Genomic DNA, 72089 nt, shown 5'->3' with positions numbered 1-72089 from the left:
GCCAACCCTCCCACCGTTGGTGCCTCAGGGCGCAGAGACCCCCGGTGTTGTCCACCAGCGTTTTATCCCAAAAGTGGTTGAGGGACTGGTCCCCCTGCGGTATTTTCTGGCAGAATGTGAGCGGCTGCCAAACGTTTCGCAGTTGAGTCCTGCTAACCTTAAAAAGGAGCTATATAATGCAGTTTGGTTCACACCCCTCTTGCTGCAATAAGTTGCTTTACAATTGTAGTAAAGTTAAAGCAGGCTCTAGAAATAGAAATGAAGTAGACTCCCTTCTGAGGTCCTCCTCCAGACATGGAGTCGGGGTTTTTATAGTATTACTTCATTGTTTCAAAGAAGGATGGACGTTATATCCTATATATATATATATATATATATATATATATATATATATATATATATATATATATATATATATATATATATATATTAAGATGACTAAATCGCTCTGATCAATCGCTGAAGTTCAAAACAATGACTGTCAGCACCATAGTGTCACAAATACAGTCTGAGGGCTGGTTTGTCACATATCCATCCTTTAAAGTCACAGAAAGTTCCTGAGTTTTGCCTTAAGGGGCAAGGCGTAAAGGGTTCTTCCATTTGGTCTGGCATTCTCACCCCACACGTTCACCAAAGTAGTTAACGTACCATTGGTTTCACTTTGGCTACAAAGGACTTGTATTCTCTATTTTCTCGACGGCTGGCTAATTTAATTCCAGTTTAGGGAGTTAGCAATTCCACATAGAGATGTTGTTCTTGCTTACATAGAGAAGTTGGGGTTGCGGCGAATCCTACAGTAAAGCATTATTGTGCCAGTTCATGTTGAGACAGAAGTTGGCAAATACTTTTTAGGTGTATAATGGAACTCCACAACGATGTTCGTGTGTCTGTTCCTCTACTCAAATAGAGTTAATCCAGATCGCCGTAAAGAGTGTCAGGCTGGGCCTTTCTATCACTGTCAACCTGTTTAGAGGCTGGTTAGTAGCAGCCATCTACATGGTTGGGTCTGCTAACATGACATTTTTACAGCGGTTGCTCAAATCCAGGGATTTTGCATAATTAAAGCCTTGTGACATGTCTTCAAGAGTGTGATTCTCAGACCTAACGTCTTTCCTTAATGGTCTCCCATGGGAGATTCTTGTTCAGAAGAGTTCTGTCCCAGGCAAGCTATGGGTGTGGCCTCTGAGGGGACCCACCTCATAGATCTTGGTTTTTCAACTGAACATGTTCAAACCACACTCAGCTCCAGAGCCACTTCCATGAGGACAATGTATGCCACCAGGTACATTTTTCACTTTGTGGTGTACCGACCACCACTTGGGTCCAGTTTCACCACCTGTGGGGTTGGTGCTGGAATTTTATCCAGGAGCATTTTAATGAGACGCTTTATGTATCTGTAGCAGTGGTCAGATTCCTCCATGGATCCAGGAGGTTGAGGCCTAATTGCACCAGTAAAATTCCTATTCAGGATTTGTTGATAGTGCTCGAGGGCCTGTCGACAGTCCCTATTTTTGCATTGAAGGAGATGTAAGAAAAGTTTCTAATGCTAAAATGGCATTTTATCTCAAAAGAGGAGCTCCCTCTTGCTCACCTGGCATGGTGAGAGCATTCCTGTACCCCCCAATAGGGTACTTCTTTAAGGTCTCCATGAGGTGGTACAACCTATGGTGCTGCAGGCCTTTTATCCTCCACCATTTATGACGCAGATCAGAAGCGCTTCAACTGCTTTGCCCAGTGCGGGCGTTAGACGCATACATCATACGGCTGAATGGAGTTCAATGTAACAATCGTTCATTGTTTATGACCCACCTAATATGGGGGCATCTGCGTCTCAGCAGACGTTGAGCCAGTGGATCGTTGAGTCTATCTCACTGACTTATGAGGCCCTGAAGCGTTCTCTATCAGAGGCAATAAGGGCCTATTCTACCAGGGGTATGGCGGCTTCAAAATCCTTCTTTATGCTGGCCAGTGTTTGGCTGGCACCTGAGGAAACAGCAGGGTTCTCTACCCTGCACAACTTCAAAAGGTTTTAATGATTAGATCTGAATCCTACTTTGAGAACCAGTATCTTTTCTTGAATTAGGAGAACTCATACCAGGCATATCAAACTATGGCGTGTTTGGGATAGCGTTCCCATTGTGTCTCCTAAAGAGACGCAGCGTAGAGTTCACGAAAGGGAACGCATCAGGTTACGAATGTAACCATGGTTCCCTAAGGGAACGAGACGCTGCGTCGCTTTGCCATACTTTTTCAAGCCTGGTGCGCTTCGTTCGAGAGGTTCTAAGCTGAAGTTGTATGCTTCCGTGGTGCTTTTATACCTCCCGGTCTGACGTCACACACGGTCCCGCCAATTAAATTGGATTGATTTCACCTGTGCTTCAGGAGATTATAAGAGAAGGATTGTATCCCATTGTGTCTCCTAAAGAGACGCAGCGTCTCGTTCCCTGAGGGAACCATGGTTACATTCGTAACCTGACACGTTTTCACTTAATGATTCACTAACTCAAATAATCCAGTCAAGAGTTTTTTACTTAATGATTCACTTACTCAAATGATCCAGTCAAGAGTGAGTTTTCATTTAATGATTCACTAACTCAAATTATCCAGTAAGAGTGAGTTTTCATTTAATGATTTACTAACTCAAATGATCCAGTCAAGAGTGAGTTTTCACTTAATGATTCACTAACTCAAATGATCTAGTCAAGAGCAAGCTTTCACTTAATGAATCACTCACTCAAATGATCCAGTCAAGAGTGAGTTTTTATTTAATGATTCACTTACTCAAATGATCCTATCAAGTGTGAGTTTTCACTTAATAATTCACTAACTCATATTAACAACCTCCTAGATATACATAAACTCTTATTATTATTGTTATCCACATAATAAGTGCCCGTATTGGAGGGCTTGATATATATATATATATATTTAGTCTTTATACTGGAAGTCAAGTATACAAAAATATACACTGATAGCATACTTGAATAAAAGCTCAGTTACTTGACACTGAGGAAAAAACAATAAAGCACACAACACACAGTACGTATATGCTAGATCTGTTTAAGAAAAGTTTGTCTGCTATAACTCTGCTAAACTCAAGGTCTAAATTCTTGCTGAAGGTGATCCATACAAATTTAATGGTGTCTGTATCCTGTAGTGCCTGCATGGCCAACCATCTGTACGATTAATTTCAGGCTTTCATATTGGATTGGTGAGGCCGGGGTCTGTTAATGGGGTTTGAGAAGGCAGTGGAGGCTTCAGTAAACAACCATTCTCTAAGTCCAATGCCTCTGACCCTCTGTCACTGATGTTAGGCTCTGCAGACAAAGGTCAATAGCTGCAGAGTCCCATAGGAGGCTGTAAACTTTCTCTGTCAAAAGAAAGTCTTGTGAAAACCTCAGAATTTAGAACATTTTATGATGGCCTGTGTGTCAGTGTAGTAATTATGTTCGAAAACTTACACATGGAAGCCATTCGATTTGCTGCATTGGTTCTTGGTTACTGCAGCATGTTTGTTGAAACAATGAAATAGGCTATTGAAATAGGTTGCTTAAAGTAATTTATATGTCAGATAACTTACTTGATTGCTTTTAATTGCTGGTTAATTTAAAACTGATTACCAATTAATGCCAACACTGGAAGATCTACACACTTCACACTGTATTAAGAAAGAGACACATGTGTCAAAGACACATCATCCACTATATGATCTATTTGAACTGTTGCCATCAGGGAGATGATACAGAACAAATAGATAAAAGTAGTTTTTATCTAATAGCCATGATTACTCTCAATTTAAAAAAAAAACAACATAGGCTCATTCTGAAAATGTAACCCTATATACATTTCTGAAGATGATAAGGTGAATTATGTAGCCAAAAGTTTATATGGCTGCATTTTGTCTTTAAAATGTATGCTACGGGGCAGTATTACGCTGTTTCTTTTTGCGTTTACCAGCTGACCGCTTCTGTATGGACGGCTTTCCCGCTGTTACCAGCTTGTCCAGTAGCTTGCCATGTACGTTGGTGGACTTGAGACAGAGAGGAGTTGACCATGATGACGGGGGTTCAAGTCTGGCGAAAAATGGTTCAAGAAAGCAGGAAAGACAAAAACAGAAGCCAAAAAAAAAGTAAATAATAGGGTGAGAATGTTTTAAAATATGAAATGTGGTAAAAATCAGGCATGGTTTTTTTTCTGGTTTTCTGGATTGCTTTTTAAAATTGTCGGTTGGGTTTAGGGAAGTAGGTGGTTGTGTCAGTCGGTGCTTTTTAAAACACTATTGATTGAGTTCAGGAAAGGGACGTAATTAGCACTCTCCAGAAATGTATATATGGGTGCATTTTCAGAATGCATTTTCACACTGCCTTCATGAGATGAATAGACAGATATTATATATATATATATATGTGTGTGTGTGTGTGTGTGTGTATACTAATTAGTACTTTTTAATGTATTTTGAATGTATGGGTAACACTTTACAATAAGGTTCATTAGTTAATGCATTTACTAACATAAAGTAATCATGAACAACACTTGTACAGCATTTATTAATCATATTTGAACATTTACTAATGCATTATTAACATTCTAGTCCATGCTTATTAAAATTAGTTAATGCACCATGAGTTAACATGAACTAACAATGAACAACTATATTTTCATTAACTAATTTTTATTAACATGAATAAATACTGTAGTAAAGGTATTGTTCAATGTTTGTTCATGTTAGTAAATGCATTACTTAACATTAACTAATGAACCTTATTGTAAAGTGTGACCAGTGTATGTATGACTGCTGCACTTTGACTGGTTGGCACTTTTAAATTTCGTTGTACATGCAAATGATACACTGACAATAGACTTCTATTCTATGATGCAAAAATGAATGATTACAAGTAGACCTACATTAAATGTAGTCTATTCGCTTGTTAAGTGTGACATCACGCTAAGCGACTTCCAGGTCCAAGCGCTCTATCAAACTGTATGGGGAAACTCATCAAATGGTAATAAATGAACGTTTACAAATTGATGTAATACTTTTGAAAATCTTGATAACTATATCACTATATGCAATATATACACTATAAAAAGGTTCTACCGGGTTCTACACAATTCATTCATGTTGCCCAAACATGAATTGATTTAACACTTAACAAATTAATGTAGATTAAACATAAAAAATATAAGTTGTCCCAATGAAATCTCAAGAATTGGGTTGATTTAGCTCATTTAAATAAGTAGTTTAAACAAATTAAAGAAAATATTTTTGAGTGTATGTATATATACACACAAAGTAAATAATTTTTTATAAATTGTAAAAAAAAAAATATTTTCTATGCAGCAAGTCCAGAGACACCATGATTTTTTTTATAAAATTCACTTTAATGTGTGATAGGACTAAAAAGTGTCCATAAACAAATATTTTCTCTATTTAAATAAGTAGCTGCTTGGACCCGGAAACGGTATTACATACGTCACTGATACATCACGACTTAACAAGCATATGATCAAAAAATTGACAGTGACATAAACTATCTATCCATCTATCTTTTAGTAAATCAAAAATGCATAATATGAATATAGGGCATAGAGGTATAACTAGGAATAGAACACACTCAGCAACTATGCTTTTAACTACAGCTCTAGAGGTCCAAACACACAAATTTGCAATACTGTTGGTGATTGTTTATTAGAACAGTGTATTTGGGACACACCAAATCAATAAACTATATTTGTAACAATGGAACTTGTGGTCATAGTTGTCTTAGTACCATGGTTTTGGTAAATGCACCCCTGATCGTCTTTGATGTGACTCTGTGTTTGTATTCTATCACTTACAATGTCAAAAGCTTTTCTAGCACTTGTTGCAGGGATGAACTTTCTCTCACAACTCTTATTTACGCTCGCACTAATGTTTCACCGGAGCTACCCAGATCCCCCATACTCTTTTTCACCACAGAGAGAGCAAAATTTAAGAGCTTTTAGGGTGGTAACAGAATGAATGAGCTCTTTTCCTTAAGTGGGTGTCAGAGGGGTTCGGCATCTGGTGTGGACATGCCCATGGAGAGCAGCTCTGTGATTCACACAGTCCCTGTTTTACAGCCGGCAGCTCAGCCTGTCACTCACCCTGATGCTCCGCACAGACCAATTATTACTTTTCTAATCACAGCAGCCCTGCAATACACCAGAGGGACCCTCAGTCACAAACACCGAACTCAATACCACAGTCCTTACGTACTATAAAATTGGCAACCCCAAAGCTCCTAAAGTATCACAATTTATTAATAAAGGCTATCTTATGATGTTTACAGTGTGAGGTTTCTGATGAAGAGCCGGTGTGCTCCTAATGTCACACACCATGTGATAGCCTTTACTATACTTGCCTCAAATACTGTGTTTAATTTCAATGGTTCTGTTAGCATTGGCCGGCATAAGATTCTGGTGGAATGATAACCTTGGCTAAAATATCACAGTTTCACGGTGTCACAGTATTGTGATTACCTACCCAGGGCCATTTATATCAAAGTTGATATTTAGCCGCACCATAATGGTGTTTCGTAACATCTAGTTTTTTTATGAGGTGGGTTGTTAGCCCAACGCTCAACTTGAAAAAGCATCTTTGGATATCTTTCATTTCTTTGGATATAATGTAAGCCACTGCACTCTTCAGATCTATAGCATGCTTGTATGTTGGTTTTGGTTATTGATTAACTTTAAAATAAATTTTAAAAAAAAAGTTATTGCATTTTTTTTCTGATTAAGATGTTTAATGAACACAATGTAATAAATGTCCTTTTATTAAATTTCATTGAAACGCCCATTAACTACCCATTTTCATTCCTGAACAAATAATCCCTGCTCTGTGTTAAAAGATGCAACAGTTGACTACTTCTTTTAGAACAGTTGTCGTTGGCAGATCAAATGCTGTGTTTAACTTGCGAGTCACTCAATATTACCTTGTTTATTTATCACTTGTGTAAAAGCAGTATCACATTGGCAGTCTTGCTGCTGGTCAGCATGTCTGTGATTCAGAAGTAGACACAACACTGCAAAAACTCTTGCGTGTGCGACATTACTTATTTATAGCTTATACATCCCTGCCAACAGCATACAGCAAAATAAGCTATGTATAAACTGTATCTTCATGAGGATTCTGAGATGTTTCTTATACATATATCATTCAGATTCATATTGTTTTACAAATATAAGACAGAAAATAGACATCTGTAATGGATATCTTGGCATCCTAGGCACATGTGTGGCCTACAGTATATGTGTTTACCTCCCTGCTAGATAATATATACTGTATCATTCAGTTTTATCCCAGAGATATTGATTTGTTGCTGTTGAGATGCCAGCTAGAAGTGAAAATAGAATAGTGTCAGATACTAAAAAGAAGAAACCAGACATGTGAATGTGTCTCTAAATTGAAGCTACCGTGCCAGCAGAAAAGGACTGGGAGTGTGTATGCCTGTCTGAAGATTAAATTTTTGCTGATGCGCTGCCTTTGAAAAAGCGAGGCTTGTGTATGACATTAATTTCAGCTTACTGTGCTGTAGAGGAGATTAGAGGAGCAAACTGTCCTGAAAATACTCAGTCTAAAGAGAACTTACTCTCTTTCCTCTATTCAGCTCCTCACACACACACATACAATCTTCTCAACAGATGGAATAAGGCTTAGCACCATAAAAAACTGACTCTGTTTTACTTGCCCTTCGATGTTGGTCACCGGGGAAGAAAAACTGTGAGGTGGGGAAACCTCTCGTGAGCCTCTGTGTCTGTTTTTAATGACTTCGCCAGCTCACTGAACTCTGGTTAAAAGCTTTAAATCGTGATCCTTCACTTGAGAGATGTTTTGCATGAGAATTCAGCTTACGAGAAGCAGACTCTGGCATTCATTTTCATTGTAATTGACTTGTAGGAGGTTCGCAGTGGGTTGGCTTGGTACAATCCATTCCCTGGGGGATTCCTCTGTTTGTCCCTGTTTATTGTTTCATCTTTCTCTCTCAGAGAATCAATTTGAGGGGCTGAGATGGGATTTCTACACTCTGGGGGAGAAGATTCCTCAGGTGCTGAGACAAAATCAAGAGCAGATATCTTCTTTAGGCCTGTGCAAGCTTTCGAGGAGCTTCGATCAATATTCAGAGCTCTGTGTCTGCTGAAATATCTTACTTAAATCTTCAGACTCAAGTTTTGAGGACAGAAGAGATCTCTCTTTTTTTCCACACATATGCATATATGTAGCAGTGTTCCTGTATTGACGTTTAAGGCTTCATGTAGCTACCAATTCTTCCCAAACAACATGAGAAAGAAATGTTTGTTTACCTCTGTGGTTTTTTTCCCTGCTACCTAATCCTATTTATATTTACAGAAGAGCGTGTTGGAGGAAAATCAAAGCTGGCATGTGTTTATCATTTAGCCGTCCACTTTTACTGTTGGGTGGATTTCTTGGAGTGCTCTGCACTTTGTAGAAGCTATCATGTTCACCGCTTCTTTAGTGCCATCTGGGTATGTTAAGTGTCTATTAGGATCACTCTATAAATGCCCTGTTTATAAAGAGGAAGCTCTTCTAAAGCTCCCAGACAAATTAGATTTATGGATTTATGCAGGACAAAAATTTAATTTCTAAAATGTCTTTAAATTGATTTTTGTAACGCTTTTGTAAAATATGATATATTACAAAGGTTCTTGATCAAGCCATTAATTCATATATTTATAAGCCCTGGCAACATTTGGTAACATGATGGTATTGGTGGTTTACAAGGGACTTCTATTGGCATAATGCCTTTCATACAGTTAAAAAAAGTGCTAATTATATGGCCCTACTCCTAAACTTAACAAAATTTGAATGTGATAAGACCCCGTTAAGTATAACTTTTTATGCACTTTGAATTACAAGTACACAATACATGTCCTTGTAAACTCTTTTAATAGAGTATAACTAGGTCATACCCAACCCAGGCTCATTCTGAAAACATACTGTGGGAGAGTGCTGAAAATGTCCCAGGGGGTACCTTTTTGTAGTTTTTGTTTTCATGAATCCACCAGAGGCTGCTATGTACGCTTTTTTAGCTATCAAATTTCTCTCGCGAATGCCATTTGCACCTGCTGTTCTCGTGTAAATCCACTAGAGGCCGCTGTAGACTGAATGATTGACTGATCGACTGACCCACCCTCCTTCTTCCCTAAACCCAACCAATAGTGTTTTCAAAAGCACTGATTGACCCGGCCACCCTCATTTCTAAACCCAAGCGACAGTTTTAAAAAACAATCCAGCAAAAGAAAAGCCCTCGTCTGTTTTTCACCACGTCTTTAGATTTGACCAAGTTTTCAGATTTTACCACATTCTCACCCTGTTATTTACTTGTTTATTTTATTTTGTGGCTTCTGTTTTTGTCTAACCCGCTTTCTGGAAATGTTCTGCGACAGACTCGAACCATGTTGTCACAAAAAGGAACGTCATCAAACTGCCAAGTAGTAAAAATGCAGCCATACGCACCTCTGGCTACATAATTTGCGATCTCCAGGAATGTATATAGGGCTATGTTTTCAGAATGAGCCTATTTTAGTCATACCCATGTCATTAAACAAATGTCAGTACTTTTAAACCACGTACACACACTCGCACACACAAAAATTTTTATATTTATTGCTAAAATAATTTATTTTCATATACAATATTAGATGTGTAATAGCCTAAACCTACTCTATTTTTGCTTCTTTGTTTATTGCTTATTATTAATTAACCAAAACTGCCTAGTAATGCAAGTCACTTTGGATGAAAGTGTAATAAATGAATATAAATAGAATATATGGGTCTAACATAAATATGTATTTTTAACTAAGCTGAATCTTGAATATTTCACTTCTGGCATCACTTTCCCTAGGCATTGGCTGGGAAACCTGTTCAAGTCTAGGGCTGATGCAACACCAATTTATCATTTAATGAACACTTTTATTAAAAGTGTTTGTTTTGGTTTCTACGAATGAAAAACAACTTCTTTTTTTTGTAACTGAAATCTGTAGATGATATAATTTTATATTAAAGCTTTTAAAACAATCTTGCAAGGTGACTGTGATTACGTATGTGGGAGGGTGTGTGTGCCTGTAGTTTGTGTAGTGTAGAAATGGTTTTATGGCTGACGATCAAAGTTTACCCCTAAGACATCCATTGTACCCTAACTATGTACAACCTTCAGGAAATTGTGAAGTAAAAAAAAAGGCAAATTTTTATGTTGGGTTTCTGCTGTTAAGATGTTCATAGGTTGTTTTTTGACACGCATGCCAACAGGAGAGTAAAACTTCTCTTGTTTGGCTTGCTGTGCTTCTTTTAGTGTGTTCTTAAACACTGACAATTGTATGCTTTGTTTTAAAACAGGAATTAAAATAATATATATTTCAAATGGTTAAAATTTAATTTGGTTAAAATTAGTTAATTTGTCACATATGAGTAAATCTCATTAGCCAGATAGCTCTGTTATAGCATAGAAGGTTCAGTAGGTGATTGTCTTCAAAAACATTTTTTGTTGTGCTGGTTAAAAAAATATTTTTACATTCCAACAGTAATGATAAGAGTAAATGACCTTAATGTATTTATATGTATTTTATATTCTGGGTAAGGCATAAGATATAAAAAAAAAAATCATCTAATTAAAAATTTTCAGACAAATAATTCCCATAATTTTGATAAGTAACCCAAACTGTCTGTCAACAAATGTAAATTTGTACATCTGCGCACTTTTTAAAATCCTGAATTAATATTGGAGTTACTTTTGTATGCTGGAGGAAGGAAGGCATCATGGCTGAAATGTTTCTTTTAGACAGATAATGTTGTTTTAAAAGTATTTTAGTCACGCAAAGCTGATGTAGATTGTGTTTATGAATGGGTTATATGAATGGAAATGTTGTTCAGCCACTCAAATCTTCTGGTGAAAGATTGATATGTTTATTTTCAATTTCACAAAGGACCTTTTACAGCATTGATAATGTAGATATTTATTTAGCGGAACAACAAAACATAAGTAGAGCTATTCCACCTAGCCCGATTACTGAGGTTAAGTTTAAGGGGGTTGTCTACTGTCGTCTTTACAGGTGCTCTTTCGTGATTTTAGGAAGCTTGACATTGGACGGCAAGGGAGGGACTGTGTTTTCAAAGCTATTATGCTAACGGTAATTTTTTATTTTGTTTTATTTATCAGGATCTTTCTGGGGTCTATCACATTAAGGCAGACCACCTACTGCACCTTTAAAGCCAACATCCATCATCTGTCAGAATGGATATACAACAGATCTGCATATCTTTCTTGGCTTTGTTTTGAGAAAGAAATGTGGTTCGTCTATATTTCTGTGTTTTGAGAAGTTCTCAATTTTGTTCCTTTAACCAGATTTCAACCAAGTTGAAAATTATAAAAAAAATGTTAATTCCATTTTGTTTTGGTCTAACAACTCCTAGCTGAAATGTTAAGTTATCCCTAGGGTCCAGCTGGAGTGCAACCTAAACTACAACTACTTTTGTGCCAGAAATCTTGTCTTTCATAAGTTTGATCTTAATAATGAGCTCAATGCCAATATGCATATGGCCCTTTTAGAGATTTAAACAAAATGTGACACATTTATAGTATCACAACAGAAAATATCCCTTAATATTTAACACTCCCTGGTAAAATCTAAATCTCATTAGTCAGAGAGTTCTGTTATGCTATTAAGCTTGCATCAGTCATGTCAGAATATGTAGACAACAGATCTGAAGGTCTTTCTTTACTTTGTTTTAAGAAAGAAATGTGGTTTATCTATATTTTTCTGCTTTAGACCATTCTAATTTGTTCTTTTAACCAAATTTCAACCAAGTTTTTAATTTCCCTAGCTCAAATGTTAAGTTATTCCTATATGGTCCAGCTCTAGATCAAACTAAATTACAACTACTTTCTGTCTATGTGCTAGAAAACTTGACTCACATCATAAGTGTGACCTTAATGACCAATGATGATGTGACATAATGTGATGTGACCCTTTTAGAGATTTAAACAAAATCTGAAACATTTATAGAATCACATTCTTAAATATCCCTTAATATCTCAACCCTCCCAGGTAAAACTTACCATCTCATCCAATCAAAGTAACTGCCTCCTATTTTTTTCTTTTTTTTTTTTCTTGGTAATTATGCTTAAAGAAAAGTAAAACGTGAAATGCTGATTAACCTTCTCGTGGTTATGATGATGGTCTCAGGAGAGTGATTGTGGTTTAAAAGGTTCTCAGCACAAAGTGTGATCGGACTGGTAATGTGAGGATTAACTAAAGTTCATTAGCGTGGCCATCACCTTTCTGACAGCTCCTGGATCCGTTCTCACGCATACTGTATACTGTACTGTAAAAGACCCCTCCTCTACATTTAGCCCTTAATAGACTTAAGAGAAAGAAAGATAAAAGCTGAGGAACTGAATTTGCTGACTCTAGTTTGTTCAATGCAGATGTCAGGCTTGGGCCTCCATGTTATCGATAAGGGTTCATTAGTCATCTGGTGAGAGTGCCTGTAATTGCTGACTGTCCATAAAAAGGACAACTCCCTTTGGACATATCCATAATGATAAAGTGATTGGGGTTGGACCTTGTGGTCTTTGTGATTGACACACCAAAGCTTGCATTGCTCTGGACACATCGGGCCTGCAGACGATTTGTAGTGAACCCATGTACTGACCACAGGGACCTTAAGGATTTTTCAGTTTAAAGGAAAATAATTATTCTTTTTTACACTATAAAAATGCTGGGTTCCACACAATTTCTTCATATTGTCCCAACACAAATCGATTAAGTTAACATTTTTTTTTTTATGTAAATACATTGAACATAAAACAATTATGTTGTCCCCCAAAAAAACTCTACAGTTGTGTTGATTCAGCTCATTTTAAATAAGCAGTCCGAACAAGTAGTAAAAACATTTTTTGAGTGTATTTATATCTATTCAGTACTGTTTATTGTCACCTTTGTCTTTCACCACTGGCTTACTTGGTTTGTGACTTGTGGAGCTGCACATCGATGGATTTGCTCTATAGTGTTTTAGCAGTGACGTTTATATTACACTGAACTGAACTAAACTGAACTTCAACTCTGAAAACTGGAGTGAATCAGCTTCAGTTTACTAGAACTTACTAAAACCTTGACACAATCTACATAGCTAAAGCTCTATAAAAATAATGATGAACATTTAAATGAATTTCAGAATAAAAGTTCAATGCTGAGCCCAATTTTATGCTCAATGGTATGTATATATGCTGAATAAAATCAATTTAATTGATTTAATACTGTTATTTGTAATCCTGAAAATCAAGATCAACCTAGACCAAAATGTGACAATGTGACAACTTCTTAAAACATTTTTTAGATGTATTAGTGAAACTACAAAAAAGGATGTTTGCTGTTTGTTCAAACTGCATATTTAAAATGAGCTGAAACCACACCATTCATAAGCTTTTTTGGGGTAGACAACTTAATTGTTTTTTGTTCAACCCACTCAAATTAGTGAAGGCTAATAAATTAATTTAATTCCTTCATGTTGCCCCAACACAAATCGATTATGTGGAACCCAGCATTATTTACGGTGTAACTTTTTAGTAAAATGCCTGACATTTCTTCGATGGTGTATACCAAACTTCTTAATCCATTGAATTAATTTTAAACTAATGTGTAAATGTCTTTATACATTAAACCTCGTTCCTCTCTTACAACCAATTTTGAGCTTGCAGGTTTGGGTGCTTTGAATGAACCACCTCCCACTGCAAAATAATTTGTTTTTTTTTTGTTTTTTTTTTTGTTTTTTTTTTGTCCTAAACAGTATGCCATCTCAATTTGCAAAAATAACTGTATGACAGAACGTTTAATAGTTAGCGGAATCATGAGTCTGTCGAGCCAGCTTCACATCAAGCAACACTTGCACTACTCCTGTCACAGTTTAAATACATAATTCTAAAAGGATACTTTTATAAGCAATTTGACAACGTTGGAGCAAACAATAGGTGCATTAAAATGTTCACTTTGATACCAACAGGCAAGCTAATCCTGCACAAATTAGTGCATGAAATGTCACTATAATGGAGTGAATAAATCTCATAATTAAATACAAAATACACTTTTTGGGACAAAAATCCCTCCGCCTTTTACTATAGTCTACTGTTATTGCAACTTTAAGAAAAATAAAGGTGAGTTAATTGAGCTAAACCTTTTTATGTGACATTAAAAAAAAAAATTACAGTACTTGTTATTTGTTTGTTGCTAACAAGCGAGACAAATTGTCTTACCATGTTGATCAGAAAACACTGTAAAAATGTGCCTTCATGTCATAACAACACAAATCAATTAAATTAACTTATTTGTTTTTTACAAATTTAAGTACATTGAACATAAAACAATTAAGTTGTCCCCAACAAACTCCAGAATTGTGTTGTTTTAACTCATTTTAAATAAGTAGCTTAAACAAGCAGCAAAAATATTTTTGAATGAACAACCTGTTTTAAAAGTTCCAGTTTGCTTTATATGAAATCAAGATATGCTGTTTGTGATAAGTGTGTGTGTGTAGAACAGGTATAAACCCAGTGAAATATTTAAAGCGTGCCCTGCATTTTACTCTTACAAAAATATGTTGCGAAAAACCCGGACACATCTGCTCACTGCCGCAGGAGCTCCTGCTAGAATCTCAAGTGCAAAACATCTGAAAAATGTGCCAGACAAGGTTAACATACAGCATATGACCAACACACCCCTCAAGTCACAAATCCCCCACCTGAACTCACAACCAACTTTGACAAGCAGAAAAGTGACGAGTCCTTGGTGGAAACGACAGAGAAGGTCTCAACAGGTCACTGGATATTGCGATGCGTTTTCACGAAGCATGAAGAGAATAGCTAATTAATTCCATTGTGTATGATTCTAACTTTTAGGCATTGAGGGTCATTGAGCAAGTCTTATTTAATAACTGTCTCTCATTAGAGACTTTATGTATCAGATCAAATTCGAGATGATACCTTCAGGGAAGCACAGTAGCTATGTTTCCATATACCTATTTGTATGCACGTCGCATATAAAGCTACGCTGAATAGAAACACTAAGATGCTTAAAAATTCTAAAAACTAAAATTCTGCTAAATTTTCAAATAGGGGTGGTTACCAAATAATTTCTGTATGTACATCAAAAAGGCATGTTATTTTTGCCTCAAGAGATGATGTGATGACTGGACTAAAAAGTAAATTAATCACCTTACACAATACAAAACATACTTAAATAAAAGAAAGTTGTATAAAAGCCTAAATACGTTAAAATATGGGGTAAAACATTCACATAAAATATGGTTAAAACTAAAAACATATTTACTAAACAAACTATATATATATATATATGTCAGGGTTCTGCCACTCTGGTCTTGTAAATTCTTGTTTTGGTGGCAGAGCTCGGGCACTACCCATGTCTGGTCCTGTTTCTGTCTCTGTGTGCGCGCGCGGTGTCGTGGGTGTACGCAGAGTGTGCGCCCTCCCGCTTGATGCGGCCGCGCACGCTCTGCGTCCCTTAGACGCGTGCGCTCTAGTACTCATGTTTGTGTTTTCGTCTGTCTGCAGCGTGGTGTTTCATTCCCAGCGTCTCAGTCTTGTTGGTTTCGGTTTTGGTCGGCGCTGGGATGAAGCACGCACGCTGCGTGTGTGAGCACACGGTGAGTGTTTTCATTCATCGTGTGCTCGTGTCTTGCGTCTATTGTTAGAGCACGTGGCTGTGTTTACATGGTGGTCACGTGCTTTTGTCGTGTGCTTCAGTGTTGTGCTTGTCTTGTCATGAACATGTGGTTAATGAGTTCTCTCATTGGCTGCATGTTCTTGTCCTGTTTTATGTGAGCGCATGGCTTGTGTTGTCTCTCTGTGTCATGCGCTCTCCCGTCTATTTTCTAGTCCCACCCTCCTTGTTAACTCATTATTAGTTTGTCATGTTCACCTGTGTGTCAATTTACTTTTTGCTTTATAATTCCCCTCATGTTTTCAGTCCTTTGCCAGTTCGTTATCACATCTTGTTGTTTGAACCCTTGTCCTGTCGTGTTTCCAGTCCTGTTTCTTACCAGCCAGCCCAGTGAAGTTTGTTTGTGTATGTATTTGTTTTGTTAAGGTTTTCCCCCTCGGGGTAGTTTATTTTGCATTTTATTTTATGTTTATTATTTAATAAATTCCCCATTTTCCTGCACTTGAGTCCTCGCTCCTTTTTCCCCATTTCCCCTCACCAACCCTGACATATATATATATATATATATATATATATATATATATATATATATACACATTATATAAAAAATTCACCTAATTCACCTTTATCAAAAAAAGTGTAGAAGTTGAATTGTTCTTTAAGCACCATACTTAAAGTATTTAACATTTTTTGTACTTAAGTATTTCAAGTAGTTTATTTCAAAATGTACTACTCAAATACTGAAAGTAAAAGTACAAGTGTTGTGTAATGTAGTTATTAAAGAAAGCAGTCAAAAGACATATTGTTTTGTTTATTTTAAATATCTTTTTTGGGGGGCAAGTGATTAAGCAGAATGAAAAGAAACATGGCTTATGATGCTGTTTTTGTTTTGCGCTTGAACCACAGATCTGACAGGTTGTAACAGCTTTAACACACACCTTTCAAAGTTATGTGTCACAAAAACACTCCCTAATCCACTCATAACGCTATTGAAACCCATATTCGGATCGCAAATTACCATTTATAAACACTGTACATTGAAGTTCTAAACAGTCTACTGGAAGACACTGGTCACTATGGCGCCCTCCATGCAGTAGCCAAGAAAAAGGTCAATAATTGTAACGGGTAGGGGTGTCAATCTACACTGGTCTCACGGTTTGGTTCGGTTACGATTATCATGCCATTGATTTGGTTCAGTTCGATATCTCGGTGCATTGATGATGCTTTCCATACATAATTAGATTTTTTCTTCACAACACAATAATTTTTTTTATTAAAATCTATTAGTATATTTAAATTTATATATTATTTGTAATACAATTTTGTTCTTTAATACAGCAGAAAGATATATAAACTGTACCCTTAATTTGACCTGCTCAAAGAAAATATTGTTTCTGAATGCACAAAAAAAAAACTCCAATACATGCACAGAAGATGCATGAGCATTTATAGCAAATAAAATGATGTAGATAATATCCCGCTTGCTTTTTGAGAGCTGACAGGTAAGGTCTTACACCCCATGATTAGTTATTGTCTTCACCTGCTCAACAGAAAGGCTGCAATCGGTTTTAGAAATGAAAGCGCTGTTCACCGATGGTAGGAAGAACACCCGCAGTAACAGACTGTATGCGCATAATAAGCATTTATCACAAGTAAACCGTAATTGACACCATGGAGAAAACTTAACTTCAGGGACGCTCCTGTCTGGATCCACAAGTATCGCTTTAACAGCCAAGAGGAAAGGAAAGTACCTCACAAACAGGCCAGCGGGTCAAATGTCCAAAGTGAGAGAGAGAGAGAGAGAGAGAGAGAGATAAAGATGGAGTTTTACAGCATTACTCTGTAGTAGTAAAATAGTGGCTTGAGTACTGTAGTAAGAGCATTATTTACTCGCCCTCTCCTCCCTCGCCATAGTATTGCGACATCGCGCATAAGAGATAAATGACGTCAGTACATAATAACTGGTTATGATCTATTACTGAATAGATATTGATAATTTTGACACCCCTAGTAACAAGTAATGATGCAGCACATAAAAAATCTATTAAAAAAGTAAAAGTATTAAACACATCGAAAATATGTACTGAAGTAAAAGTGGAAGTAGGAGAAAAAAACAATACTCCAATAGAGTACAGATACAGCCTTATAGTGCTTAAGTACAGTAGTGAAGTAGTTTTACTTCGTTACTATACACCTAATGACCTAATGGAAACAGTGATATGACTGGATAACTGGACTAACTGAACTGATCTCCATATCAAATATGTAGTCAAAAATATCAATAATTACATTTTGCAAACTCCTAAGCTAAAGGCCATCCTTAAAATAATTTTGTATCTTACTGTCTTACACAATCGCCTTCACAGGCAGATTATTTACTTATTTAAGAGATTTATTATGGAGGACAAAAGAGACAAAGTAGTTTTGCAGCTTGCAAAAATTAAATTTTTTAAATATTCAAATATTGTACTGTGTATTGTTATCATAAATAAATGTGACCATGGACCACAAAACCAATCACCAGTTAATTTATATATATATATATGTATATATATTAGTGCTGTCAAAATTAGTGCGTTAACGCATGCGATTAATTTAAAATAATTTTTTTTAAATTAACGCAATTAACACAGTTACAGTTTTTTTTTTTTTTCCTGTTGTGGGCAGGGGTGGACTGGCCGTCTGACAGACCGGGCAGTTTCCCGCTGGGCCGTTGTACTTTTTTGGGCCGGGCTGATCATCTTCTTACGATCTGATCGGCCCATAAAACACTTAGCAGACTGTCATGTTTTTCTGCCTAAGTGATTGATGATCTTGTGAGCTGTGACGGTCTGAAATTAAGGGTGCTTTCACACCTGTGAATCGATTCAGTTGTTCCGAAACAGAGATTAAAATTGTTACATTGTTGCTCTTTGCTCTTGGAGCGGTTCGCTTTCACACTGCAAAGTTTCTAATCGGACAAAAAGAGCTAAAACAAGTCACGTGCGAGTAAACTCTCCTTACTTTGGTCAGAGTGTCAGGGTTTATTTTGCAGCGTCCCGCTCAGCTGTCAGGAGAGGTGGTGGTTTGGTGGTGATTGACAGGGTGCTCGCGCGTGACGTGTCTAAGGAGAGACACGGTGGGGAGGGGTGAGAAGGGTGCGCGGCGATGCCTATTTGAGGACTAGGAGAGAGACGCGAGATTACTGGGAGATCATCACTCGTTTGCGGGCATCCGGAGACTCGCGAAACTTCCCGCCCTACTCATAATTCTCTCTTCATATAGCCGTAAGCCTATTACATATCCATAAAACACTGTGAAATAACCGCGCTCGGATCGGATCGCTTTCTCACTGCAATCGAACCGCTCCAGGGTTCATTTCAATCAAGCCGAGACCACCTCATTTAAGCGATCTCGGAGCGATTACTTTGGCGTGAAACAGAGCGCGATTGCCCTGTTCACATATGCCAATCGAACCGCGCTAACTGGGCAAACGAGATACGTTCCGAAACAAAAGTGTAGGTGTGAAAGCACCCTAAGATGTTTCTTTTCTGGACAGAGCGGCCCATGTGACATAATCTGCAGCCCTTTGGTTCTTTTCTTTATTGACATTGGGGTGTGTATTTGTTAAAATAATCGAGTTTCTCATGCGTGGGGGAGCAGAAGCGGCGAGTAGACATTTGAATTTTGCCTCTGCACTCTACAGCGTGCAGCTGAGCACAGATCAATGTATTCCTGTCTATTCTATATAGTTATCTATCTATCCATATAAAACACCTTTTTTTTGTTTTATTTTTTATTTTTTTATCTGCACCATGGCCCGCAGCAACTTCCTCCTTTGCTGTTTCCTTAACCTGCTAGTCTTTGTTTTACAAATTATAAAGAATGTCTGCTTCTCAAGCTCTATGAGGAGTGTCATTCATGTATTTTAAGATGCACTCGGTCAGAAGACAATCACATGAGAGATCATGACATTGTGTTTTTGATCGTCAGCATGATGTAGGTTAATGACAACTAGAACCTAAAGTTTATTGATAAACTTTTATGTTGGCTTGAGAAACCCAACGTGACTACGCTAGGACTGGGAATGGCAGTTGGCAGGAAGCACAGCGGCGGTTGGTAAGTGGTTGCTAGGCAGTTGCTAAAACAATTATGGCATTGTTGGGTGGTTGCTAAGCAGTTGCTAAATGGAAATGCTCGTGTACATGTTTGATCAAATGCTAATACTTAGTAGGCATTTCTAGCATATGTTATTGCATTTAGATACTCATTCATAGCATGTAGCTAATCGTTATTAGCACTTGGCTTCCATTATCATTGTTACCATGCATAGTACACAGGAAGTCCCAGGTCCCTACGATGTTCTGATGTAGAGATATTGCTATTTTTAAATGGTTGCTAGGTTATACTGTTTTATTGCTATGGGGACATTTGACAGGTTAGTGATGATACATCAAAGCTTCTTGGCAATATGAGTGATCTTAATCAACCCCGATGTTTCTATGACAGTCTTTATAAGTGTCAAAAACTGGACTTAAACATTATGTATTCCTGGTGTTGGGTTGCGGCTGGAAGGTCATTCGCTGTGTAAAACAAATGCTGGATAAGTTGGTGGTTCATTCTGTTGTGGCGACCCCTGATTAATAAAGGGACTAAGGGAATGAAAATTATGTAAAAATAGTTTGATGTATTTTTTTGAAAATACAATGCTTAATAAGTGTGAAAGTGATACATGCAAAAATGGCTTGCCATTTCAGTAAAAAATATGGAGTTTAAGTCAAAAATTGCTTGCCATTGCTATCCTATCATGGTTAGGATATTACTTTTAATGGTGCATGGTTTGTTAGTAAATGTCTTTAACTATTTGAAACTATTGGTAAAATCTACTATTTGAAATCTGGAACCTGGAAGTGTTCAACAAAATGTAACTACTGAGAAAATACCATTTAAAGCTGTCCAAATGAAGTTTTTAGCAATGAACATTACTATTAAAAATAAGTGTTTACATATTTACAGTAGTAATTGTTATTTTTCATTTATATTCAAATACATTTTACTTTATATATCGTTTTTCACAATAATTGTAATTCCGAAGCAGCTTCATAAACAGTGCTCATCATTACTTTACAGTCAAAATCATAGGGTTGTGTTTAGGGTTGGCAGTACGTATATAAACATTGTTAACCTGCAGTTATAGTGTCCTTTCAAAAGCAACAATATTTACATGTAATAATAATAATATGCTCAATAGACTGTATTTGTGTATGACATGTTTGTTGTCCTCAAAGTTCTCAGATCTTTACCTAATATTCTAATGATTTTTGGTAGATTTTGATTTCATTTTGACCCATGCAATGTATTTTGAACTATGGCCAAAAGTATACTCGCGCAGCATAAGACATGGTGGACTAGGGTAAAATGTATATTTTTATTATTCATATATTGCACCCAGGAAGTGAGTATTATTATTATTATAATAATTATAATAATAATAATAATTATTATTATTATTGCTATTATTATTGTTGCTATTATTATTATTACTACTATAGACCTATTAGTGTTATTTTTTACCAATAATGGGTTAAAAATGCAAAAGCTATATTTTGATTTAGCATATAAAGTATTCTAAATCCACAACTTTGAATGGAATCCAAGCTACAGTGAAAATCTAAGCGATTCATCTTCAAGGTGCACCATTCACAGATTAATGCAGCCTATATTCTTAATGCAGCAGTTCCGGATCGGCCACACATATGCATATCCCGGGCCCCTGTGACAGGAAAAGCATCAGGCATGCCAAAAACATCCCTCTAATAGGGTCCTGTGCTCCATTTTCAATTGGATTTTGCTAATAGGCTGTATATGGGCCCCAGGGGAGATTCAAATTGGCTTCGTAGTGTCTCTAGCTTTGTTCCCAATAATCAGCACCCATCTGGCCCAGAGAATAGGAGGCAAATACTCCCCAAATGCAGGCCTCCTCCTCCTCTTTCCCTCCACCACCAGCTGCTCTGGGTCCTTTTAACGAGAGTGGAGAGAGCTGATCAGCAGTAACCACTGTACAGAGATGCGCATCTAGCCCCAAATGTGTTATACTGTTAGAAAACACATTATCTGCTGTGTTTGTGTCTGGAAGATGGAGTTAGCAAGAGCATGTGGACACCGTCCAGTGGGCTGCAGAGATGGCTAATGGTCAGAAAATGTTGTTGTAGGAACTGTGCATTGCAGGATTGAGCATTTTGTGCTGGGTTTCATGTCTAATCATATAATGTAGTAAAAAATAATAAGTAAATCAATCCTTTATAATATAAAAATATACTGTAGGCTAAGTTATTTGAACATTTTCCTTTGCGTAATAATTAAATTAGCTGCTTTTCCCAATGTTTTTTATTAACTATTAACAGATGGCAATTCAGAAATTTCTACTCTGTTCCGCATTGTTAGAACAGTGTTCCGAATAGAAATATCTTACAATTTTCAAGTTCCATTTTCAAATTAAAATATTGTATTTATTTATTTATTTATTTATTTATTTATTTTTTACAATGAAGGAAGGGTGTACATTAATCAATATTCCTGGAGAATGTACCCAAATGTTAGCCCTGAAAAAAATACAAATTCCGATGAAACTCAGATATACAAATTGGGCTGCACAATTCAGCATTGATATCACAATGTGCGCATACCCAATAGTCACATTGCAGGATCTACAATGTCGAATCAGAATTATAGTTAAGGAAGAGTTTAAAAACACACACAATTTCAGAGCAATTGAGCAAAGACCTGTGGCTGTGTACACTTTTCAAGCCAATTTAAAACATTCAGGCACAGGAAATTAGTATCTTCAAGATTGTATGGTGTTATTTATTTTACAAATTATTTAATTTGTGTGTCTGAATGCAGTTAGACTCTCAAAAAAAAAAACATGTTTATTTCATTTGCAACTTTACTCTATTTATCATTGTTCTTGATTTGGCTTATAACATTTTATGCAGATGCTCTCCACTACAAAAAGTCTCCTATTTTTGTTAAATTATTAACTCTTTCCAAATAGCGCCATTAATTTTATCTGTTCAAATGTATATGTATAAATGTAAATGTATGTAATCGCAGAAAATTAAAATATTGCAATGTCTGTTTTTTTCCAGTGTGTAGTTATTGTAATAGTGCAGCCCTAATTCAAATGAACAACAGAGGTTAAATAAAATGTTCACAATGTTGATTATTATAAAGCAATTTCTTAAAAACATACTTAAAATGATACAAATTCTCTAATAGATTGTGGTATTAAATTCCATCCAAAAAAAAAACTTGGCCAAAAGATGTTTTTGAATTTGTAATTAAATTGGTCGCACGCTGACTGCAGGATGATGAATTGTAATCTGAATCGGAATGACAGGAAGAGGAATTTACTAAAATGCTATTCATGAAAATGGAAGGTAATTTATTAAATCTATTAATTAAAATTTCTGTAGGTGGCCATTTGGACAAATAATGTCTGATTTTTTAGAAGTAGTCCATATGTTGGGTGCACTTATAACATGATTCTTCATGATTAATTTTCTATCCATCTAAAGAAAAAAAAAACATTTTGAATTAGGAGGAGGTGAGTAAATTATCAAGAAAAGTTTGTTTGGGAAGTGAATTAATTATGCAATGATTTACAAAAGTCAGAAACTGTTTAATATGCATTCTCTAAAAGTTTGTAAGAACTATATTATTAGTGTGAATCTAAAGAAGAATAACCTCTAAAAAACTGTATTCAGTGAAAAGCTTCTTGAAAGCATTTATGCATATTAAGAGCTGTTTGTAACTGTAAAAGGGCCGTTTTACAGCATTTACAGCTGCTAAACAATGAAAGATCATTCATTTTCATGCTGAAGTAGCTTTTAGCTAGACATAAACCTAACCCTAAACATATCAGCTAATTAGTGTAGAAAACAAAAACATATGTCCAACATTAGGCATTCTACTGACCACACAGTAATATGCAAATACAAAACCTCATATTAGAATATTAATATTAAGCTGGATTTACACTTTCGCCTGGCGCCCAAAACACACCACCGCTGACTTCGCCCGCACCTCGCAAAATGGACAAGGCTTTTATACTTTCCGCGTTTGCTTTTGTGTTATTCTTTAAAATGACAGGAGGTGATTATAAGGATTTTTAGAACCATTCAAGATGTTTTTAATCAAAATTTGATGCATCACTTGCTTTTTTCATCAGTTTTACGTATGAAAGATTAATAAAATATTTATAAGAGCAGAACATGGGCTGCTATATATATATATATATACACATAAATACTTGTATAAATGTTTATTACTAACTTTTCTATGAACATGGTTTGATTATAACTGCAGATCAATGATGAAGTAGCCTACAGTACTGAAACGTCTGCATTTATGTCAAATAAATAAATACAACATATATGAGCACATACAGACCTTTATAGTCTCTAATATGTTACCAATTACTGAAAAAATACACACAGCATACATTTAAAAACAACACGAAATATCAAACAAACACAGTCAGTGCAAACCTCTCATCTGTGTCTTTAATCTTCAGCAGCACATGTCACCTCTTGTTAGAAAGTAACTCCGTCATTATAAGTTCATAATAGTGCAAAAGATGATAAAGTTAAACATGGCAGTTTGTTCATGTCATTTGCTGCTGTTTTTTTCCAGCTTCTCCTTTGTTTTATTCACACTTCACTCTCGTGTTTGTCCCTTTCTGACAGGATCACCGGATATCAGAGCACTTCAATGATCACGAGCATGTTATTAATATGAGCTCAAAAAGTTAGTTATTTCAAATACAGGTGAGATAGCGAGCTCTCTGGACAAAGTAAAACGTAAAACAACAACACAGCACAGCACAGGCACAGCAGATTTTGTTCTTCTTGGCTTTGTGTCTGCTCATCAAGACAACGACAAGGTTTGTTTGAGCTCGGGTTGTTCCTTTGTTTTTATTCTGGCTTGTTGTGCGAGCGAAAGACGTGTCTCTGTAAAACTATAGCATTCAGCTGCTCGTCTAGCCCCCCCTTTTGGAACCCTTGGTACCCTTTGCAATGGGTGATCAAAAAGTGGTAGGGTACGGTTCATACCGTAGTGTGCCACTCAGTGAAAACAGGTCAAAAGATGTCTGTACAGTCGTACTGTTTCAGGCAAAATCTATTCAAAGTAATTCATATTCAACTCAAATTAATGCACACTGTTCACTCGAATCTCAAAACAAATCATTCGATCCGCTGGTGAAATCAAGCGAAGTTCCAGAAACATATCCATGATGTCACATCACACCGCAGACACTCAAGCTAACTATGCGTCGAGTATGTACCAGGCTTTAGATTGTCAGAGGTTAGATATATTCAATTCTATTCAAGTTTATTTGTATAGCGCTTCAATAATTATTGTTTCAGAGTAGCTTTACAAAAGGTGCACATTGCATTACAATCAAATTAAGTTATTATATACAGGCATAGTTAACCTGCAATTTTATAGCATTTAGGTAATGTCTATGTGGACATGTTTAATGAAGTGTATTTGTGTATTAAGTGTATGTGTTGTCCTCAAAGACCTCGATGTTTGGCAACACCTCTTCACAGGTATAATATCCCATCAATGGCGCTGCACAATCTCTAGACGCCTCAGGATGGACATCCCCTGGTGGAAATTTAGAACAAAGAAAATAATTAACGTAGGTACTGTTCATAATGTATTTGAACAAGATATATTAGATGTGAATGCAAAATATAAATGCTATAAGTGAAAATTGGAGTTAACAAGCATAAAAATGGCTGGTGCATTAAGAAAGAAGGAGTGTGTCCTACAGGTGATTTAGTAAAATACATTGCCGTATATGTCCGGTTATTAATGTGATGTGAGCAATGCTGGAGAACAGAGTTGAGGATCCACATGCAGTTTATTACAAGAGTGGTAAGGCAGGGAACAGGCAACATGCAGGTAAGCCAAAATCATGGTCAAAAAACAGGCAAATGGTCAGAACAAGCAGCAAGTAATCAAAACAAGAGAACAAGGCAAAGGGTCAAAACATGGCTAGTCTAGACAAGGGAAACACGTTGACATGTTCACAAACAATATAACAACAAGACTGTGAGTGCATGCGAGTGTGTGTGTTTGTGTGTGCTGTATGAATAGTCCATGTAGTTGGTCCTTTTGCAGCTTTAGCTTTGTGTGTTTGCAATCAGTTGGGATCAGGAACCGGTGTGTGTGCGGTGCATGCTGGAAGTCTTGAAGTTGTAGTTTGTATATGTTTGATTTGTTGTTCTCCAGCGATCCGCAGTAGTTAGCTCACTGGTGACTGTAACAATTTATAATCAGTAGAAATTCTGTTTAGGGACCATTAAAACAGTGTTAGCCACAATTGAAGGAATAGTTCAACTAAAATTCACTTGTGGTAATTTACTTAAATGGTAGTTTACATTCTTTGAATCCCCAAGTGATATTTTCACCTAAAATCTTCTTTAACGTTCTTCTGAGGATAAAAGTATAGAATCTTTATCTTGGATGCCCTGAGGTTAAGTAAGCTAACAGCACATTTTCATTTCCTAGTGAACTGTCCCTTCAAGTACACTGTTAATATTCCAGTGTTTGCTGTTAGACGTGTAGTTGGAGTAGGCAGGGAACCAGCTAAATAAACTTTTGAAGAGAAATTAAACGACAAATATTGAACAAATATCTGGGGACTGTACCATGACACCAACTTGATTTCACCAAGTAGGACATGGATTAACATCTTTGTTGATCCTGGAACAACATTCCAATCAGCCAGTCAGAATTATGGGATATGTTTACCGTTTATGTTAAGTTTGCGCTTCTGGTTAAATACGCTTATGCACTTCTACATGAGTGTTATCCAACTATTATTGCCCTCTAATTTTGGGAATAATATTCATGTTAATCCAGAATCGCATTCTACTTGGTACGATGAAGCCAGATTAGCTGGCATTAAGTTTCAGTTTACTTTGGACCAATCTTAAGTTTTAGGTATCATGAATGCAACTCATCTTTAATTACTATTTGTTTCCATGGTATCATAGAGCAGCTGAGCTGAGATGATACCTTTATGGTACCCTAAAACCAGATCTGGTGCAAACTAAGCTGAAACTTAACTGGCTAGCCAGCTAATCAGGCGTCGCGGTATGGCCCAAAATATTAATTACTACAGTTTTTATGATAATGTTTTTGTTTTATAGCAAAATATGAAAATGTTAAAATGACATCAAATTTTGATGAAAGCAACCTTTTAGTTAGGGTGAATTCCAGTCACATGTCAATTTTTGCCATTGAGATGACCAAGGAAAGGTCTCAACTGAATTCCCCCCTACTTAAAATGTAGATTAACATGTACACTCACAAAAGTACATTGTCAAAAGTTCAGTATTGTAAAACAATGCAGTTAATTTCCATTTAAAAAAATCTATCAAATATTTCAATATAACTACACTACCTGACAAATGTCTTGTTGTCAATCTCAGAGCAACAAATAATAACTTTACTTTTAGTTGATCATTTGGAAAAGTGGCAGAAGGTAGATTTTTTCTGATGAATCATCTGTTGAACTGCATCCTAATCATCACAAATCCTGCAGAAGACCTATTGAAACTCTATTGGCCAGCCCAGTCACCAAATATGAACATTATTGAGCATGTCTGGGGTAAGATAAAGGAGGAGGCATTAAAGATGAATCCAAAGAATCTTAAAGAACCTTAACTCTGAGAGTCTTGCAATAACACTTTCTTTGCCATTCTAGGTGACTTTATTAAAGGGTCATGACACCCCCCACTTTCGGTTCAGGTCTACCTCAGAATTTTTTCAAAAGATTCATCCTAATGGCCGTGGAGCTCCGCGAGCAAAGGTCAGGGGTGGGCGTGGCCAGCAGAGGAGAAGGAGGGGAACGAACAACTGTTATTGTCAGTTAGCTCACAAAATGAGACTCAAACCGTGAGGAGACGCATGATTTTATAGTTTACAAAGTTAAAATGCAAAGGAATAAACAGTGATTTAATGCCCTGTCATGTTTGTCATTCGTAATTTCATATACAGATAACCACAATTTATATCATTATAAAGATAATCGTGTTCATATAAACACTATAAATGAGGACAATCCCCAGGTTTGAATGCAGACCCGGTGCAGCAGGTCTCCTGCCCAGTCTATTTCAACCATTAGCCCTGCCTCTAATCTAGAGGATTTAGGCAAACACAGCAGCACAGCGATATACTCATAAAAGACAACGTCCACCATTCTCCAATTCTCGTACTGCTCTCCCGACAAAAATGCTTGCCGGACACAAACAGCTTTGCTGTATCGGCCCTGACAGGATCGCGGGGGAAAATGCTCTGGTTACTAAAGTAACCCTCGTTCCCCGAGGAGGGGAACAGAAATGCTATAGTGGATGTTTAATCCACGTATGGGGATTTCGTTTCAGAAAGCCAATCGTCTGAAAGAGTATATAACGGGCTAATGAAATGCCAAATGAGTTGGCAGCGTAAGCTTGAACACGTGTGGCTTATTGCAATCAACTCTGCATATAAGCACAGGGAAAGCAAGGAACGCTATCCTTTTTAAGCTGAAGAGACTGACACTTACAGCTAAGGAACAATTATTTAGACGATGCTATATAGCATTTCCGGTACCCTCCTCGGGGAACGAGGGTTACTTTAGTAACCAGAGTGTTCCCCTTCGGATGGGGAACTTCAATGCTATAGTGGATGTTCGTATGGGGAAATGACTGGAAAACGCCATAATGACTGCACCTTACCTTTGCCTCCGATGAGAGGATAGCCAGGCATAGCGTGAGCACTCCTGCATCAAAGAGAGGCGCGCTCTTCCAATGTGATCCCTGGCCCTAACTTATCCCACTTCAACAGAAGTTTTACGGATTTAGATATATTTTTTGGGAGTCGCAAGCGTCTAAATAATTCTACGAAATACGACAGTACATTGGAAAAGCATGCAGTCCCGATAGGGAGGATGCTGCGGAGGCCACTTGCTACCCAATGGGGAGAGTTGCTGAATAAGCATATGGGATCGTCTAGTGGGGATCACGCATAGCGGGCACCTATACCCAAAACGCAGGCTGCCCAGCGGGCAGACCTACAACTTAATGGGCCAGTAAGTGACTACTCCTCTCAGTCAGTGTCAGTGCTGGGGGCCTCGGAGGAATCTGCAGGGCTCACCTAACGGGGAACTTTACTGACAGATGAAAAAGCGCACGGATCTCCGTGTTAGGGAGAATGGCGCAGCAAGTGAGATTCAACACCTTAAAGAGCCCATATTATGGGTTTTTAAAAATTCCCCTCCATGTAGTGTGTAACACAGCTCTAAGTGAAGTGAAGTATCCAGCTAAGGCTTAAATCTGTAAGAATACAGTGTTTATAACGGTTGATTCATCTATAAAAGAGTCGACTCATAGTGCTTCAAACGAGTCGCCTTGATACCGATTCATTAGGTGTTTCGCCATGACGTACGAACGAAACCAAGTTATTCACGTGCACACGCAAACCCGGGAGATTTCAAACCTGAGGCCCCGCCCTCTGACGCAGAAACCCAGACACACACACACACCCACAAACACACGCACACAAACATGCCGGTCGATTGAAGTCACACTGCAGATGGACATTATCGATTCTCTACCCAGAGATGAAACCTCAGCATTATAACCAAGCAGTTGGAAACTTCTGGAAACTACAGGCTACAAAGAATACTTCATCTGCGTTTGTTAAAGTAAGGATCAGTAAAGATTAACTTACTTATGGACGTCAGGATGAGTTTCTTCCTCCATTTCTCAAATGTAAGTACGTGCGATTAAAGTTGCCTCGTTGACTCTAGCTTGCAAATGTGTTTAGTTGTGATTTGTTACTTGTAACCGCGTGTACTGTATCAGGTTAACTGGCTATATTCTCTTATCGCGTGCAAAGTCACGTTAAAAACGCGACGCGTGCTGTTTGTTAACGGAGCTCCGTGGTAGAGGTCTGCATTCCCGCGGCTGTCCCCGCGCCAGATTTCTGCGGCGCGGGAATAAATTTCCGAATCAATCGCGGGAGCGGTCGGTAACAGGTTTAATTTGGGACGGGAGCGGGCTGTCTAGCAATATCGTGGATATTGCTATGCGAATGAGACAGAGCTTTGCCTGCCTGTGTGTCTGCTTGGCGCTTGTGTGTATGTGTTAGTGCGCGCGTATGAGAGAGAGAGAGAGAGAGAGAGAGCTCTGTCTGCCTGTCTCTGGACTGTTTTGCTGGGTGATTTTCGGTTATGTTCTCCCCCGCTCTTTAGCGGGATCGGGCGCGACGGGCAGAAAACAGGGCGGTTCGGGCACCGGGACAAGAAATTCTAAATATAAGCGGGAGCGGTCGGGTTCAGGCTAAAACCTGGCGGGTGCGGGCGGAAGCGGGAGCGTTGTCGTCCAGAGGTGTGTGTGTGTGTTTGTGTTTGTGTGTGTGTGTGGCAGCTAAAATCCACGCCTACACTATGGAGCGCGTATGAACTGTGATTACTTTTATATTGCTGATTAGCTATTGGGCATTTTATTCTCTGACTGAAGGCAGTCGACCAATCGTGACAGACTGTCATCGGTCCAATCAGCGCAGATTAGCTTCGCGCTAAGGAGGGGTTTGGGAACAAATGAATCACTGGACGATTCATACAGGAGTCGCTGGGATAATTAGGTAAAAATAAATGCAGATTATAAGACCATGAAAGTGTTTTTTGACTTTGCATGCATATTAGACTGTTGTTGGAGACCCTTACAACCAAGATATTACCCTATTTCATGTATAATATGGGCTCTTTAACTGAGTTGTTTCCTCAATCACCAAATGTTACCTAATACCTTTGAGGAAACCGACTCCATTCGCAGATTGTAAAACCTTGCAAATGTATTAAGTATCGCCCAGCCAGCAGCTCTACAGATGTCTGTTAGAAAGGTGCCGTGGAGTGCACACGCACTCTCGGGGGACACGGCTCGCCCTTGCTCTGGTAAGCGAGGGAGATGGCATCCACTATCCAGTGGGCAATCCAACCTCTGTTTCGATACGGCACATCCCTGCTGCCGACCGCATAACAGACGAAGAGCTGCTCAGATGATCTAAAGCTCTAAGTGCGGTCAAGATAAATACGCAAAGCGCGAACGGGACAAAGTAAGAAAAGGGCTGGGTCTACTTCCTCCGGGGGCAGCGCTTGCAGGCTCACTACCTGGTCTTTAAACGGTGTGGTAGGAACCTTGGGCACATATCCCGGGCGGGGTCTCAGGACAACGTGAGAGTAATCCGGCCCAAATTCCAGGCACAAGTCACTGACCGAAACTGCCTCCAGGTCCCCGACTCTCTTAATAGATGCCAACGCGACCAGCAGAGCTGTTTTCAGGGACAGAAATCTTAAAGATACTGAGTCAAGTGGCTTAAAGGGATCTGTACGCAGGCTCATGAGAATGAGGGCGAGATCCCAAGAGGGCATGAGAGAGGGGCGGGGTGGATTGATTCGCCTAGCACCTCTGAGGAACCAGATGAAGAGGTTATGCCTTCCCACGGTGCTGCCAGCCACCGCGTCATAAGAGCAGAGATGGTAGCCACGTAACCTTGAGTGTGGAGGGCGACAGCCTGCTCTCCAGCTTCTCTTGGAGAAAAGAAAGCACAACACTGATCTGGCCATTTTCAGGGGTCTTCTCTGCGAGAGACGCACCATTCAGTGAATAGACTCCACTTCAGGGCATAGGCGCGCTCGAGGAGGGGGCTCTAGCCCGAGTGACGGTATTAACCACCGTAATCGGTAGGTTACTTAAGTCTTCCTCGCATCTAAGGACCACACGTGGAGGTTCCAAAGATCGGGGCGATGGTGCCAGATGGTGCCCTGTCCCAGAGAGAGTAGGTCCTCTCTCAAAGGGATCTGCCAGAGGAGGGCCGTCGTGAGGAGGAAGAGCTCTGACATCCAGGTCCGGTAAGGGGCGCAACCAGCAAAACCTGTTCCTCATCCTCCCGAACTTGCACAGTAACTGCGCGAGCAGGCTTATTGGGGGAAACACATATTTGCGCATGCCCCGAGGCCAGCTGTGGGCCAGTGCATCCGTGCCGAGCGAGCCCTCGGTCAGGGAAAAGAACAACTGGCAATGAGCGTTCTCTGGGAAGCAAACAGTTCGATCTGGGCTTCCCCGAATCTCGCCCATATTAGCTGAACAGACTCAGGGTGGAGTCTACATTCTCTGGGACGTAAAGGCTGCCGTGAGAGTGCATCGGCTGCACGGTTGAGCTTGCCTGGATTGTGAATGGCGCGCAGCGTTTTCAGCCACGGATGACTTCAGAGGAGCAATCGATGGGCAAGCTGAGACATGCGGTAAGAGCGAATACCCCTCATGCCGTTGATATACGCCACCGCCGCCGTGCTGTCCATTCTGACCAGCACGTGCTGCTGCTCCAGCATCGGAAAAAAATGGTGGAGGACGAGGAGCACTGCCAACAGCTCCAGGCGATTGATATGCCAATGCAACTGGGTTCCTTTCCACAGGCCCGCAGCTGCATGCCCGCAGCACACAGCCCCCTAGCCCGTGCTGGAAGCATCTGTTGAAACAACAACATGACTGAATGCCTGTCCTAGAGGGCTGAGGGCGCGGCGACACAGCGCAGTAACAGTACCTCGGTGTGTGCCCATGTGTCATGCGTGTCTGGGGACTCGATTGTGAAGCCAGTGCTGGAGTGGTCTCACATGGAGTAATCCGAGCGCCGTGAAAGTGGCTGCGGATGCCATATGCCCCAGGAGCCTCTGAAATAATTTAAGTGGGACCACTATTTTGCTGTCGAGCTCTCTCAGACAGTTTAGCATCAGCTGAGCGCGCTCTCCGGAGAGGTGCGCTGTCATGGGGACCGAGTCCAGCTCCAGCCAGGAAAAGAGATCCTCTGCAGGGGTGAGAGTTTGCTCTTTTCTCGGTTGACCTTAAGCCACAACAGGTTAAAGGTGCCGGAGCACCTTGTCTCTGTGCATAATCAATTGCTCCCGAGAGTGGGCTAAAATGAGCCAGTTGTCGAGATAATTGAGTATGCGGATGCCCACGAGCCAAAGGGGCCCTAAGGCACCCTCCGCGAGCTTGGTGAAGACCCATGGAGACAAAGAGAGCCCGAAGGGGAGGACTTTGTATTGCCAACTCATACAAAGACTCATCACTACAATCGCTGACGTACCAGCTGTGGGGCAGCGCGGAGTGGGTTTGCTGATCCGGGAAGCGCGAGGGTCCCGCGGAAGAGCTGGAGGCGAGAGATTTGCTCTCACTCCACACCCAAACTCCGGAGGGGAGGCTCGAGGGGTGGGAGAAAGTAGACCACCCTCCCAGCGCTCGTGAGCCACTGGTGAAATGCACCAAACCTGCGAGCTAGAAAGCATAGCGTCCCAGACTGGCAGATTTCGGGTTGTCACATCCGGGGAAGTGAAAAAGTGCTCTTTCATTGATGTTTTCATGGCAGTGAAAAGTGCCGTTGGAAATGGGGCCCGCCTCTCCAGCGCTGAAAGAGCAAATTCCCTCTTTTCTAGACGGCCTGTCTCAGGTACGCTTCGCGGTCTATTACCGGACTTAACGGCGCACTGGGCAGGGGGGGCTGCCTGCTTTCAAGGTGCTCAACACACCCGCTTCGCCGGAGACACGTGCGGGTTCGGGGCAGCTCTCGTAGACAGGCGTCTTCGGCGAAGAGCAGCAGATATAGATGGCTCGGCGGGTGGAGCGGGTCGGTTGCAGTGCGGAGCTCGACAAAGCAAGCTTGGGTTGAACCCACCCTTGTGCAGCCGGGCCAGCGCCTGCACTTGGTAGCACTGGTAGGTGGCCATAGCATGCAAGGCGGAAGCAGCCTGGCCGCTCCACCGTCAAGAGTGGTGAGGGCGGAGGACTGCACAGCACAGGCAGAGAAAGGTGCCCTCCAAGACTGCGTGAGCCTACTGTGCACCTCCAGGAAGAAGGGGACGAAAGGCTTCGAAGGCTTAGCCCTCTTGTCCTCTACGTAGCACCCATCTAGTCGATCCGGCTGCAGAGCTGGGGGATAAACCATCTCCAACCCCACGGCCGAAGTAGCCCGGGAAAGCACGGCTAACCTGTCCGTTTCAGGATCTGTATTGACAGCGCTGTCCTGCCCGAAGGGGGCGAGCGGGCCTAGATTCTCGTAGTGAATAATAATGAGAAACCGATGCGTCATCTGTGCACTTGCAGTTTTGCGCTACACCGCCGAATTTGATCCGACCCCAAAGACATTTTAAACCCGGACGCTGAAATAAGTTGACAAAAGCTCAAAATTATCCAGTTTTTCCCCACAATTAAAGCTTAAAGCTGCTAACATTGTCTTAACTGATGCTCGACACAAATCTGTTAAATTCTCAAAAAAGTACTCGAGGGTTTCGTGAACCTTTAATAAGTCCTCCAAGCTCATGAGGGTCATACACTATATTCTTTTTCCACAGCACCATGATTTTATATTCTGTACTGTATATTATTTCTGTTAAGTAACAAGACTTTTGTCTGAACAAAGTCAGACCTTACTGACCTAATTAAATAATTAAAAATCAAAACATGATCATATGTTATTGTGGTAAAATAAGCATAATCTCGAGGCCTTTGCCTTTCATATAAACCACTTCTGATACCAAATGATCACCTAGAAGTCGTTATTATTTGTTGTTTCTAAAACTTTTGTCAGGTAGTGTACTTTACCATTTTTGTTAATGTCTTGCAGTAATAAAAACAAACTCTAGTTCACCTGATGCATTTTTAAACAGTTCATTTGCAAGAATGCGAGGATTCTTTGATGCTCCGAGGCCACAAGTGCTGTTTACTTCCTGCCACCTTGGTCGCAACACTGCACCAAGCACACATAGAAAAGTCATGCATCAAATTATGCATAAAACTTCGAGCCCAGGGGGGCGCACTCTCTGGTACACAACAGAGCCCAAATTAATCTCTGTCATTACTAATGCAATCGCAGCCTCTTTGTTTAATAAACAGTTTGTCAGTGATTTATTGTAGGGTGACTGTAATTTGATTGCTGGCGGAACAGGGCGGATATGCATATGGCAGCCGGTTCAGATAAACAGAATTATTACTGCCTGTTAGCACGAAGCAGACATCACAGTCACACTGTACCAGGATGGGGAGGGGGCACAAGAGGGGGCAATTACCCCCAAATTACATAATCAGCCCCTGACGGATGATTCCCCTCGTCCCTTACAGCCCCCGCAAAACGCATCCACACAAACGCAATAATGTCAGGCAAACGGAGGAATGCTTAATGACTTTTGTTTTGTGCTCGTGTCACTTCTCTCTTGATTTAAGCGGCGAGGCTGTAAGGTCTCTGTCTGGACTCAGTTAATATAGTGAGGATAGATGATGACTTTTGTGCGTGACTCTCAGAGGAAATGGCCAATCAAGCCATGTTTGCTTCAAACTTGCATCAAACTTTAAGAGTGCAGTGAGAAGATCTAGGAAGTGCTATGATTGTCATTGCGTTTAGGATGTTAAAGCATGAAATGATGGTAGTTTTTATGCACAAACTAGAGAAAAGGTTTATATAGGATCCTCATTTATGATCATCCTTGTGAGACCACCCAAATTAAAATGTAAAAGGCTTCTAGTTAAACTGAAAAAAAGGATAAATAAAGCATGTATGAAAATGGCACCAAAAGAAACTACACATCCTTACTTTCATTTTCTATGATGTGCATATACCACAAAGCAGCCAAGTTCCACAAGTATTTTGGCAGTAGTCAAAAATACATTGTATGGGCCAAAAAGCATCACAATATCAAGTGAAGATCCTGTTCCTTGAAGATATTTTGTACATTGCCTAGTGTAAAAACTTTAATTTACACAACTTTAACCCTTGTGTACTGTTGGGATGTTTTTATCCACTCTGGGGGGATTTTGAGTCAAAATTTTGGCCACAACTTTCTCTTTGTTGCAGCAAATGGAATGACTTATTTTTACACATATTTTTCATATTTTTAAGAAGATGCTTTAAACTTTGTCGAAAATTCAACAAAGCACTATATTCTATGTTCGTGGCTATTTTTGCCCCATTGACTTCCATAATGACATTTTTGACACCATATTATTATGTATTTTTGATTGTTGCTGGTTTTTCCTGTTGCAACGAGGTAAAATTATTCAATTTTATTGTTAATCATCAGTTGCAGTTGTAGGGTCCAGCCAGTTGGTCCAATGACGGTATCCAATGGTGGATGAAGGTTCACTGCATGTTCGGTCTTTCCAGTGCACAATGTTGATTTATATTAAACTTAACTCATATCTGACTCCAATTTTAGTATGAGGTGGTTTAGAATATTAATATGTTTATCCTCGTTTTATCTGACTCCAATTATAAAACATTGAGAAGGTTATTTTGTTTCCTTTCACATTATTTTAGATTATGATTGAATATTCTTTTGATTTGTTATTATACCTTATTCTCATTTACTCAGATTCCGATAGCATCTCGAGTCTTGCACCGGCCGGGTATACAATCTCTTAATACAAGCTTGTCAGTCTTGGTCATTAAACAGAGGCGATTAACCACTATCCTAAAAAGGCAGAACCCTACTTACTCAATTTAGGAGATTTTTATGTGGTCCCCATAGATCTGTTATCTACTTAATCAAGACAAAGTATTTTAATAATAATCGCACAGGATTATAGATTTGTAGATGAAGGCCTAAATATCCACATTTAAAGTAGTTTCAACAATATTTTGTTGTTCTAAATAGAAAACCCATAGTTGGCCTTTTGCAGTCTACATATACATGAAATAATGCCAATTTGCTAGTCGGATCTCTAACAACATTGTTTAGCGTGCCACGCTGCTCCGTCTAACATGTTTTAGTCCGTTACTAACCTGTACAGTGGCTTGCAGTGCTATGGACAACAACATTTATCAGTGATAATAACACGAGGTTTGAATAGTTCAAAACATAACAATTTATTAGTCAGGTAAATGTATTATGCCAATTCAATCAGTCAATTCATAAACGATCAATACAAAACATCAAATTATCAAAGATAAATCCAAGATTAAAAGATGCATTCCTGACTTTTTACATAACGTGTAAATTTTACATAACGTGGAGCCTAAGCTCCACGTTATGGGCTGATCTGGGTAGGCAGAATCGCGCTGAGTCCTTCTTAGGCCTTACCTTAAATAATCCAAGAATTCCCTCAAGGAAGGGGGTGTGAACAAAAGGCATTCACACTTAGTGGCACACCCCTCTCAGTGGTTCAAAAGATGCCTGAAGTTATATATTTATTGTTCTGATTATGTCTAATTCTGAGAGAATGAGACCATTGTACCAATCGCACTGAGACATTTCAAATGATATCAAACATGATAGTTAAAGTCAGTTTGGTTAATTCTAGAACATTCAAACATTGAAATGACCATATGTGTGAGTTGGGGGGATGAAGCAGACTCAGATGCAAATGCAGCAGGAACTGGTTTTTCCCGCATTCCCCTTGCTGAGTTGTGAAGTTATCAGTCTCTGTTTTCAGCTCATGTTTTGAATTGTCAAAGATATCAGAATATTTGCAATATTTCAATTCTTACACAGTGGAAACAAAGCTTAGTTTCTGCCTTCCATATGGAGTATAGTGTGTGTTTGTGTGTGAGATCTTTGCGCACTTATCTTGATATTTTTATGAAACAACTTTGAGGATCAACTTTATCCTGTTTACGGCTAGTTCAAAATGCTGCTGCAAGACTTTTAAGCAGTACCAAAAAACATGACCACATCACAACAGTCTTAGGGTGCTTTCACACCTAGACTTTTGTTTCAGAACCTGGCATGTTTCCCCAGTTAGCGTGGTTTGTTTGGCATATGTAAATCCAGCAATCGCGCTCAGGCCACGCCAAAACGATCGAACCGAGATCGCCTGAATAAGGTGGTCTTGGCCTGATTGAAACAAAATCTGGAGCAGATCGATTGTAGCGAGAAAGCAATACGATTTGAGCCAGGCTATATCACAGTGTATTATGGATATGTAATAGGCATAATCGGTATATGAAGACAGAATTATGAAAAGGGTGGGATGCTATTCCCACTGGTAAATGTGCATTTTATCGTCATAAATTAACATAAGGACTCATGACAGCTGAGCGGGACTCTGCAAAATAAATCCTTAAACTCTGACCAATGTGAGGAGAATTTACTCACACATGACTTGTTTATGCTATTTTGGTCAGTAGAAACTTTGCCATGTGAAACCGAACCGCACCAAAAACAAAGAGCAACAATGTAACAATTTTAATCCCTGTTTCAGAACAAAAGAATCAATCCACAGGTGTGTAAGCACCCTTACACTCTTTGGTTGCCTGTTCACTATCGTGTCACTTTTGATATTCTTCTCTTGGTTTTTAAGTCACTAAATGGCTTGGCACCCTCTTATCTGTCAGATCTGTTGACCGAACATCAGCCTGCTCTCTTCGGTCATTAAACCAGAGATTATTATGCATCCCTAAGTCAAGGCTGAAATGCAGGGGTTCGCAAAAGCTGGTCCTAGATTGTGGAATGCTCTGCCCCTCTATATTTGATCTATATCACATCTGTCTGTTTTTAAATCTAGGTTGATAACTTACCTTTTTGATTTGGCATTTTATCCACACACACACACACACACACACACACACACACACACACACACACACACACACATAAATTATGCATTTTACCTCTTCCCAACAGGGAAAACTACCAACAATCAAGAATGCATTATCATATGCTGTCATGCCTTTGCAATCAAAAATCTCATTATATTGGAAGTCAATGGGGCAAAAACAAACAACGGACATAATGATAGTGTAGTCAATTTGAGCAATACACAAGGTTAAAGGTGATTTTCATAGCATTTACATTTTTTGAAGGCTAAATTATCAAAGATGGAATAGTAATGATTGTCCTGGTCGAATTCCTTCCATTGGCCCTACCCATCATGGCCTCCCAATCATTCCCATCCACCAAAATTGCTGTATTACTTTCAGTCCACTCCACCAATAACTGGTGTGCGGTGAGCGCACTGGCGCCGTTGTCCTGTGGCTGCCGTTGCATCATCCAAGTAGATGCTGCACACTGGTGGTGGTGCGGAGAGACGCCCTCTCATGATTGTGAAGCGCTTTGGGTGTATAGCCATCCACAATAAATGCGTTATATAAAATACACATTACTTACTTACCTACAATTATAACGAACTACTGGATACAGCAAAACTCTTGTTTTGAATAAAGCTTGTATGAGTGGATAAACATACATTTGCCACTGTACTTTACTTTTACATTTTATTTATTACTTAAAACATTACTAGATACACTGGACAAGGTGATTCCTTCTAGTATCCATGTGGTGAGTTCCTACAGTACATGCATGCTATAAAAGGGATAGTTCACCCAAAAATTTAAATCTCATCGCCATTCACTCACACTTAAGTGGTTCCAACCTTTTACGAATTCTTTCTTCGGTTAAACATAAAACAAGATCTTCAGAAAAAAAGCAGCCAGTGACATCAATAGTAGGAAAAAACATACTATGAAAGTCAAAGGCTGTTTTTTAATCAAATTTAAATCAAATGTATCACTAAAATATGATAGTAAAACATAAGACAGTGAACAAAAGATAATAATAGCATTAGTAACTTAAAGTGTAGCATGCAGAACTGTTGCAAACAATTTCTTTGTGTTGAATTTAAACCAACAAATTAAGTTTAGTAATGTTCAACTTAATTTGTTTGTTTAAATTCAGCCCAAATAAATTATTTACAACAACTTAATGTAAAAAAAAAGAGTAAATTCAAGGAATCATCTGAATGAATAATTCTTTTCAGTAGTAGTGTTAGTGGTGGTGGCAATAGAAGCAGTAGTGTTGTTGTTGTTGTTGTTGTTAAATGAATTATTTTTTAGTTGCAAGAAGAAAAAATATTTTAGTAATTAAAATTAATTTAGATAATTAAAGTTTTTACAATCTAACAGATTATTATTAGTTGTAGCAGTAGTATTATTTTATTGTATTTTCCTTTTACATATTAATAGCAATTATTTGATATAATAGTAATGACCTAATATAAGTAGTTTTTCTTTTACTTTCTTTCTGTTTTTCCATTTATTTATTTTATGTATTTATTTAATTATTTAGATGAATGTGCTGGAACTTTTGAGTGTAGGACATTGACAAACATATTTTTATAATCATTTTATTTTCTGAAGATACCCTTTTAATGATATATTTAGTGATTTTGATTAAATACCTCATTAATTCCACTTACATGGAGTAATTTCACAGTACTTATATAGATTAGTTTTTTTAACTCAAATGGTTTGCAGCAATCTGTTTCCTCAAACGATTTGAGTAGCCTTAACTTATTGGGTTTTACAGTACTCAGTTGGTTTGAGTTATTTTCATTTATTGGGTTTTACTGTGCTCAAATTGCTTCCATTACTCAAACGGATTAAGTTCACAGTACTCAGGATTAGTTATGAACTTAAATGGTTTATTGTAATTGTTTTCCTCAAATGGTTTGAGTTACCTTAACTTCTTGGGTTTTACAGTGTACATAAACTCAAACACACTCACAGAGAGTTTGTTTTTATTAAGAATGAATGGCAGTTTGAATGTCTCACTCTCCAGCACTAGATGGCACTGTGTAACAGTAGGGCTGAATGCTGTAATAATGAAGCGTCAGTATAACTCAATGACCTCCAGTGCTCTGTCTGCTCTGCTGATCGAGCGACTCAAGTGTTCATTGTGATTTGCCGGTAGAATTCTAATTTTGAGTTTGCAGGAAGCGCATTGACTTCCAGAAAACAAACCACTGCATTGTTTATAAACACAACCGCACCCTCACCGCACTGCATTCTCCAGCTGCAGCTGAACAGAGTCTAATGAATAAACATTAAGCAAATAGTGTACAAATATAGGCTATGCACATCCTAATTTCCATGTGTTGATACATTTCACGGATGGGTTATTTGAGGCATTGCTGGTTGGAGGTGGAATCCTGGTGTGAATTTCACCTTAGTGATTATTAAACTCTCCTGTATTCTGTGAAACAAAATCTATGCACACAAACCCTTCTTCGCTTAATGGTGTGTGAATGCTACAGTGCGTTAACGGGAAGACGCTGGATATTCCACTTTTCACAAAAGATGTGTACTTGTAGATGCCAAAAAACGATTGCTCTGCTGGAAACATTGACACATTCAATGTCTTGGAATGATCAATGTATAGTCACTCACAAGAAAAACCCAATGCGTTTTACAGGACTAAGAAGTTCACAGGCACAGAGATCTAAATTCCTGAAAAAATGGGATAACCTTTTACTGGTGAATATATATATATATATATATAGTTTGTGTTTTTATTGACCCAGTATTATAAGAGTAACTGCATAGGAATATATATATATATATATATATATATATATATATATATATATATATATATATATATATATATATATATATATATATGTTGAAGAAACTGGAGCGCCCGGAGGAAATCCACGCAACCGCAGGGAGAACATGCAAACTCCACACAGAAACACCAACTGACCCAGCTTAGGCTCGAACCAGTGACCTTCTTGTAGTGAGGCGACCACAATACCCACTGTGCCCCCGCATCGCCATGTATAGATAGATAGATAGATAGATAGATAGATAGATAGATAGATAGATAGATAGATAGATAGATAGATAGATAGATAGATAGATAGATAGATAGATAGATAGATAGATAGATAGATATTATACATGGATTGAGATTTTGGTTGAAATTGCAAGTAGATTAAAAGAATAGTTCACTCAAAACACAGCAATTCTGTCATTATTAATTCTTTTTTTTTAAACCCATTGACTTACTTTCTTCTGATGAACACAAAAGAAAATATTCACAAGAGAGCAAAAACCTGTAATCATTGACTTCCATGGTGTTTGTTAACAGAACAAAGAAACTCATAAAGGTTTGGAAATACTTGAGGGAGAGTAAATAGTGAGTCAATTTTGGATGAACTGTCCCTTTAAAAAAGTTAAACTTTTTCAAAAGCCTATTATTTCTCTCTCTATCTCTCTCTCTCTCTCTCTCTCTCTCTCTCTCTCTCTCTCTGTGCGAGTGCATGCTGGGAGTGTGTGGACAGATTCGGGTGAGAGTACCTCTCTGTGAGAGTGAAAATTTCTGTTTCTTTACTATCCCTTCCCTTCTAAATTATAGAGCTAGATTAGAGTTGTTGTTTTTTCCCTCCTTTTCTGATCCCTGACATCGGTCAGTGAGCGAGGAGGAGGATGAGTTCAGATGCGAGAGATTTCTCGCGTTTAACACTCAAACATGGGTGTAAATGTATACCTGACGCCCAGGTTTCAGTGGAGGACTGTCTCATCGCTGTTAGTTTGGCGATCGGTGGTACTAATATCAAATCAGCCTCCCGTATGAATAAGGCAATCGTGTTCTTTCTGAGTGAAAGTCAAATGGTAGATAACCTAATTGAATCGGGGCTGATGATCAAAGATGCATTCGTACCGGTTTTGCCTTTGTCAAGTCCATCCAAGAAAGTTGTTTTATCAAACGTACCTCCGTTTGTTAAAAACGAAAAACTAGATCAAATACTCCAGAAGTATGGTAAAATAGTAAGTCCCATCAAAATGATTCCACTTGGATGCAAAAACCCTGACATTAAACATGTGATGTCTTTTCGGCGTCAGACCTTTATGATTTTGAATTCTCCGAATGATCCACTAAATCTGTCAGTGAAACTAAGTATTGATGGTAAAGATTATACAATTTTTATCACCTCAGATTCTATGAAGTGTTTTGTCTGCGGCGGTTTTAATCACGTTAGACAAAGTTGTCCAAATCGAGACAGACCTGTGGCCGCTCCTGCGGCTCCGACTGCAGATGCGGAGAACAGCGAGGAGGCGCTCGGTACAGAGGTTGTTTCGGCGGCCGGGGCTTCAGAACCCCGACCGGGTGAGGCGAATGAGGTGCCGGGCGACCTGCCCGATAACCCGGTGCTAGTCGCCTCTAAAGACGGCCTGGAAGGGGCTCCTGAGGAGGTGGCCGGACCGAGTAATGCTGTACCGCAGGCAGAAACGAGCCTGGAACAGATTTGCTTGGAAAAAGCGTCTGAGATCGATCCACTTTGTTTTGATAAACAAACCGACGCGGATAAAACTGAGAGTGATATAAATGATACATTGGATCAAAGTCAAGATGATATTTCATCTCAAGACTTTGCGGATTTAAATGTACAAATGGATTGTTCTGACAAGGAAGATGAGGATGTTGCAACATTAATGGAACCAAAAATGATGGATTTACGGCCTACTTCTGGAGGTAAGACTAAACTTTATTCAGTTCAGCAGATTAACAACTTTCTTGACTTTACAAAAGGACTTCGCAAACCCAAAATAGAATCTTATTTTCCTGATTTAAAACTGTTTCTGCTGTCTGTTACAATGGCAATGAGAAAAGCATCTATATATGAACTTGACAAACCTAAAAGATATCGTTTGAGAAAACTCATGGGTAATGTTAGAAGTACTTTAAACGGACAAGATTAAAATGAGCATGTCTTGGTTATGGAGGTCTTATTCTAATGGATTGGTATTATTGAAGGCCCTTTTTATACTTATTTTCATGGCACCTTTGAGACTCAGCTCATTAAATATTAATGGAGGTTGTGATGCTATGAAAAGGGCTAGTCTTTTTGATTATATTATGATGAAGAGTGCTGGTGTGGTTTTTCTGCAGGAAACACATACAGATGTTAACAATCAAATACAGTGGTTGAATGAATGGAAAGGGCAGGTGATTTTAAGTCATGGCACGAGTGTTAGTGCAGGAGTGGCTATATTGCTGGCACCTAATTATAAAGAACAACCCTGTAGTGTTTTTGATATAGTTTCTGGTCGCTTGTTAAGAGTTGATGTGACTATTCACGGAATTGATTTCTCCTTTGTTAACGTTTATGCACCCAATATTGGGTCAGATCGTGTCTCTTTTTTTGAAAAACTTAAAATAGCTTTAAGTCACATACCTTTTGACAGGACCATTGTACTAGCTGGTGATTTTAACTGCACTTTGAATCATACATTAGATCGAAACCATGAAGAACCTCACAGTAAATCAGCAGATGTACTTCAGTCCTTGATTATTCATCATAGCCTTGTTGATGTTTGGAGAGAATCTTTTCCCCAGACTAGACAATATACATGGATGAAAGTAAACCGCAACATGGTTTCTGGAGCTAGGTTAGATAGAATTTATGTTCAAAAAAGTAAAAGAAGCCACTTCTATAAGAGTTGTATAGTTCCTACTGCTTTATCTGATCATCACTTCATATCTACAGATATCACCACTGCAGAGAGCACTTCTAAACATGCATATTGGAAGTTTAATAGCAGATTATTATTAGATCACAACTTTGTGCACTCTTTCACTTATTTCTGGGAGATCTGGAGAGAGAAAAAAACACAATATAAGTCCCTGAGTCAATGGTGGGACATTGGCAAAATTCAAATCAAAATGTTTTGCCAGCAGTACACTGGTTATTTTAAAAACTCTCTAGCCAATGAGATGGCACAGCTTGAGCAGGAAATTCTTCAACTTAATTTTGAAGGTGACATTGTTGATTCTGTGGAGACTTTGGAGCGTAACAAATTTCTTTTGCGGAATTTATTGAAAGAAAAAGCTCAAGAAAAACTTGTCCGTGCAAGATTTACGACTTTTAATAATATGGATGCCCCTACATCTTTTTTTTTCGGCATGGAGAAGAAGGTTGTAGATAAGAAGATTTTAAGCTGTTTAAAACGTCCAGATGGAAAAAGGATTATTGATGCTCATGGAATCATTTCACACGCTTTGTCCTTTTATGAGGAATTGTACAGTGCTGAACCATGCAATGAAGAAATGGCTGATGTTCTCCTTCAGGATTTACCACATTTTTCAGATCAAGAGAAATCCATGATGGATAAATTATTGACTTTTGATGAACTCTCTACAGCTGTTCAGGAGATGTCTTCGGGCAAAACTCCAGGACTAGATGGACTTAATACAGAATTTTACAAACAGTTTTGGCCGATTATCGGAGAAGATTTGTTTGCTGTTTTTATAGAGAGCTTAAAAAGGGGCACACTTCCTATGAGCCTTCGCAGAGCTGTAGTCACTCTTTTACCAAAAAAAGGTGATCTTGAAGACATCAGATGCTGGCGTCCAGTCTCCCTACTAGGAGTTGATTACAAGATACTTTCAAAGTGTCTTACGAACAGGATTAAACTTTACATTTCCTCAATAATCCATGCAGATCAATCATACTGCATTCCAAGAAGGTCTATTTTTGATAACATTTTTTTAATTCGGGACTTAATTTCTTTTGCTAAATTACACAATCTCGATGTTGGTTTTCTTTCTTTGGACCAAGAGAAAGCATTTGATCGGGTAGATCATGAATTTCTGTTTAAGTGCCTTAAGGCATTTGGTTTCGGGCCATCTATTATTGCCCATATAAGACTCTTGTACACGGACATACACAGTATGCTAAAAATTAATGGCACTTTAACAAGACCCTTCAGAGTGAGTAGAGGCATACGACAGGGGTGTGGCCTCTCAGGAATTCTGTATGCCATTTCAATTGAACCTTTACTGATTGCACTAAGAAGTAAGTTGAGTGGCATATCAACAGTTTGCTCATCCCCCTTGGAACTAGCAACAACCAAACTCGCTGCTTATGCAGATGATGTGACTGTTATCATCAGATCAACTCAGGATGTCAAGGACCTGAGTGCTACTCTGGAGGTTTATCAAAAAGCCTCCTCCTCTCGAATTAATTGGGAAAAGTGTGCTTCCTATTTGATAGGAGAATGGGACGATAGAGACCACCCAGTACTCCCCCAGAACTGTTTGTGGAGTCGGGAAGGGTTTAAAGTGCTAGGTGTTTTTCTTGGGACTGATCATTATATTCAGAGGAACTGGGATGGTATTTTTGAAAAAGTTGTTGGACGTTTGCAAAGGTGGAAATGGATTCTCCCACAATTATCTTATAGAGGAAGAGTGCTTATAATTAACAACTTGGCAGCTTCTATGTTGTGGCACCGCTTAAATGTACTTGAACCACCAAAAGACTTGCTGCAGCGACTACAGAAGATTTTTGTAGATTTTTTTTGGGATGGATACCATTGGCTTCCCCCTGCAATCCTTTACTTGCCAGTTAATGAGGGGGGCCAAGGAGTAATTGATTTGGTAGCTAAGGTTAAAGCTATGAGGCTAAATGCAGTCCAAAACCTACTCTACTCTGTAGATGCTAGACCTTGGGTGTCTTTTGGTCGGGCTCTGCTCAGGTCTTTTGGTGGTTTTGGCCTTGATAGACATCTGTTTCTGTTGTCTTCTTATGATAGACATTTTTCAACTGATTTAAAATTTTATGCTTCTGTGCTAAACATTTGGAAAGGGTTTAAACTGATTAGACATGAAAACAATCATTTTGGTCTTGAAGAACCACTTTTTAATAACTCACTTTTAGAAGTAAATGTTAGCACATACAATACAATTGTTAAAACTTTTATGGAGAAGAAATTGATCAAAGTTTCTGACTTGATAAATACTTCAACTAAAACTTGGAAGTCAGAGGTTGACATTTGCAGTCAGGCCGGCTTCAGATCTGTTAGAATGGTAAAGCAGCTCATTGGTGGGGTGAAAGCCGCTTTTCCCTCTACACTTCTTCTGTTTGTCAACTGTTTCTTGTCTGGAGGTCCTTCTAAAGTACCTTTTCCTAAGTTATTTGTGTCTCCCAAGTGCTGTGTTGACGATGATTGGAAAGAAAAACTTCTGAAATTTAATAACTTACAAGAAATTGACTTTCAGGTGGCAGGAAAGAGAGATCTCTATCAGATTTGTGTTAAAATAGCTTATTTTGAGCAGATCAAAGACAGAGCTGATACAAAGTGGAGAAGATTTTTAACCATCCCTGCTGAACTTCCTCCCTCTTGGAGGCTTTTTTATAAAGGTCCTCTGCCTAAACGATCTGGAGATTTGCAGTGGAGATTATTACATTGTGCATTGCCCACTAATTCTCACACTTCTAAATTCAACCCAAACGTTTCCCCGTCATGCAACTTCTGTTCCTTGCCGGAATCTGTTGTTCATGCTTTTACTGAGTGCTTCAGATTGGATCCATTATTCACTTTATTAAAAGTCATACTACTGAACTTAGGTTTTGTTTTTACCAAAACACTCTTTGTTTTTGGGTGCAAATACTCAAGAGTGCACAGACAAAAGTGTACGGTAGCAAATTTCACAATTGGACAAGCTAAATTAGCCATCTGGAAATCATGTAGACTAGCTGCTGAGGGGCGAAATGTAAATCTTCTTCAACTTTTCTTAGCTTTGGTGGAATCCAGAATAAGAACAGAACATCGATTCTTTCAAATGACAAATAACTTGCTTGAGTTTGAGTTCAAATGGTGTGTTAATGGGGCCTTAGTGTCAATTTGTGAGGATGAGAAAATAATATTTAATTGGTGATAAATGATTAATTTTTTGTGTAATTATTTATTTTTGTGTATAGCTTATTATTATATATATTTTTTATTTTATTTATGTATATATTTAGATTTTTGTTTTTCCACCTATTTTGTCTCCTGAACATTCTTCAGTGTGACTTTGTGTGAGGTGAAATGTAATTTTTGGTTTTAGATGTTTTAATAAAGTGTGTGTCAAAGTCAAAGTCTCTCTCTCTCTCTCTCTCTCTCTCTCTCTCTCTCTCTCTCTCTTTTGTTGGACTAAACGATATCTTCATCAAAACTGGAGTTTTAAAAGTGAAGGATTTGTCAATGTTAGCAGGTCCAAATCTAAATAATGTGAAAACAGTGGCACAAAGACTTGACATTCATTCTCTAAGGAAAGTTGGACAAATTCTAACAGTTTTTCGGGACTCTTTATCAGAAGAAGAAAAGTTAAAACTTAAAAACTGGATGAATGGAAGCGAATTGCCTGAATGCACTGACTTTTTTCCCGACATATGCGTAAGACCAAAAATGGAGGAAGAGGACTTTGAACTTTTATACTGGATTTTTAAAAATGATGTTCGTTTCACTGTTTTTAATTCTGCTGGTGGAAAATGTATTTATTCATTCTGTGTTAAAGTGTTAAACAAAGGAAAACTAAAAAATAAGATTGACACACCCTGGAGAAAATTTTTGAAAGTTAAAGATGAAATAATGCCAGTATGGGAAGCAATTTATAAGCCACCATTGACAAAACGGGTTGGAGACATTCAATGGAGAATACTCCATGGTATTATTCCTGTAAATGCTTTTGTGTCTATTTTAAACTCTGATGTTACAGATTTATGTCCTTTTTGTAATTGTAGAGAGACAATTTTTCATTGTTTTCTTAAATGTGAACGATTATTTTCATTATTTGAGTTTTTAAAGGAATTGTTTGAATTGTTTGGAGAAATTTTCTCTGATGTTTGTTTCATTTTTGGAGTGAAAATTGGAAAAAAAAAATAAGAATGTTTGTAAAATGTTAAATTATTTGGTAGGACAAGCGAAAATAGCAATTTACATAACAAGAAAGAAAAAAAATAGAACAAAGCACTGATTTAGATGTTTTGTTGTTTTTTAATATGTATAATAAGGGCTAGAATACAGCTAGAATTTAATTATTATAGATTGATGGACAATATTGTAGGTTTTAAAGATATTTGGGATTCAGATGGACAGATATGTACTGTTATAGGAGAGAACTTATCTTTTTCTGAATTATTTTAAAAGAAAAAAAATGTGCTAATGTAATTTTTTCAATGATCTTATACTGATTGTGTATTGATTCCTTTTTAAAAAAGGCAAAATAAAGTTTGTTAAAATCTCTCTCTCTCTCTCTCTCTCTCTCTTTCTTTCTGGTAACACTTTATGATGAGTTTTTATCTTTTAAGTTAGTAGTTATAGAACTTATTGTGCACTATACCGTTTAATTGTACTTCTATAATAACTAAACAAACTATTTAAAAAATCATACATTACCTGACAAAAGTCTTATTGTCAATCCCAGTTGTAGGGGCAACAAACAATAACTTGACTTCAAGTTGATCATTTGGAAAAGTGGCAGAAGGTAGATTTGTCCAATGAATTGTCTGTTGAACTGCATGCCAATCATCACAAATACAGCAAAAGACCTATTGGAACCCGCATGGATCCAAGATTCTTCCAGAAATCAGTCAAGTTTGGTGAAGGAAAAATCATAGTTTAGGGTTACATTCAGTATGGGGTGTGCAAGAGATCTGCAGAGTGGATGGCAACATCAACAGCCAGAGGTATCAAGACATTTGTGCTGCCCATTACATTACAAACCACAGAGAAAATTCTTCAGCAGGATAGAGCTCTTTCTCATACGTCAGCCTTCACATTAAAGCTCCTGAAAGCAAAGAGGGTCAAGGTGCTCCAGGATTAGCCAGCCCAGTCACCAGACTTGAACATTATTTCGCATGTAAAATGGAGGAGGCATTGAAGGTGAATCCAGAGTATCTTGATGAATTCTAGGAGTCCTGCAAGAACATTTTCTATGCCATTCCAGATGACTTAGGGAGTGCATAATACACGTTTATTGAGATTGAAGTCATATGTTTTAGTCACTATATGTTCTAAATACTGAATATACCCAATATTTTTTACAGTACTGCTAGAAAACTAGTAAGATATATCAGCAGAATAATTCTTCCTGTAGGTTAAATATACAGTAGAGTGAAAAGTTATTAGTAACTAATAACCTTAATTTTCCTAATTTGATTGTATTGCATTAATATGCACCTTTTGTAAAGCTGCTTTGAAATTATAATTATTGTGAAACGCACTATACAAATAAACTTGTAGTGTTGCGTTTGTGTGAAAGGATGCTGTTTGAGACCTTTTTGTACAGTATATGCCATGTGTAAAAACTCTACTAGGGCAGATTTATAGGTTTGCAAGCAGAATGAGTTTCATCCTGAGCATATCTTGAACACTTAAATCTGTCACCGGTTCGAACCAGCTGCTGTGACCGAATCAATACTTGCTTCATTGTGTTACAAGCCATAAGCTTTTGTAATCTTTGGCCGGATCTATTGGAATTCTTCCATGTAAGAATGGAGAATGTTTTTCTGTCCAATACAAATCAATGACTTGTGGAAATACAACACCGCTGAGGACAGATACAATGACCGAAAATGACACGCAACACCAAACTCATTTCATTTTCCCAACAGTAACCATTAGCAACACCTCCGTGCTGTCAGAGTTATGACATAGCAGCTATTTTTTCCCCCACAAATGATGATCGCTAGGAACAATGGCACCTCCTCAGGGGGGAAGATCACGTTTAAAGAGCATTGTTTTGCAAGACTGAATTGAGAAAAGGACAAGCTCCGTCAAACCGATCCTCAACCAATTTCACATTTCACGTCTTTCGGGCCTCCCATAAGATGTTTAGGCAATTGAATTTGTGATTAATTGCTTGCGGGTGGGCGCTGGGCAAGTAGCGGCATGTTTTCCCAGTCGAGCGGCTCCACCAAAGCCCCTTGGGTGAAGACGTTTCCTGTCAAACCGCTCATTAAACAAGGAGAATCTACAGCGCTCTCTGCTCCCCCTGGAACTAGAGACAGCTGTTTGCTTAAGAAAAATAAAGCAAAACCACGGACATGAGCGCCAATAATGCTCAAAAAGAGGGCCTGCATTTTATTCGCCAGTTGCCATGGTTATGAGGCTTTTCTTGGCAGTCGGCGTTGGTTACTTGCTGTTAGCGCTTTTGCGCCGCTCAACCCAACCCCTCTGGTTCTCCCTCATCCAACAGAAACGTGCAATCCAAATGTCGACCCTGCTGGGCCAGACAGACTGAAATACCTTCTGCCAGTCCACTTAAACAAACTGTACTCGCTGAAAGGCCCTGATTGGATCTCCTGCTGCCATCAATCATCCAATCAGGTGTAGTGCAATCCCCTCCCCATTGCGCTCGTCTGCAGCCGAGATTTTTGTCCCTTTTGTCCCCAGCGAGCTCCAGACTCATGGCGAACAGGTAAACAGCTATCCTGCCGGTGCCGGAGCTGAATTTTCAGAGTCTGTCTCCGTTGGACAGGCTGGCTCATTTTGCTTCTCGCTGCGGCGTTCCTATTGCATCCAGGCAGGGGTTGAGACTTAACTCTGCTTCAGAAGTGGCTTACAAACCCTGTGATTAGTCCAGACATCTTCCAGGTCACGAGTGATGGGGAGCGAAGAGGATAGAAGTGGAGGATGGCAAGCCTTTTCTTCAAAACCTTTACTCTATTATCTCAGCACGGCCTGTAATGAGAGCATCCATGCAGAGTTCATTAGCCCAGTGCTTTTACTAATCCAGTAGTGCTGAGTAGGATTAGAGCAGCTTTAGTCACCAGGAGTTGGAAACCAGCTAACTTATTTAACAAGCACAGTTTGTTTGACCAAATTTAGTATATACTCAATTATTACTTCTGCTTTTTAGGTTTCTAAATGTTCTGTCTCTATGGGTGAATACCAATAGCAAATTACCGATTTGTAAACATTCAGGATGCGCACGCATTATGGTTGCAGAAAAAAAAAACAGGAGTGCTAGCATTTACTAGCATTTACCTACATCTGATGCCGTACAGAGTTTGTTTTATTAGAGATAAGTTATATTGATTACATATTATATATATTATTTACATAATGCTTTCAGCATATTATATAACAGCTTGTCACCCAGTGGCAGGCACAGTTATTCAGCAAAATTATGTTCGTGAGTGGTGTTTGTCTAACATATCTATTGGCACCCACCCAATGGAAATTGGATAACACGAAATGGCCAAGCATGCAGCCTGAAATACAACGCATTGAATTTTTACAAGAGAGAAGTTAAAGTTACTTTGGATGCCTATACAATTTTGTTCTGTGTGGTCATGTGCAAGAAATAATGTTCCATGATTACCAGATGCAAAACTTTGCAGTGCTAAAAACCGAGGTTCTGCCTAGCCAAAGACAAGGAAAGAAGTATCACAATTTCTATGGCTGAATCCAAAATCGCCCCCTACACCTTTAAAGCAGCCATGTGTAGTGTTGTCCGAAACCATAATGGATGTTCTGAGGTGCACTCACTCAATCAATCGCACAATTTACTGCAATAATAAGCATACAACCAATGTACATACATTGGTCCACAGCCACCAGGTTGTGACACAGTAATAAAAAGCAATGAATGTGTGGATAAACATTAAATTCAAGCAAAATGTAAATTAATTACGATTCAGACGTTTGTAAAATAACTTTATTAACTTTTTTAATAACAAGAATAATCGTCATATCTAAATGTAAATTGTGGCATACCACAAGGATCAGTTTTAGGTCCAATATTGCTTATAATTTACATGAATGATATTTGTAAGATATCAGAGTTGTTTAAGTTTATTTTATTTGCAGATGATACAAGTATTTTTTGTTCTGGGGACAATTTACAAAAAGTGTAAGGAGTTGATTAAAACAGAAATTAATGAATTGAAATTATAATTGTAAATATAAGTAAAACAAAGGTTTATTTATTTGGGAATTTAAAAAGTAGTCATAATATAGATTTACAAATTGATAATGAAGTTATAGAAATAGTAAATGCAATTAAGTTTCTTGGTGTCATATTGGATCATAAAATTAGTTATAAATATAAATAAATAATGTGATATCAAAAATAGTCAAACCTGTACTAATAGTGTATAAAGCAAGATTAATCCTGGATAATAAATCAATGTAAATATTATATAACACAATTATGTTGCCATACATGAGTTATTGTGTTGAAATTTGGGGGAATACATATAAATCTAAAATGTGATCCTTATGTACAATGCAGAAAAATACTAATAATAGGGTAGGTGGGGGTTTATGTAACAAAATGTAAATTACAAATGGAATCAAACATACAAATTGTCAAAGATGCCAAAAGGATAAATATGTCAAAAGTAGAGTAAATATGTAAAAAGAAGAGACAAGTAAAAGAAGAAATAAGTAATAGACTAATTATGTATGTGGGAATGGGATGGGAAAATAATAAGCTTGTGCTTCATCCCGCTCCATTTTCAACCATGTTAAATTGTGTTTTTTTTTTTTAAAGATATTTTATGTTGGATATTTCTGTTATTTATTAATTCGAAAATGAATAAATCAAATCATACCAAATCAAAATAATAAAAATTCCTTACATTTATACGGTGCTTTTCTGGACATTTAAATTGCTTTTACACATTCTCCCTATCCATTATCAGTGTGCAGCATCTACCTGGATGACGCGACAGCAGCCATACTGCGCAAGACCTCACACCACACACCAGCTGATTGGTGGAAAGGAGACGAAGCCAATTATCATATGGGGATAGTTTGGAGGCTGGACAGAGGCCAGTGGGCCAATTTGGCCAGGATGTCGGGGTTAAAGCCCTACCCTTTTTTTGACATCCTAGGGTTTTTAAAAACCACAGAGAGTCAAGACCTCGGTTAAATGTAATATCCAAAAGATGCTGCTCACTGTACTGGGGTGTTAGGACCCACACAGACAAAGGTGCAGGTTGAGCACCACTGCTGGTCCCAATTCCGACAGCAACCTGGCTGTCCCATGTGGTCTCTCGTCCAGGTACTGACCGAGGACAGCCCTGCTTCGCTTCAGTGGGCAACCATGTGAGAGTTGCAGAAAGGTAACTGACGGGGGGAACCTCCCTATCCACCACCAGTGTACACCTGGATGAGGCAACGGCAGCCAAATTTGCGCCAGACCACACACCAGCTACCGGGGGAAAATATTTTGTTTCTAAGTTGACACCATTTTGTGATTCTATATAAATTTAATTATTATAAATTCAATTATTATATGTATGTGAATGTTAGTTATTGTTCATGAGGTATTGCTGATGTGTTGTTTTTTAAACAAACTATATTATTGTTTCTGAATCGGGGCGAGGCAGTGGTGCAGTAGGTAGTGCTGTTGCCTCACAGCAAGAAGGTCGCTTGGTCACTGGTTCCAACCTCGGCTCAGTTGGTGTTTCTGTGTGGAGTTTGAATGTTCTTCCTGCCTTCGTGTGGGTTTCCTCCGGGTGCTCCAGTTTCCCCCACAGTCCAAAGACATGCGATACAGGTGAATTGGGTAGGTTAAATTGTCCGTAGTGTGTGTGAATGTGTGTATGTTTCCCAGAGATGGGTTGCGGCTGGAAGAGCATCCGCTGCGTAAAAACTTGCTGGATAATTTGGCAATTCCTTCCGCTGGGGCGACCCCGGATTAATAAAGGGACTAACCCAACAAGAAAAGGATTGAATGAATGTTTCTGAATCTTAATGTTTTAAACCCTTGAAGTCTAAAAATGAATCAACTATGTATCAGGGTCAAAAAGTCATCAGAAAACTTTTTATGACTTAAGAATACTTCAATCAATCAATCAGAAAATATTAAATCCAAGGCACTGAAGTATATTTGAAAAAAAAAAAAAATGACTAAACTTAGATCTATGCTTTTTGTCAACATGCCCTTCTTTCAATCAATATTAAATCAATTAATCAATCCATCAATCAATTTAAATGTAATATATTAAATCAATAAAATTTATTTGTTTCATATATCAATTAAATGTGTACTAATGATTACTGGTTTAATATTGCCCATATGTTCTATTGAATTGCAATAAAGTAATTTTAGAGTTATTCTTAGAAATACAAACTTTGCTTTCCTTTATCATCACTTCCTCTTCTGCTTTTAGTGTCACCTGTGTATTTAAGCATAAATATGTCTACATAATTTGAATGACTTTTTTGTTGTTGTTTTTGTTTTTTGTTTTTTGTTTTTTTGTTCTTTTAGGTGACATTTATTTTTTTTTTAAATGTAAAAATTAAAGCTACAAGCAGTGATGAAAGGGACCTCGCACCCAGGCTCACCGCCACCCGGTGGCCTTAGGACACAGGTGTCAAACTCAGTTCCAAAAGGGCCTCAGCTCTGCACAGTTTAGTTCCAACCCTAATTAAGCACACCTGATCAAACTAATTGAGTCATTCAGGCTTGTTTAAAACCTACAGGTAAGTGTGTTGGAGCAATGACTGTAAAAAATATGGACGACGCGACAGCCCTTTTTGCCATTGAACGCCTTGAGGGCAAAACGCCTGCTTGACGGGCACAAACTGTCGCAAAAGACTGCTGAAATTGGAGCCTTGACATGCGCAGAAGGATTGTCTGATGGAGCCAAAGGAGGAGCCGCGAAAATGAGCGGAGTCAAGCTTCCAACCAAACGCTTTATGTAAAATCAACCACGCCCCCCGAACTTCTCAGCATGCGTTTGCTGTCATATCAACACAAATGGATGTAAAAACGTTAACAAATATGAGGGTTTTATATATTTAATCGCGCCAGCTCCAGGCCGCAGCGCATAACCTACTCGCGGCGTCGCGGGCTGATTCCGGCTCGCATGGGGCAGCGCCGGCTCGCTCTGCCGCCGCATCTGGCTCGATTGACTCGGGCTGGAATTGGGCAGTGAGTCCAGGCATCCGGAGTAGGTCCAGCAGAGGTAGTCAGTCTGAGCTCTAAGAGATAAGTCTCCGGCAGGCGAGAATCTAGCCGGAACTGTGTTTTGCTATCTGGGTGGCTAGGCGTGTATCAGCAAACTAATAAAGCCCGAAAAAAGCCCTGAACTTAGCGAATAAACAGTGTTCCACCAGGATCATGTATGTCAGAAACTATAGTTTACTGCTGAACTCATTTTGTCATGGTAAAATAACACAGAAATCGAATAATAACACTTCAGTCTACTTCAGTCTTCTGCCGAAGCTCAGACGGTCCTCTTTGAGAAATTCTCAATCACCGCTGTCAATCACGATGACACGCCCAGCATTAAATTACTGCTAAAAACAAACTGTTTACAAAAATGAAGATCTGCACCTATTTCAGCACAATAACCAGTGCCTTAATCGACCAGAACCATCTTTCGGGACATTTTATTGCAAGTGTAATAATTTTTTTTATTTGGGCTTAAGTCTCCTTCATTAACACGGAGGCGGGCTTTATGACTTGTACTGCAGCCAGCCCCCAGGGGGCGATCTAACGGCCGAGACCCTCACTCAAACGCAGGCTTGCGGCACACTTGTGTTGGAGCAGGGTTGGAACTAAACTGTGCAGGGCTGCGGCCCTTCAGGAATTGAGTTTGACACCCCTGCCTTAGGATGACAGAGAACAGTGGACAATAATAATTTAGGCTGAGAAATATAAAAAAAAAAAACATGAGAAAATCACATCAATTTTAGTGTTGATTTGATAAAATCCCTAGGAGGAGTTTGTTAAAATACAATGCCTAGAAATGGCAAAAAACTGCACTTTTTTGGCACAAGAAGTTAAAAATATCTGACATTCTTTTGGGTTTGAGACTTTGCTCCAAGAGACTTTTTAGTAGGTATTGCCATGTTTGATGTGTGTGCTAATTTTTGTATGTGTGTGTAAATCGTAGCTCTGGGGTCAGTCCGTCAAAAGTGCAAAGGTGACGCTGTCAAATAATTTTGCCATGCCCACTTCCAAAACCTATAACAAATGTACATTTGTACAGTTTTGTGAGTTTCCGCACTTGTTTAGACCCTCATAATCGTGGCCTTACTAGAGAAGCAGAAGAAGAAGAAACAGAGCAATTTCAATAGGGCCTACGCATGGTAATTGCTTGGTCCCTAATAAAATACTTGGTTAGGTTTTAGATATGGTTTATATGGTTTTAGAAAGGTTAATATGCCTTGGCTGATAAATATTTTTTCAAGACATGTATAGATTTATTATAAGTTATTATTTTTTTATTATTATTTATTAGTATAGATTTGATAGTTTATCATTACCATGAACTCTTTTGGCCACAAAACCCCTTATTACAGACACAGCTAAAACATAAATACTTTCCCATCTAATGATAAGATACTTCCTATCCTACCATTACCCATTATAAGCCTTATATTTAGAGCCGCGGTAGAATATCGATCATTTGTAGTCCACTCGTTCCCCGTACAATGTGTCTTCATGGACATATCTCTTGAAATCTCATTCAGCGTGACCCTTACTGCTCATTTAACATTGTATGTATTATTTCCCTCGGCCCCGCTGCCCGTCTTCCTCAAGGTAAAGTGCTTGTTTTTCGCATAACCACAACTGCCGCTATTCTAGGGAGGTTTTTGTGTCTAAGCAGGCCAAACTCATTCTGTTTGTCCCTGGTTTTTATCATGAACCTGAATACAACGTCCGCTGTTTTCCATTATGGACAGGCCGGATAAGAGGATTGAATGAAAAGGAACTTAACAAGACGAGAAGGACTCTTCTCCATCATCACCAATCAGCCACTCTGGAGGAGGATGAGTATTACAGTCTTTTGATGGAGGACGCATCATCCTCTATGCCATTGATTTACGGCCACGGATTGCAATATTTCATTATGGGGCATTTGCAATTTCCTGCGGGTTGAAACTATTACTGCGGCCTCGTGTCTCTGCGTGTTGACCATGAGCTGTAATAAGAAAAGAGCATGTGAGAGGTGGAGAGGGTCTACCGAAAGGGAAGAAAGGGTGGAGAGAGTGGCCACACTGAGCCATTAGGCTGTCAAATTTAAATAAGGCAAACTGAATGTCACAAAAAAAACACACACAAGAAAGGTGTGAAAAACAGCACCTCTCATCTGTGATTAGATGTAAGAGGATAAAAGCTTGAGGGTAATTTAATCAGCTCTTTGTTCTTCCAAGCAGACATGGCATATTCTTCGTCTCTCCCTCCCGTCTCAGCCTTTCGCTTTTTCTATTTTCTTCCTAATGTTCCCAAAGCCATTATGGGAAGGCCATTCTTTTGCCAAAGAAAGGTAAAATGTGCTGTGTTGTGCACTCTCTTTGGTGCCGGCCTTCGTGCATTAGAGTAGCACTGTTCCATGTCACTACATTAGTCGGCTGTCACCGAGTAAAAACGCAATTGTCCTTTAAAAGCAACTAGCGGTGGTGTGATGTAGCGTATAGGCTTAATTAAAGCGAGTTTTGTGCCTGGCTCCGGCAAAGTTTCGTACTTAATGGACCATTGCAAAGATCTCAAGCATATCAGGCTCCTATAGGCCAACCAAAAATGGCATTAATTATTTTGTAAAATGGCGCCCTTTCAGAGACAAACATGCCCTGCTTTAGAGCGAAGCAGAATGCTGCCTATTGCTTTAATAAATCATTGAGGAAAGCGTAGGGGTCCACGAAGAAAAAGAATCAAGAACGCTTTTTCCTCATCCTTGGTCTCAGACCATTGATTTGAACAGATCATTATGGAAACCAGAGCCCTTTGTAAGTGATTTTCCAGGATTTTTTTTAGTGTGGGAAATAAAGAATACTGGCATCCGGGTGTAATGCGTTTAAAGTTAAGTAAAAATATTTGTGTATCAATATATCAGACTTGAAAGGAGTGTAATTGAATTGACTAATCAATGCTGCTTTTTTCTCCAGTGTATAATTCAGTATCTTGTTCTGTTCTGCTCCGGTCTAATAATAAATGGAAGAAAATGTACATAAAGTATTGTTATGAGCACAGTCAGAAATTAACTTTTCCATTAAGGGCCAATGTTTTCTCCCTGGAATTGATTTTTTACCTTATAATGCACTTTTGTTTGTAGAACAACTTTTCCTTCATGTTTCATCTTCTATGTCAAATACTTATTAGACTGCTTAGAACTGCAATATTGTTATTGTAATAACCGCTCTTGATATTTTAGTTATGTTGATTTTTCAACATATTTTTTATCATGTTGATTAATATGATACATTTACAAATGTTTTCTTTTATTGACACATTTCAGTTTAATCGCAATATTGAACAGTTCTGCTTTTTTTGCCCCAATTTTCATTCATTTTGGTGTAGGCATGGGACGATAACAGGTTTCAAGGAAAAGTCAAGGTTTTAAAATGACTAAAATAATCTATTATACTGTTCCTAGGGTATATGTTTATTTATGTGGGTGTTTTTAATGTGTTGTAAAGAAATGTGTGTTTTTAAAACTAATGAAAATAGTAGAGGTCAGTAATTAATTTTAATTATTTTTTTTCCAAAATATACTGCTCAAAAAAATAAAGGGAACACTTACAGTTACATTGATTTGTTAAAGTGTTCCCTTTATTTTTTGAGCAGTGTATTATAATTGTTTCCTTAAATAAGACATAGTGTTTTCAATAGGGAAAAAAATAGATTTTACCCAGATGTTTAAAAAAAGAACATATTTTAAAGCAGTAATCACAATATCGTGAAACGCTCTGGTTACTAAAGTAACCCTCGTTCCCTGAGGAGGGGAACGGAAATGCTATTAGTGGATTTAATTATTAATCCACAAAATGGGGAATTGCGTTTTAGAAAGCCAATCGTCTGAAAGAGTATACAACGGGCCAATGAAATGCCAATGAATTGGCAGCGTAAGCTTGCGCAAGTGTGCGTTATTGCCAATTATCTCCGCATATAAGCACAGCTGAAGCAAGGAAACGCCATCATTTTAAGCTGAAGAGACTGATACTTACAGCTAAGGAACAATCATTATGGCGATGCTAAAAAGCATTTCCTTTTTAGGGGTTACTTTAGTAACCAGAGCATTCCCCTTCTGATGGGGAACTTCAATGCTATTAGTGGATTTAATTATTAATCCACAAAATGTGGAAAATGTCTGGAAAACGCCATAATGACTGCACCTTACCTTCGTCTCCGATAAGAGGATAGCCAGGCATAGCGTGAGCGCTTCTGCATCAAAGAGAGGCGCGGTCTTCCAACGTGATCCCTGGCCCTTACTTATCCCACTTCAAAAGAAGTTTTCTGGATTTAGATATTTTTTTGGGAAGTCGTAAGCGTCTAGATAATTGTAGGAAAATACGGCCGTATGTTAGGAAGCGTGCAGTCCCGATAGGGAGGACGCTGAGGAGGCCATCTGCCACCCAATGGGTGAGATATGATGGCAAAAATTACATATGGACTAGCCCTGAAAAGGGGGAGTACGCATATAATAAAATGGTTAGCGGAGAGGGAAGACACAGGTCCGCCTGTGAGGGGACTGCACCGTGGTTGAATAAGCAAATGGGATCGCCTAGTGGGGATCACGCATAGCGGGCACCTATACCCAAAACGCGGGCTGACCAGCGGGCAGACCTACAATGTAGTGGGCCAGCAAGTAACTCCTCCGCTGAGTCAGTGCTGGGGGCCTCGGAGGAATCTGCAGGGCTCACCTGACGGGGAACTTTACTGACAGATAAAAAGGCGCATGTATCTCCGTGTTAGGGAGAGTGGCGCAGCAAGCGTGTTTCAACACCTTAACCGAATTGTTTCCTCAATCACCAAGGGTTACCTTATACCCTTGAGGAAACCGGCTCCACTCGCAGATTTTAAAACCTTGCAAATGTATTAGGTGTCGCCCAGCCTGCAGCTCTACAGCTCTACAGATGTCTGTTAGAGAGGCGGCGCGTGCATGACTGGACGCCTGTCCTAGAGGCACTCCGGCCTGTAGGAAGTTCTGCGTGAGCATTCTGAAAGGCAGCTTGTGCAGACAGTGGTTCAAAACGCGCAGATCTAGGATTGGCCATGACCCACCGCTCTTTTTGGGCACGATGAAGTGCGGGCTGTAAAACCCACTCTCCATCTCGGCTGGAGGGACCGGCTCGATTGCATCCTTCACCAGGAGGACAGCAATCTCCTCTCGCAAGACAGGGGCGGACAGGGGGCTGACCCTGGTGAATACACACCCGTGATTTTGGGGGGCAGTTTCACAAACTGAATCGCATAGATGAGTCTGATTGTGCGCATGAGCCACCACGAAGGGCTGGCTGCGCTAACCATGCAGGCAGAGCTCTGGCTAATGGACTCATCGCTACAATCGCTGACGTACCAACAGTGGGGCAGCGCGGAGTTGGTGTGCTGATCCGAGAAGCGCGAGGGTCCCGCGGAAGAGCTGGAGGCGAGAGATTTGCTCTCACTCCGCACCCAGACTCCGGAGGGGAGGCTCGAGGGGTGGGAGAAAGGAGACCGTCCTCCCAGCGCTCGTGAGCCACTGGCGAAACGCAACGAACCTGCGAGCTAGAAAGCAGAACGTCCCAGACTGGCAGATTTCGGGCTGTCACATCCGGGGAAGTGGAATAGTGCTCTTTCATTGATGTTTTCATGGCAGTAAAAAGTGCCGTTGGAAATGGGGCCCCGCCCTCCAGCGGGGAAAGAGCAAGTTCCCTCTTCTCCAGATGACCTGTCCCAGGGACGCTTCGCGTTCCGTTACCGGACTTAGCGGCGCTCTGGGCAGCGGGGGCTACCTGCTTCCGAGGTGCTCGATGCGCTCGCTTCGCCAGAGGCATGTGCGAGGGCGGTGCAGCTCTCGTAGATGGGCGCCTTCGGCGAGGAGCAGCAGATATGGATGGTACGGCGGGGGAATGGGCTTACGGTCCCACCAATAGGTGACATTACCCATCGCCTTAGACTGCTCTCTCCCCGCCCTGAATTCCTAGGTGAATTCACAGACGTGTCGCCAACAGGCCAGCTTGGGATATGGGGGAGTCAAGAAAGCGGACTTTGTCGACTTTGCGCATATCAGCCAAGTTTAGCCAGAGGTGGTGCTCCTGGACCACTAATGTGGACATCGTCCTCCCCAACGCACACGCAGCAGACTTAGTAGTCCGAAGAGCATAGTCGGATGCGGTGCGAAGCTCACAAGCCTGGGTTGGACCCACCTTCGTGCAGCTCGGCCAGCGCCTGCGCTTAGTAGCGCTGGTAGGTGGCCATCACGTGCAAGGCAAAAGCAGCCTGGCCCGCAGCCATGTAAGCTCTATAGCTTCGAGGGAGGCAGATAACTTACAAAGCCTGGTAGCTTACAGGCTTTGGACGGGAGACGAGGCGGACCCCACCAAGAAGAGGCGCCACGCGGACAAAGATTGACCGTAATTGCACTCTCCACCTGAGGAATCGCCACATACCCTCTGACCGCTCCACCGTCAAGAGTGGTGAGGGCGGAGGGACACGCAGCACGGGCAGAAAAAAATGCCCTCCAAGACTGCGTGAGCCTACTGTGCACCTCCGGGAAGAAGGGGACGAGAGGGTTTGAAGGCTTTGCCCTCTGGTCCTCTACGTAGCACCCATCTAGTCGGTCCGGCCGAAGCTGCCCAAGGAAAGCACGGCTAACATCTCCGTTTCAGGATCCGTCTTGACAATGCTCACCTGCCCGGATGGGGCGAGCGGGTCTGAATCACCATCGGACAATGAAAGCCCACCCTTCGATGCCGCGGTGGAAGTCTGGTCTCCGGTGTCATCGAGCGTAAGGGCTACCTTGGTTAGATGGATCGCTTCCCCCGCCCAAAGCTTGGATGGAGCGCTTGGAGGAGCGGGAGGTCCGCGGGCCCGTGGGCGATGGATTATCTCTCGCTGAAACCCTCAGATCTGCCCGAGTGCCCGCTGCAGTGCAGGGGACAGCTGGGGTGGTTTGCCCTTTTGCAAAGGCTAGCCGCGATCTTAACTGCGTAACAGTCATGGCATCGCAATGACAACATGAACTGCCCGCGAGCAGTGGAATAACATGCTGGACCCCCAGGCATGCAACGCAGTGCCCGTGCCCATTATCCAGGGACAGAAAAACCACCTGATCCAGAAAAGGATGTGCAGCACGACTGTGTTGCTCTTTTTGTGAAGTTGCAACTTCATACGCACCGCTCTGGAGGACCGGACCCAAAGAACGCCAGGCTAGGGAGAACCCAGCTCGACCGTCTGCCGCCGCGTGTACACACTCTGGACCGGGAGAATGCTCTCTTTGCTCGAAATCGCTGGATCACAGCAGGAGGAACCCTCATTGACTCTCTCAGAAGGCTGTAATAGTCTCTAAAGCGAAAAGGATGGCGTTTCCTTGCTTCAGCTGTGCTTATATGCGGAAATAATTGACAATAACGCACACAAGCGCTAGCTTACGCTGCCAATTCATTGGCATTTCATTAGCCCGTTGTATACTCTTTCAGACGATTGGCTTTCTGAAATTCCCCATTTCGTGGATTAATAATTAAATCCTCTAATAGCATTGAAGTTCCTCATCCGAAGGGGAACCATGATACTTTTATTTAAGGTCATCATAACATCAGAAACTTATACTGGCCCATGCCTATTCTGATGCAATTTTACCTTGTAATTTAACAAACCTAATAATTTAACAAAAAAAATAGTTTTTATAATATAACCTTACAGTTTTAATAAACAAATTGCATTATTTTTCTAAATAAATAGTATTTAGTTTGCAATTCTGTTTTGTGACATGTCATGACAACAATATACCTAAACAATATACCTAAAGGAGTAGTTCACCCAAAAACCATTTTTGTTCTACAATTTACTCAATCCATAAAAACAATACTCTGTGGTTTACTGTTTTTGTTTTGGATAAACACAGTCAGTGTAGTTTTACATTTTATCCATGCTACATAATTGTGTTACTGTATGCAGTGCCCATTTTTAAACTTCCAATAGCAGATAAACCTGTCATAAAACTACAACATAAAACCCAAAAAGTAAGGGTAACTCAAATCATTTGATTAAACTGATTGCTATAAACCATTTAAGTTCAAAAACCAAACCTAATGAGTACTGTGAACTTAATCAATTTGAGTCAATGAAGCAATCTGAGCACAGTAAAACCCAATAAATGAAGAGGACTCAAACTACTATAAAACTCAATAAGTTTAGGCTACTCAAATTGTTTGAGGATGTTTTGCTGAGATTGCAACAAAACATTTGAAACTAATCTATATAAGTATTGTGAACTTACTCCATTTAAGTTGAAGTAATTATGTATTTAATTACAGTAACTCATTGCCTTCAACACTGAGTTCAAATGAGCAGAATTAACTTCTGTCAATTTTGAACTTCATTCATTTCATTTGATAAAGTTGACTGTTGTTTTTTATAGTATACCCCATAATACATGTTTTATAAAGTTTGTTGCTATGTTTTTGTAACAAAATTCAAATAACTGACTTCCGGAATCTGATGAATACAATGTTGAAAATTTTTGCAATAGTGTATTGTATGATAGAAGACCTATTCAAAGCAGAAGTTCTGGGAAAAGATGTCTCACTGCAATGTGACATTGTAATAGTATTATACTGTATAATCTATTCAGTAACGTCAAGCCAACTATTTTTTTCTTGTTTGCCATCTTCTGTGGTAAACAAACTGTGTGGTAAGTGGTTCCCATGAGATGCTCCTATTAACCCCATTTTAAAAATTTGGACAAAACATTCATTTATTAAATGAATATATTTATTAAAATAATATTTTAGTCACTAAAAATCTTTGGAAATAGAAAGATAATACATTTAAATGCATGCAAAATATTGGGAGAAAAAAAAGACAAAATACTAAATTTCTACAAAATTTGTTATCAACTTTTAGTTTCTCTTGATTCTTGCTCTTTAAATTTATTTTTTCAATATTACTCGCTAACATAAATTTGGGTGTACTAGTTTTGAATCTTTATCATATGTTATTTTGTTTGATTAGGTCCAGATTTGGCTTCAATACTGACTAATCTAATGCAGATGCACAAATACAATATTGTAAATCTTCATATAGAAAATATTCATTTCATTGAGAGATTTGTGAGGGGTGTACTCATATATGCTGAGCACTGAATATAGGAGCTTTAATTTTGTAAATATTCACCCTAAATGCACTCTCCGTCATACAGGTGAAACTGGTTCTTTCACATGATTCTGAACTGTCCTGGGCTTGGTTATTTTTGGGATATGGTTAAGCAAAATTTGTCTTCAATACTGAACATTTCAGTCCCTCTCGCCCCCTCTATTTTCATTTTACATGATTTTTCTGATATACAGCTTAACAAAATTCAGAAGCAAGTGTTTTTAGCTGGCTTGACAGTAGCCAAGGAAATAGTTGTGACAAGATGGAAGCACCCACATTCTCTTAATCACTATTATTGGATTCTAACTTTTATTGATTTATGTGTCTGGAAATGGCCACTGCTCGTGACCATGGTGCAAGAGAGGACACCATCTTAGACTTTGGGCACAAACTCTGGAAAAACTTAAAAGTTTACTGATTTGAATTAAGGAGACATCAAAAGCAAAAACTTTCGGTTCCAGGGCACTTATTTTATTATTATTATTTTCAATTAATAATTTTTTTCTCTCTTTATTATTTTAATATGTTTTTTTTTTTCTTCATAGTAATTGTTTAAGGTTCCCTGTTTGGGCTTCTAACAACTTTTCTTCATTGTCGTAGACGTCTTTCAGCAAGATTTTGAATATCTTAATCTATTTGTCTATTACTAATCTTATATCTATTTATTTTTAACTGGCTGAATTGGTTTATTGCTATGTGTATATATATATATATATATATATATATATATATATATATATATATATATATATATATATATATATATGTGTGTGTGTGTGTGTGTGTGTGTGTGTGTGTGTGTGTGTGTGTGTGTGTGTGTGTGTGTGTGTGTGTGTATGTATGTGTGTGTATGTGTGTGTGTGTGTTGAGGGTGAATAAATTAGGGGGTCATTTGCATTTTTTTTTTCAAACTATTCCAGTTGTGTTTTTGAAAAGTTTGCATATAGGCATCAAAAACATCACAATTCAAAGGGACCATACACAAATGGCTAAAAGTGTTATCATGCTTGCCAGTCAAGTAGCCGGCAATATTCTCTTATTATCTTTTGATGGTGTTTTTCACTATTGTTGTATGGTTGTCATTGTCACGTATAACACATAATCACTTTTTTATAGTTAACACAGTGATAAAGACTGTGTAATTGATTTTTTTATGAACATTGAAACCTGTTTTCAAAGGGTTCCGTTTTAAGACCCCCAAAACCACATCTAACATGTAAATGAAACGGGCAGAACATATAAAAAGGGTTTTATTATTAGCTGAACTCAGTGTCATGTATGTACTCTAAATACCGCCGTTATTGAAGTGGCATTAGCATGTGGAGTTTGAGTGTGCAGTGATTGTTCTCTGGAGAGTAATTATAGCATAAACCCTACAGTACGGTATTTCGCTGGCTTCACCTGCAGAGCTTTCCCTCGAAATGTCTGCCCTCATACTGGATCCCACAGCCTTGATTTTTAACTCTCACCTCTTCCCTACAGCGGGATGTGCTGCTGTGCGCTGCTGCTGGACTCTAACTGCAGACACGTTCAAATAAAATTACTCCCACTGTGCTAGAAATTATTTGAACAACAAAAATGAGACATCATGGGGTCTCTTCCCCATCTCCAGTCCATTTGTATTGTTTCCTGTGTTAATGAGGCCAGCTTGTCATGTGGAAATGCTGTAGCACCAGGCTAAATTGAGGCATGTCTGTTAATAAAATAAAATAAAATAAAATAAAAAGAACTCTTTTTTTTTCAGACGTTGCAAATACTTAAAATTCAATCTAAAATTAAATCGTAATGCGTGGATTGTTAAAAAACTACTGATTGTTTACATATTAGCAAGGTGCGAATTATACATTGACGATAAGGGGTAGGGTCTACTTTTTTTCAATGTTGTGTAATCCATGCTTCAGTGAGTTACATATATGTATCTATTTAAATTACATCTAATTTATTACTAAAAGATATTTAGTGTGTGAGAGATGTTTAGTGGCGAGGCAGTGGTGCAGTGAGTAGTGCTGTCGTCTCACAGCAAGAAGGTGGCTGGGTCGCTGGTTCGAACCTCGGCTCAGTTGGTGTTTCTGTGTGGAGTTTGCATGTTCTCCCTGCTTTTGCATGGGTTTCCTCCAGGTTCTTTGGTTTCCCCCAAAGATGTGGTACAGGTGAATTGAGTAGGCTAAATTGTCTGTAGTGTATGAGTGAGTGTGTGTGTGGATGTTTCCCAGAGATGGGTTGTGGCTGGAAGGGCATTCGCTGCGTAAAAAAACTTGCTGGATAAGTTGGTTCATTCTGTTGTAGGGACCCTGGATTAATAAAGGGACTAAGCTGACAAGAGAATGAATGAAATGTTTAGTGTATTCTGATCTACAGTAAACTCTGATTAGCTATTTTAGACATTACTTTAGGTAAAACTATGCAAACTATGCATCTAATATGGATACTTTTAGGCTATACATAGATACACGGACCCATTTTATAGAAGTGTTTTTTGAACACTTATGGTCTCTGTTTAGGTGTGAACATATATATGTATATTATATTATTCATTCCATTAATTTCTTTTCAGCTTAGTCCCTTTATTAATCTGGGATCACCACAGCGGAATGAACTGCCAACTAATCCTGCATATGTTTATACCGCAAATTCCCTTTCAGCTGTAACCCATCACTGGGAAACAATCATACAGTACACTCTCATTCACACACACACACACACACACACACACACACAGACACACACACACACACACACACACACACACACTACGGACAATTTAGCTCACCCAATTCACCTGTACCACATATCTTTGAGGAAACCCACTCGAACACGGAGAGAACATGGAAACTCCACACAGAATTGCTAAATGACCCAGTTGAGGCATGAACCAGTGACCTTGCTGTGAGGAGATTGTGCTACCCACTGCACCATCATGACACTATATATTATCTATTATTTTAATTATTAATATCATTATTTAACATACGAATCAGAGGAAACAAGTGTTAATCAGGGGAGTCAATTCCCCCAAACCTCCCTGTAATTCGCACCCTGCATATATGGTCTCAATAAAATGACAATAAATTTATGTAAAGTTTTATTTATGGTTTTAGCATTTCTGAGGCTCAGAGAATCTTAAATCATTTAAAACTGCATTGTGTGAACAACAATAATGCCATTTTAATCTATTGTGTATATTTTCAAGATGTATTTTTTGTTAAGCTTATGCCGAATCTACTCATAATATTTAATTGTGTGTATTGGGGGTTCAAATAAAATACTAGATATACAATTAATCTTTATAGTTAAAATAACTTGGCTTTTTAATCTACAAAAACAAAAAAATGTTAATCACACTTTAGCAAAAAATTCCACCTACATTAACTGACACAAAGCAATACATTTACAATTGCTTAATAATCTATGTTAGCATGAGTTAAATATTTCAGCCCAATATAATGTTGACAGTGACTCATGACCCTAAAGTTCCTCAGAAGTGGTTATAAATAGACAAACATTGCGCACACAACAATAGGCCTATATAAACACAAGTATTTTGACTACACAAAAAAGTGCAACAGTCTAACAACCATATCATTTTTATAAAAAAAAATAATAATAATTTGTTTAATTTAATGCTAACCTCACCTAAAGAGACTGGTGCATGGGTACAATGTTTTCAGCAAAAGTCTCTTCTTGGTATAATTTTCATTCTTCGTGTTCATTTGTGGCCTGCATTTATTTTTAATGTATTTGATTATCATAAAAGTCTCAGAAAGTTTAACTTGGTGAAATCTATCTGCTGCAGCTGACACTATTGCTGTGTTGTTAATCTAACATAAACACACCAATTCAATGAAGCAAAATTTAACAGGGCTTCAAAAGAATCGACTCTTTATTATGAAATTATGTCTGAGCTGTGCGATTAACCCATTTTGTCTGGGTCCCTGCCGTACCCACCTGCAGGAGCAAAGTTAGGTTTAGGGTTAGGGTTAGACCAATGAGAAGTCTTGTTTTCAAAGTGGGGTAATTTGCATAGGCATTCTTGTTTAAACTGATGCAGAAATGTTCAAGTTTCTTAAAATGTTAATATGTTGCACACGTATTAACATGAAATGTAAACAGTCACTCTCAGTACACCAAATTAGCTTTGCAGGCACATCATCTATCTAGATGAGCTTGTTTAGAGTTAAACTTTGATTGCAGAAGTATTAAAACCAAATGAACAAGAATGAAGAATGAGCCAGAGACTTCAAAAACATCACAATTCAAAGGGGCCATACACAAATGGTTATAAGTGTTATCATGCTTGCCAGTCAAGTAGCCGACAACATTCTCTCATTATCTTTTCACAGTGTTTTTCACTATTGTTGTATGGTTGTCATTGTCACGTATAACACATAATCACTTTTTTTGTAGTTAACACAGAGATAAAGACTGTGTAATTGATTTTTTATGAACATTGAAACCCATTTTTAAAGGGTTCCGTTTTAAGACCCCCAAAACCACATCCAACATGTAAATGAAACGGGCAGAACATATAAAAAGGGTTTTATTATTAGCTGAGAGACTTGTTGTAAAACGCATAATTACACATAAAGAGAGAATATAAGTGTACAATAAAAACAACAGTCTTAAGCAAGGTGCATATAAAAGTTCTCTGTATGTCCAGTTCTGAGCATTCCTTTGTGTCATAAATACTTAGGAATTGGATTACAACTGACCATCCAGTCTTTTCATGGGTTGGAGAACTTGAGGTGTATTATTTGTTTAATAAAAGCAGAATAATTATGCGTCTGATCAGCCACAATTGTTACAAAGTTGAACATAAAACAAAGTTGTCCCCCCGACCACCTTAGAATAGTGTCGTTTCAACTCCTTTTAAATAATTAGTTTGAAAAAGCAGCAAAATCATTTTTGAGTATACTTTTAAGATCTGCACGATATTAGAAAATTCTGACATTGATGTGAATTTTTTGTTTTCTGCAATATATTGAGATATGAATACCATTTCATTCGATAATTTGGATAGCTCTATTTAAAAATAATAATAAATTCATTTAGATTGACTGGGATGATCAAGTATTTTTCTATGCAGTGGATCTGCAAAAATTATAATAAATTACAGTCAAAATAAATAAAGAGTGCTTTATGGTTTTTCGGGGATAATACAATCAGAAATAAACAAACATAAAATAACATTATCATTGTATAAATTATTTTAGAATAACAATATTGAATATTACCTTTTGTTTTTCAATATTTAATAAATAATCTAATCCTGCGATGTAAAAATGATGTAGCCCAAGTACTTGTACTACTAGTTTATACACAGCAAAAGTAACGTGAAACGAAAGTAACAAAGCGATTTTCTCGAAGCCCCGACAACATTTGCTTGCCAGGCTATAACAGCACATTCAACATGCAATAATTGATGGAGCTGCCAAATATCATGTGATTTCGAGGCAGTGTCCCGCAGTTAGCTTCAAATTTCATTTTTAGGTTTAAAAAGGGAATTATTGTGTTCTTTTTTTTCTTTATTAGAAGTTGAGTGTCTTTTTTCATGCATTACAGTAACAATAATAATGATACATTTTATTTGTTTAGCACTTCTTCTACACACATGCCACACAAAACACTTTACAAACAGCAAACAAGCTTTGTAAAAAAATAAATAAATAAATGTATGGACAAATAAAGCAAAATAAGCCACAAATATATAAAAGCATACATGTACACGCATATATGCATATATCTTCACAGTCACACACACAATAGTCCTTAATATGCAAATACTTGCCCACACTGAACATGCATACATACTCACACCTACACAATAAACATATATACATAAAATGCATACACTTCACATACTGTTATATTCATATGCAATTTTAAAAAGGTGTGAAAAATCTTAACATGTTTTTTGAAAACATGAATGCTGGGGGTTTATTTTACTTTATTTAGGAGACAATTGCAAATTTTTTGGTGCATAGTGATTAAGAGAAGTACCATTAGATCACAACAGATTTACAAAGTGAAATTCTAAAAGTCTAGTTTTAGAAGAGTGTAGCAAATGGCTTGAACTGTATCTTGATAAACAGTCAGAAATTTAGGAAGGTGACAGGTTGTGTAGTGCCTTATAAACTAATAAACGAATCTTCAAATCTATCCTTTGGTAAACTGGTAACCTGTGTAATTCTATTAACGCTGGTGTAAAATGTTCCCGTTTCTTAAATTTCAATATAACTCTGCTGCATTTTGTATGTTGCAACTTCCTTATAGAACTTTAATATAAACAACCCTGCAGTAATCAAGCCGAGAGAATATAAAAGCATGAATTAATGATCAATCTACAGGTTATTTAGTGCATTAACACATCCTTGAGTTTGCAACATCTGAGATTTTTAGTTTAAAAGTAAATCAGATTTAAATGGCAAGAGTTCCTGTGGGGACGAAAGTAACCCTGTTATTTATCCCCAACCGCTAATAGACAAACTTTATTTTTCACTTCCACATTAGAGTTTGCAGTATTTGCATTCAGATGTTTCAAAAAAATCAGTATTTTCAATAACAATAAAAAAATATTTAAAAAATGTAGAAAATTCTAACATTTTGCATAGGTTGCTTTTGGAATATTTGATGGAAGCAAAGAGCTTAGAATGACCAAGAGGCGACACTCTAGTGTAATTTGGGAAAGAGCCACTAGAGGGCGCAGCGGCCATTTTGGAATAAAAACTCCAATAGAACAACAGCATATTATAAGTCTGTTAAATAAACTATTAAAAGTGCTCATGATTGTGATAATAAGTGTTGTATTGTCTTCTTTCAGGTTGTATCTCAGCTTTAATGCACTTTTTAAATAAATAAATAAAAAACAAAGCAGCTGCTTGCCATCGCGACAGTAATGAGGTCCCATGGACGGCCGATCACTTTTACTCCAAAATGGCGGAATCCAGGGCTGTTGCTGGGTGCTGCTGTTGCAATGGAACGTTCTATTGAGTGTCGCCTCTTGGTCATTCTAAGCTCTTTGATGGAATTGAAATTGACCCTTCGCTAAGCCCCGCCCTCCTTAGTTACTGTTTCTACGCCTGTCAAGCTTGCGTGCCTGGCACGGCTTTTACAGTGTGTATGAGCCGGTGTCAGACATTGCCAGGGATATAATGTCATTTTTGGCGAACAGGTGAGATATCTGAGAAAGCCAGACAAAAAGGACTGCAGTATACATTACAGGGGTATTTCATCCCCGCTCTCCCCTATCATTCTACATTTATACAAACACTAAAGCCCACTTGTCATACACTACCATTATACTATACAATATATAATAAAATATGTTTTAATTATGTTTGCAAAGTGTTTAATTGTATTATATTATAGCCCCAGGGAACTTTGATTTATGTTCTTTATAAGTAAATCTACATGCTTCAGTTGAATAACAGTATATCTGCATATTATTTTCTTCATAACCACTGCAGATAAATTGCTAAATACCTCTCACAACAGCTCAGAGCTTAAATCCATTTTCAAGTTACTTCTATCATATTACAAATTCTCCTTATAGCATATTAACATAAATATTGGATTAGGACAAGGCTGTATTTTATAAAGCCGAAACCAATCTCATCAGAGCTCTGATTTTAATAGGTAATTTAAAACAATGCATTAATATTGGAGAAATTGCAGGAAGCACTACATTTTTATCTAGTTTGCAAATAAAAAAAAA

This window comes from Danio rerio, chromosome 9 (genome assembly GCF_052040795.2).
Source record: "Danio rerio strain M-AB ecotype USA chromosome 9, GRCz13ab, whole genome shotgun sequence".
Lineage (NCBI taxonomy): Eukaryota > Metazoa > Chordata > Actinopteri > Cypriniformes > Danionidae > Danio > Danio rerio.
Note: the sequence above shows the minus strand (reverse complement) of the source record.